The following is a 61368-nucleotide window of genomic DNA, read 5'->3' as shown; positions in this document are numbered from 1 at the left end:
TACCTGCTGTGTCCCTGGCAGTGTATTGATTAATATAATTGGTGTAAGTAGTAGCTTTAATGTTTGTAACCTTGGACCCTTGAGTTAATTCTTTTTCTTGTTATAGCCCACCACACCTCTGCTCTGTAGGAATGCAACTTTATCTAATGCTTTAGAGGGTGGCGCTTGACTTATCACCTTTAGAGAAAAATAAGTTTTCTGAAGAAAGGGTCTTAAAATGTTAACAGGCCTCCGAGCCAGAAGATGATGCAAATCACCTAAGCTTTTGCATATGATAAGTTTGCAGGAAGAAAGCCTGGCTTGCTGCATGACTCTACCCCTTCCCCCATTATCCTCTATGCATAACTTAAGGTATAAAAACTACTTTGGAAAATAAAGTGCGGGCCTTGTTCACCGAAACTTGGTCTCACCATGTCGTTCTTTCTCTTACCTTCTGGCTGAATTATTCAGCCTCTTTTCTCCACTGAATTTCCTCACTGAGCTATCCTTATTCTATTACTCTTTATATCCTTAATTAACGTTTAATTAAGCAGTTGTTTCCTGATCCTCGCCGACGCTGTCCCCGCTTCGAATTCCCTGGATCCACCGGGGCTGGACCCCGGCACCCAGGGCCAGTTCTTTAGAAAGGTCAGTGAAATTGACAAACCACTAGTCAGAGAAACCATGGAAGAAAGAAGGAAGACACCATTTGCCAATCAGATCAGATCAGATCAGTAGCTCAGTTGTGTCCGACTCTTTGCGACCCCATGAACCGCAGCACACCAGGCCTCCCTGTCCATCACCAACTCCTGGAGTTCATTCAGACTCACGTCCATCGAGTCAGTGATGCCATCCAGCCATCTCATCCTCTGTCGTCCCCTTCTCCTCCTGCCCCTAATCCCTCCCAGCATCAGAGTCTTTTCCAATGAGTCAACTCTTCGCATGAGGTGGCCAAAGTATTGGAGTTTCAGCTTTAGCATCATTCCTTCCAAAGAAATCCCAGGGCTGATCTCCTTCAGAATGGACTGGTTGGATCTCCTTGCAGTCCAAGGGACTCTCAAGAGTCTTCTCCAACACCACAGTTCAAAAGCATCAATTCTTCGGCGCTCAGCCTTCTTCACAGTCCAACTCTCACATCCATACATGACCACAGGAAAAACCATAGCCTTGACTAGACGAACCTTTGTTGGCAAAGTAATGTCTCTGCTTTTGAATATTCTATCTAGGTTGGTCATAACTTTCCTTCCAAGGTGTAAGCGTCTTTTACTTTCATGGCTGCAGTCACCATCTGCAGTGATTTTGGAGCCCAGAAAAATAAAGTCTGACACTGTTTCCCCATCTATTTCCCATGAAGTGGTGGGACCGGATGCCATGATCTTCGTTTTCTGAATGTTGACCTTTAAGCCAACTTTTTCACTCTCAACTTTCACCTTCATCAAGAGACTTTTTAGTTCCTCTTCACTTTCTGCCATAAAGGTGGTGTCATCTGCATATCTGAGGTTATTGAAATTTCTCCCAGCAATCTTGATTCCAGTTTGTGTTTCTTCCAGTCCAGCATTTCTCATGATGTACTCTGCATATAAGTTAAATAAGCAGGGTGACAATATACAGCCTTGACGTACTCCTTTTCCTATTTGGAACCAGTCTGTTGTTCCATGTCCAGTTCTAACTGTTGCTTCCTGACCTGCATACAAATTTCTCAAGAGGCAGATCAGGTGGTCTGGTATTCCTATCTCTTTCAGAATTGTCCACAGTTTATTGTGATCCACACAGTCAAAGGCTTTGGCATAGTCAATAAAGCAGAAATAGATGTTTTTCTGGAACTCTCTTGCTTTTTCGATGATCCAGCAGATGTTGGCAATTTGATCTCTGATTCCTCTGCCTTTTCTAAAACCAGCTTGAACATCAGGAAGTTCACGGTTCACATATTGCTGAAGCCTGGCTTGGAGAATTTTAAGCATTACTTTACTAGCTTGTGAGATGAGTGCAATTGTGCGGTAGTTTGAGTATTCTTTGACATTGCTTTTCTTTGGGATTGGAATGAAAACTGACCTTTTCCAGTCCTGTGGCCACTGCTGAGTTTTCCAACTTTGCTGGCATATTGAGTGCCGCACTTTCACAGCATCATCTTTCAGGATTTGGAATAGCTCAACTGGAATTCCATCACCTCCACTAGCTTCATTCAAAGTGATGCTTTCTAAGGCCCACTTGACTTCATATTCCAGGATGTCTGGCTCTAGGTCAGTGATCACACCATCGTGATTATCTGGGTCGTGAAGATCTTTTTTGTACAGTTCTTCTGTGTATTCTTGCCATCTCTTCTTAATATCTTCTGCTTCTGTTAGGTCCATACCATTTCTGTCTTTTATTGAGCCCATCTTTGCATGAAATGTTCCTCTGGTATCTCTAATTTTCTTGAAGAGATCTCTAGTCTTTCCCATTCTGTTGTTTTCCTCTATTTCTTTGCATTGATCGCTGAAGAAGGCTTTCTTATCTCTTCTTGCTATTCTTTGGAACTCTGCATTCAGATGTTTATATCTTTCCTTTTCTCCTTTGCTTTTTACTTCTCTTCTTTTCACAGCTATTTGTAAGGCCTCCCCAGACAGCCATTTTGCTTTTTTGCCTTTCTTTTCCATGGGAATGGTCTTGATCCCTGTCTCCTGTACAATGTCACGAACCTCATTCCATAGCTCATCAGGCACTCTGTCTATCAAATCTAGTCCCTTAAATCTACTTCTCACTTCCACTGTATAATCATAAGGGATTTTATTTAGGTCATACCTGAATGGTCTAGTGGTTTTCCCTAATTTCTTCAATTTAAGTCTGAATTTGGCAATAAGAAGTTCATGATCTGAGCCACAGTCAGCTCCTGGTCTTGTTTTTGCTGACTGTATAGAGCTTCTCCATCTTTGGCTGCAAAGAATATAATCAACCTGATGAATGACAGATTATCCCTAGAGACCCCACTGACATAAATAGGATCATAAGAAGAAAATAACGAACAGTTCTGTGCCCATAATCTTGGCAACTCTCGAGAGACACAGGCTGCCAAAACTCACTTGAGAGGAAACAATCTGAATATTCCTTAAAAAATATTAAAGAAATTGAATTTGTGGTAACTTTCCAACAAAGAAGAAAGACTCCGAGGCAGAATGGGTTCCCTGGCATGTACTACTAAACGTTTAGGGAAGAAATAATACAATTTTATACAATCTCGTCCAGAAAACAGAAGGGAAAGAAAACACTGGGCAGCAGTTTTAAGAGGTTAAGTGTTACTCCAGACTCAAGTCAGGAAAAGGAAAGAGAGTTGCAGACAGTACACCGCAGGAAGACAGATACAGAAATTCTCACCAGAATATTGATAAATGAAAGCCAAGCAAGTCTGAAAAGGATAGCACACCACAACTAAGTGTGGTTTCCCATCAGATGCTGGGCTGGTTCAGTGTTTGAAAACCAGTAGGGTTCATCCCGGAGAAGGCAATGGCACCCCACTCCAGTACTCTTGCCTGGAAAATCCCATGGAAGGAAGAGCCTGGTGGGCGGCTGTCTATGGGGTCGCACAGAGTCAGACACCACTGAAGCGACTTAGCAGCAGCAGCAGCAGCAGGGTTCATGCACCATGTTAATAGACTAATAAAGAACACGCACATACATAAGTTTGGGCATCAGAACCATTTGATAAAATTAATAAAATGCCCAGCTATGTAGGAAGGGAAGGGGACCTCTTTAATCAGATTGAGAGCATCTGGGATCTGTGTTTGTTGGTGCTTAGTCGCTAAGTTGTGTCTGACTCTTTTGCGACTCCCTGGACTATAGCCCACCAGGTTCCTCTGTGCATGGGATTCTCCAGGCAAGAACACTGGAGTGGGCTGCCATTTCCTGCTGCAGGGGATCTTCCCGACCCAAGGATGGAACATGGAAGTCTTGCATCTCCTGCATCGGCAGGCGTATTCTTTACCACTGAGCCATCTGGGAAGCCCCAGGGGCCGTTCTTTAAGTAGCCTCTGGCTCTCAGTTGCAGATGGTGGGTGTGATGGCATGAGCCCATAGGACTAAACCTCACCTCTGTTGCTGGGGCTCGCCGAGAATTCATGCAGCCTCCACTACACCCGGATATGGGGGTCCCAGGACTGAAGCTACTGCAGAACCCTGCCTTGGGGCTCCACTCAGGTCCACCAGCTTCTCAGTCACGTGAGAAGTCACTTGTTTTCCCAAGGATGACATATGCTGCTTCTGCAAGTCGAGGATGCCCACCCAGAACCGTGCCTCTCTCTCAGGGTTAAGTGTTACAAGGTGCAGTGGCCCATGGCTTACTACACGGAGTGTCTGGACAGCCTCCGAGAACAGGACCTCTGTTAACCTCCCTGCTTTGGGACGCTCTGGATCACTGAATTTCTTTTTTCTTAAAAAGCAGAAACAAAACGACAACTCCCACCTTTCGTAGTGTATACCAGGGTCGCCAGAGTGCTCGCCGCCCCCTAGCCAGGAGGTCCAGTTAACAAGACGTCATTGACACTGCAGACAGATGGGATGTTCTGCCCCATGTCAGGGAGCTGGGGGCCCCTTTGGACTGTGCTGCGAGGCGGGGAGAATTAATTTGCCTCCAGCAAAGTGTGGACGTGAACTGCAGTCCAGCCTAGGTGAACACGAACTGCTTCTTAGTTACCAGATCCACAGCTGCGTAAAAGTGAGCCAAGGCTGCCTAATTCTGTTTTTCGGGAAGTACCCTTTCCACACAGCAGCTGTGACAGGAGCTAACGTGGGTGAAGTCTGAGGCCTGCCAACCAACCTTCATCCGTCAGGTCTGCAGAGGCCAGGCTGGGTGCTGAGCATCAGCCCCACTACCCACCGAAGTCTTCTCGGGCAGCGCTGACCCCTGCCACTCCACCTGACTGCAGCGTTGCTTTTGACTGCCTATGCGCTCTGTGATAGGACAGTTTTTCGTTTTTTCGTTCGAGCCAGTCAGCTTGCAGGAACTTTGTTCCCGAGCAGGGAGTGAACTCACGCCCTTGGCTGTGAAAGGACAGAGTCCTAACCCTTGGACTGCCAGGGAAGTCCCCGAAGTTATGCTGTTGAGTATACAGATTCTGCTTCCTGTCTTTAAAGTGAAACTATGTTTTGGAGGTTGATAAAATGACTAGTTCAGCTTATCCTTTCAAGGCTTAAAAACAACCTCTGGGGATATTCTAGAGTTCATTTGGCCTTACTGTGAGGGTGTGGCTTCTCTGAGTGTGTCTGATTGTCCTGAGTGTTCCATACTTTTTTTTTTTTTTTTTAATTCTTTGTTTATTTCTGGCTGTGCTGGGTCTTCATTGCCGCACGGGCTTCTCTGTAGCTGTGGTGAGCGGGGGCTCCCCTCTAGTTATGGTGCGCAGGTTTCTCACCGCGGTGGCCTCTCTCGCTGAGAGCACAGGCTCTCCGGCACGCGCTTCAGTAGCTGTGGCTCCCCGGGCTCTCGGGCGCAGGCTCTGTAGTTGCGGCACCCGGGCTCGGTTGCTCCGTGGCACATGGGATCTTCCCAGACCAGGGATTGAACCTGTGTCTCCTGCATTGGCAGGCGGATTCTTTACCAGTGAGCCACCAGGGAAACCCGCATACGTTCTTTATACTACATGGAATTCAAACATCTCCCATCCCCGTACAGGCTCCAGGAATTGAAACACAATGCTCATTTATCAACATTTCTTAAAACACTAGTAGATAAACGCAAGATGACACTATCATTGGGTGACAACGAGTGTGACTTGGTTTTTGCCCACAAAATGTGAGCCTAGTGCCCAGGGAGGAGAGCTAACGGGGCTGGGCGGGCCTGCTGTCCTCCCGCCCACATTTCTGTTTCCCCATTCTTTCTTGCTTCCAGATGTCCCAAGATTCCTCCCGTTTCTGGGACCAGAACTTCCCTTGGCCACTGATCTAGGCCAGGCGTGTTTGTGAGGGTCCTGTCAGTTTCCCCGTACCTGAGAGTGTCTTCCACCCTTCCCTTCATTTCTGAAGGAATGGAGGAGGAAATGGTAACCCACTCCAGGATTCTTGCCTGGAAATCCCATGGACAGAGGAGCCCGGCGGACTACAGTCCATGGGGTCGCCGAGAGGTGGACACGGCTATAGAATCGGGATCGGCGGTTTTCTTTCAGCTCTTGAAGCTGTTGCACCATTTCCTTCCTGCCCTTGAGGTTCTGATAAGTGCACCATCATGTGAGTAGGCGGCACTTCGGTCTCCCCGCGTCCAGGGAGCGTCTTCCTCTTTTGTTGGTTTGTGATGCATCTTGGCATGGATTTCTGGGGCTCATCCTGTTTGGGTTTTTCTGAGTTTCATGAATCTGTAGATTTATGACTTCTGCCAAGTTTGGGGAAATTCCAGCCACTGTTTCTTGAATTGCTTTCCAGTCTCATCCTCTCTCTCTTCTCCTTCTAGGAATCAGAGACTGATCCCCGATCCGTGGGATCGGAGACTGTTGAGACTCTGTTCCCATGCCTTTCCAGAATCTGTGCTTCCTGGTGTTCAGACTGGTGTTGCTGTTGCTGCCTCTTCCGTCCCCTGTCCCCAGTCACCTCCTTTCTGCTGTTGAGCCCATTCATCCACGGGAGCTTCTGTTTTAATTGTTGTGTCTTTCAGATCTGAAATATCCACTGAGTTCTTTTGTATCTTCTGTTTCTTTGCTGAGACTGTCTAGCTTTTTTAGATTTACTTTAAGTATATGTATAATTGCTCCTCAGAGCATTTTTTATCATGACTGTTTTACAGTGCTTGTGAGATAATTTCAACACCTCTGTCATCTCAGGGTTAGCAGCTGTTGTTCAGTCACTCAGTTGTGTCCAACGCTTTGCAACCCCATGGACTGCAGCATGCCAGGCTCCCCTGTCCTTCACTATCTCCCAGAGTTATGTCCATCGAGTTGGTGATGCCATCCAACCATCTCATCCTCTGTCGACCCCTTCTCCTGCCCTCAATCTTTCCCACCATCAGGGTCTTTTCTAGTGTGTTGGCTCTTCTCATCAGGTGGCCAAAGTACTCAAGATGAGATTTTCCTGGTTCTTGTGTTGATGAATGAGTTTTCAAATTGAGACCTGGACATTTTGGATATTATGTTGTGAAGGTCTGGGTCTTTTGTTATAAAGGGCTTGCCTGACGCATTGCTGGGGTATGACATTCCTGCCTGGTGGGTGGGGCAGTCCAGGTACCCTACCCGGTCCCCTTTGATACGCACCGTTTCACTCCTGGGGTCTTACCACTCTTCGTCCGTCTGCTGCCTTCCCTCCACTCTTCAGAGTACAGGCAGACCCCAGAGATGTTGTGGGCTCAGTTGGAGACCACGGCAACAAAGCAGATATCACAGCAAAATGAGTTACGGAAACTCTTCTGTGCTCCCAGTCTCTATCAAAGTTACGTTCACACTATACTGTGGTCTGTAGGTCTGCAGGAGCATTATGCCTGATGCAACAAAGTAGACACTTCAATTAAAAAACAATGCTAGTGGGGAAATGGCACTGATAGGCTTGCCTGATGCGGGTTGCCACAAACCTTCAAGTTGTAAAAACTCAGATTATCTGGGAAGCACAGTAAAAGGAGGCATGCCTGTATTCTTGTGATTGTATATGTAACGTCCAGGAGCTTAACTGTGCCTGGTGGGGGTTAAGGAAACAAAGCTCAATTTCCTCCTGGTCTAACACTGGAAGTCTGAAATGCACTTGATTTTTATATATTGAGTAAACTCAATGATATCAGATAGATCCTTTTCAAATCAGAAAAATAGATTCTTATTTGGATTTTCCATGCACACAGTTTTGTAATCTGTGAACAATACAGTTTTTTGGTGGTTTTTTTTTTTTTTTTAGCAATACAGTTTTACTCCATCCCTCTGTGCCTATTTTTTTTTTTTTTTTTAACTTTATTATTTAATTGGTTGTTTCTTCCAGGACCCTGCTGAATAGAAATGTAATAGTAAACATTCTTGGCTCAATCTCAATAGCAGGCAGAAAGGTTGTACATTTTTACCTTTAACAGTTATATCTGGGCTTCCCTGGTGGCTCAGTGGTGAAGAATCTGCCTGCCAGTGCAGGAGACCTGGGTTGGGTCCCTGACCTGTGGATATGCCACATGTGCCATCTGCCAGCACCGCTGAACCTGTGCTGTAGGGCCTGGGAGCCGCTTACCCATGTGCCACAACTGCTGAAGCTGGGCACCCTGGAGCCTGCTTTGTGCAGCCAGAGAGGTCCCCGCAGTGAGAAGCCGGGCACCGCAAGTAGAGAGTCCCCCCGCTCACTACAACTGGAGAAAAGCCCACGCAGCAACCAAGACCCCGCACAGCCAACAATGAATAAACAAACATAAAAAATAGATTTCTAGTGCAGGTTTTAAAAGATGCTTTGATAAATGATAGGAAATTCCCTTCTACTTACGACTTTTTTTTTTCTAATTTTATTTTATTTTTAAACTTTACATAATTGTATTAGTTTTGCCAAATATCAAAATGAATCCGCCACAGGTATACATGTGTTCCCCATCCCGAACCCTGACTTTTTCATTATAAATTGGTGGTGTATTTTATCAAAAACTTTTCATCTGTTATCATGATGTTTTAAAATTTCTCCTTTTAACATTAGAATTGTATTGATTGATTTCTGCAGATGAAACCAACCACATATTCCTGAAAAAAATACGTGCACGTGCATGATATGTGGTCCATTTTATTTACTGATGAATCCTCTTTGTGAATGTTTGTTTAGGAAAACAGAAACCAGGGAAAAATAGCTTCCTGAGATTTTCCCATTTGGTGGTTTCTCTGTCACCGTTTGGTCTCAGGTTTTTCTGGCGCAGTGAAATGTTTTGTGGAGTGTGCGCTTCCTTCCTTCTCCCCTCTCTGTGTAAGCTGCTGTAAGCCCAGTAGGTGTGTGTACGAGTGTGTGTGTGTTTCATGAGTGCCCACGTGTTCAGATGCATTCACCTGTGAAACTCTCTGGACTCAGAGTTCACTTTAACATATAGGACAGTTCAGATTTTCTGTTTATCCTTATGTCCATAATTTTGATAAATTTTATTTTTGAGTTTTTGAGGCTTTTGGTCTGTGTCATCTACATTTTCTACTACAATAGCATAAAACTGTCCTTCGATGAAGCTTTTACCATTCTAAAGTCTGAAGGACCTGCCGTCGTGTCCTGATGGCGGTAAAGCAACACCTTCTCTCTTTCTGACTTGGTCCTCGTGCCTAGCATGTGTGAGTGTGATCCACGCCCTCAGGGATGAAGCTTTCTGGCTTTTCTGATTTTCCTCTCCTTGTTTGTCCTCAGTGGTAGCTACCCTTGTCATTGTTGTTTCCCTGTTCCTCCCTTCATTTGGAGTAATGTGCTGATCTTTTTCAAAATCACTGATAATTGAGAGTCTGTTGCCTTCTTTATAAAATATGAGGATATTAATCATCTTTTTTAAGGAAACTGAAACATGCCTTTCAGTTTTTAGTAATCTGTTTATTTGTGGCTGTGCCGGGTCTTCCCTGCTTCGTGTGGGCTCTCTCTGATTGCAGTGAGTGGAGGCTGCTGCCTGGCTGTGCACGGACTGCTCACACTCGGGCTTCCCTCGAGGAACACCAGAGCTTCAGAGGAAGCTCTGGGCACCAGGGCTTCGGCAGCTGCAGCGCCCCTAGGCTCAGCTGTCCGGCAGCAAGTGGATCAGACCCATGTCCCCTGCATTGGCTGGCAGACTCTTAACCGCTGGGCCACCAGGGGTCCAGGATGCTGTTTCTGAGTGTAGAACCAGTTGACCCGAAAGGGTCCCCGGGGCTCCTGGTGGTCTGTTAGGAGCCCAGGTACTGGCTGCTGGTGGTTAGGTGGTGTCCACTGCTGGCAGCTCACGTGCCTCCTGGGGTCTGAGATCTGTCCCGGGAGCCTGGGGTCGGGTCCTTCCTGGGCTAGCGAACGGCGAGAGCAGCGTACTCACTGGGCTCTGCTGGGGGTTCCCCTGACGGGGGAGCCGGGGGTGTAGCCGTCGCCCTTTTGATGGTTGAGTGGTTCAGCTGGGCGTAGGTCACGTCCTGGGGGGCTTCAGATGTGGCAGCCTGCGGGGGGGAAGGTGTGTGAGATGGGGCGCCTGGGGGCCTGGAGAGGAGGGACCCATCTGCTGTGCATCTGTCCATCCTTCCCGGAATCCCCCCGACCGGGAGGACAGGGGGGTGCCTCCCGCCTTCGTGATCTCGGGGGCTCACAGGGCGCCCATCCCCTCCTGGGGGCCTGCCTCCCGCCTGTTGTGCTGGAGGGAGGCAGTGAGGCAGGACAGGCGCCTCCTGGGTCCGCCGCCCTCGGGTCAGGTCAGCTCTTTCTCCTGATGGAAACTCCAGGGGCCTCCTGACGCCCAGGAGCCTCGGAGTGCTTTGTGCGGCCCTGGTTTCTGTCTGAGCCCGGACCTCTTGCTCATCTGGCCTGGCACACAGCCGTCTTCCTGCTAAAGTGCGTCCCTCCTGCCTCAGGACCTTCCTCCCGAGTCTGCCTGCCTCGAGCGCCCAGTCCTGTCTCTTGATTTACTTTCCTTGTCAGCACCTTGCATTCTGGGACTCCGCCAGCTTGTTGGCGTGGGGCCCTTCTCACCACGAGCTGAGCGCCTGCCGTACCTGCAGGGCCTGGGGGGTGGCGCCCGCTCTCCCGCGCCCTTTGCTGGGGGGTGACAGAGGGGGGCCTGGGCCATGTGGGCCATCCACTGATGCACGCGTCCTCATGAAACCTGGGGCTGCACCCCTACACCAGAAGGTCAGCCAGAGGACATAGCACCCTGAAGGACGGGCCATGAGGTCACAGGGCAAGGGGAGGGTGGGGTCACAGCAGGACCCAGGCAGCCGGGAAGGACGGGTGGGGTGGGCGCGGCTGCAGCTGGGGTGTGAGCTGAGTTTGGCAAAAGGAGGTCTGTGGTGGCCAGATGGGAGCAAGGGTCTCACCCGATGGTCCAGCTGCAGCCCCACCTCAGAGTGTGCGTCGCTCACGGCAGCATCTGCAGCAGAGCAGAGGGCACTGCTGGGCGGGGTTCGGAGAGCCTCAGGGCTGGAGCCCCCGCCTTGCATCCCGGGGGATGCTGTGTAGTCCCCCACCCTTCTGAGCATCCCCCCCACGGCCTCCAGAGGTCTCTGTGCCCCCACCACCCTGCACCTGGGAGAGTGCTGTGTGGGGTTTCAGTCCCCAGCCCCGGTCCCCCACCCTTCTCAGCGTCCCCCCCCCACTGCCTCCAGAAGTCTCTGTGCCCCGCCACGGGCTGCCGCCTCTCCTGCTCACAGATGGCCTGGTCCTGGGTGTCTGCACCTGGGCTGGAGCTGAGGAGGAGACACTGTGTCACGGGGAGAAGGTGGGGTGCTGTGGGCAGGGATCTCGGGGTGTTGGGGCAGGAGTTACCTGCTCTGCGGGCCCCTGTCCTCGGGCCCTGGGTCTGCGGCCCCTGTGGAAGGTCGGAAATCAGCCTCAGCCTGGGCTGGATCCCGGGACAGAGGCTCGGCCCCGGGGACGTGGTGCCCCTGCCCTCCACGTGGGATTCAGAAGGAGAGAAGGCAGCCTGGGCTCGTGGTGTGTGTGTCAGTTCGTGACACTGAGAAGGAGGGGAATGGCTTAAATGAGCGCATGTGGGCTGACAGTGGGTGTTTTTTTCCACTAGATTTTCAGATTTGAGATTCTGGAAAAATTTTTTAATGAAATATCGTTGGTTTGTAATATATTAGTTTCAGGCATACAACATATGAATCAATGTTTTTATAGGTTATACTCCATTTAAAGTTTTATGAAATAATTGCTACATTCCCTGTGCTATCCAGTGTATCCTTCTTGTTTATTTCATACATAGTAGTCTGTGTCTCTTAGTTCACACCCCTCATCTGCCCGATCCCCCGGTAACCATTAGTTATTTTTCTATATCAAGGACTCTGTTTCTGTTTTTCATATACATTCTTTTGTATTATTTTCCAGATTCGGTATGTACCAATGCTATCATGAAGCGTTTATGTTCCTCCGAGTTATTTCAGCAAGCGTAATACTCTCTAGGTTCATGTGTGCTGTTGCAAATGGCAGAGTTTCCTTCTTTTTTATGGCTGAGTAATATTCCATTGTATGTATATGTGGGCATATACACACACACACACACACACACACACACACCACATTTTCTCTCTTCATTTCTTGCTGGACAGTTGGGTTGCTGACATATCTTGGCTATTGTAAATTGCCTATATGGATATTGGAATGTTTGTATCTTTTCAAATTAGTTTTCAGTTTATTGAAACATATACCCAGCAGTGGATTTGCTGGATCATATGATAATTCTGCTTTTACTTTTTAAGGAACCTCCATATGGTGGGAAAACATTTTTTAAACTGACTGTTCCCATGTCCTTGGTTTCCCTCTGTCTGATGCCCTAAGGCCTCCAGGGGTCCGAGTCACCCCGTTCCCTACTCACGCGACTTCCTGCATCTGTCCTGACCCCGGTGGTGGAGGAAGAAGAAGAGGAGGACGAGGAGCAGCAGGACGAAGATCACCGAGACCCCGATGAGGACACTCAGGTACCACGTGAGGCCTGGGGCACCAGAGACGCCTGAGTGAGCCAGGGGTGCCGTTTAACTGGGCACCTGCTGTGTGAGGACTTGTGCTGGGATCTGTGCGTCCATCTCCAGCCCACCCGACCCATTTGCAGACGAGGAGCCTGAGGCACAGAGAGGGAGATCACTCAGGGGCCCTGGTGACCCAGCCTGTAGTGGGCAGAGCCGAGACTGGAACTAGGACTGTGGGTGCCCTGAGCTCCTCCTGAGCTGGCCCCCAGGAGGACACCAGCTTTCTGCTCTGGGGGCCCCTCACCTGCAGGGTCTTAGCTGGAGCTGAGGGTCCTCCCTTGTTCCCTCCCCTCCCCCACCTCAGAGGGGGCAGGGGAGGGGTGGGCTGCATGGAGGGGCCTCTGGATCCTCCTCTCCCTCCCCGCACGCTGCAGTGGAGGGCACAGATCCCCACAGTCACCTCCTCGGGGGCTCCCCGTGCTCCTCGCTGGATGCGGGGTCACACCCAACTCAGAACTGAGGAAACCTAAGATCTTGGCCACAGGTCTCTCCTTTTACACTCGAAGAAACTGAGGCCTGCACGCGGGTGCGGTGACGGTGAGGGAGTCCAAATCAGAGTCTCCAGAGGTGCTTGAACTGGGGGCATATTCAGCCTGCCCCCAGAACTGCCACCACCTCCTCAAGAGCCTGCTCCCCTCTATGCAGTTCCTGACTCCACTGAGGGATGGAGCTGATAGAACTGATGCCTGGAGCCCCCTGGGGTCAGCAAGGGGCTGTTTCCCCCCTCCGCAGCCCTGCTCCCCCCAGGCTGGGGGCCACGACCCCCGGCCCTTCACTCAGCAGCTCAGAGCCCCGAAGCCTGTGTTTCCTGTTGCCCCCTCAGCATCTCTGCTCCACCCCCCGCGAGTCCTTGACTATTGAGGAGTATTAGATCTTCCGGCTCCCACACTGCCCTGGGGCGGGCTGTTCCCCCTGAGCACAGAGCCCCATGACTCCCCAGTGTTTGGATTGGGGCCCGAGGGTGGGGTTTGGGCCCATGGGTCCTGGGAATGAGCCCAGGAAGGTGTGCGCGGGCTGATGCAGGGTCCCCACCTCACTCCCCTTTGCCTGCACGGCGCTGTGGCCTCCCCGAGACCCTCCCACTGCCCACCTGCCCCTCCCGGTTCCCAGTGCGGGAGAAAAGGGCGGGGCGTGGGCTCCGAGGCCCCTCAAGCAAGGGGCCCCTCCCTTAGCACCCCCTCCTCCACCACTGCCCTGCACTCCCAGGGCAGAGCCCCGAGCTGCTGAGTGAGACGGACAGACCTTGCCTCACCTGAGACCACGAGCATCAGGGGCTCGCTGGGCTGTGACAGCAGGTAGGGGTCTGTGCTGAGTGAGCCGTAGCACCTGTAGGTGCCCCCGTGGGCTGAGGTCACAGGGCTCAAGGAGAACTCGGCCTGGTACCGCCCGGCTTGGTCCTGGGAGCGCAGACGCAGGGGGCGATGGGCTGCTCCCTCCTTGGACAGAAGGAAGGTGTCCGTCCTCTCTCCTGACTGACACAGCAGGGTCACATTCTCCCCCGGGGCCACCGAGGGGCCCGGCCGCACCGAGAGGGAGGGTCTGTCTCTGAGCCGTCCTGCAGAGAGGAAGGGGGTGCGGGCGCCAGGCCTGGTTCTGAGCGAGACTCCGCGGGCCTCTCTGGCCCCTCAGCGCTGTCTCTGTTTCTCAGAGTCTCTCCCTTCCCAGACCCCGTCTCTCTGTCCCCTCCTTGGGACCCCGCCCCCTGGTCCCAGCATCATCCCTGGGGCTCCCCAGTGGGGCCTGTGCAGAGTCTGGTCCCCGACTGACCCGCTGGCTCCTCTCCTGCCACCAGCAGCTCCAAGGGCTCACTGGGCGCCGACCACTCGGAGGAGAGGCCGTGTCCACCGTAGCATCTGTACCGGCCCCTGTGGACGGTGCCCACGGGGCCCAGGGGGAAGTCGGCCTGAGCGAGCCCCCCCTGGGGTCTCTGGGCAGGGCGCTGGGGGAGGTCCTGTCCCCCCTCCTTGGACAGAGCGAATCTGGTGTAGCCGACGTCAGAGCGACACTGGAGGGTCAGGTTCTGTCCAGAGGTGATGACAGGGCCCTGCGGGGTCAGGAGGGAGGGCTTCCCAGACAGCCCTGGGGAGAGACACGCCCTGGGTTGTAGGGACCGCTTCCCCTGTGGACCCCCTCTCCCGGCCCGGCCCCAGGCCTTGCCGTGTCTCAGTCTGTGTGTCTGTCCTGTGAGCCCCACGCTCCTCTCCCCACCCTCTCACAGGGGCTCCCCTGGGAGCAGAGACCCCAGTACGTTGTCTTGTCTGCACAAATGTATGGGGTCAGGACGGGATTCCTCACCTGAGACCAGGAGCTCCAGGGGGTCGCTGGGGGCTGACCACACCCGGGGGGTGTGCCTGTAAAAGCTGTAGCATCTGAACGTCCACCTGTGCCCGGGGGTCACGGGGCCCACGGGGAACAGGGCGTGGTTCTGCCCGTCGAGCATTCGCTGTCCATCCAGGGCCGGAGAGGACTTGTCTTCTCCTTCCTTGATCAGAAGGAATCTGTTAAATCCCTGACTGGAGGCACACTGGAGGGTCACGTTCCCTCCCGAGGTCACCACAGGGCTCGGCAGGGCTGAGAGTCTGGGTTTGCCGTAGGATCCTAGGAGAGAAGGAGGCAGCTGGTTCCGTGGGGCTCCCGCCCTCCCCCCAGGGCTGGGCTGTGAGAGGGACAGCCCCTGAGAGCAGACCCCCTCCCGAGGGCAGAGCCCGAGGCTCCCTAGAGTCCCTCACCTGTCACCACCAGCTCCAGGGGTTCACTGCGCTCTGACCAGCCAGTGCGGGTTCCGTAGTAGCACCGATAGCTCCCTGTGTAGACCTGCGCCATGTAGTGGATGGAGAACCTGGCCTTGTCCCCGGGCTCCAGGGGTTTCTGTCTGTCCCAGAGATCTGGGTTTCCCTCTTTATCCAGATGGAACTCCTGGGCCCCCGGGGACCCCTGACACCAGATGGTCACGGAGCTACCCCTGGGGACCACAGAGCCTGGCTCAGCCCAGATGGTGGGTTTGGGGAGGGTCCCTGGAAGGAAATCAGAGGCGGGCTCACCAGGCGTCCCCCCAGGCCCCGGCTCTCAGCCCAGACCTCCCAGACTCCCCATCCGTGAGCCCCGAACTGCCCTCTCCCTCCCCGCAGCCTGGGGGTGACCCCTGTCCCCACGAGAGGACGGAGCTGGGCCCTGGGACAGACTCACCGGCCTGCACCTGGGTCCTCAGGCCCACACTCAGCCCTGGAAGAGAGCGCCCTGTGAGAGGTGTGCCCTCAGCTCTGAGCATTGCCTCTCCACCCCGGGAGTCTCCCAGGCCCTGGGGTCCCCTGACGGAGCAAGCTGGCCGGGGGGTCCCTCCAGACCAGGGCTCCTCCTGACCCTCCTCATCTCACCGAGGCAGAGCAGGGCGGGAAGCACGGGGGCCATGGTGTCTCCTCCTACGGTCCAGGCTGTGAGGATGGAGGAGACCTGGGTGTCCTCCGGACAGACAGACCACAGGGTGTGTCCTGTCAGAGGCTCAGGCTTCCTGTCACGTGGCTGTCACATCAGCGTCCCCGCAGGAAGGGGAACAGCCTCTTCTTGAAAGCCTGGCGTCGTCCCTGTGACAGTCCCAGTGTGTTCCCGAGACACCTCTTTGAGGTGTGGGCAAGCAGGGCGTGTCCTTCCCTCCGAGAGCCTCACCTTGGGGTCTGCTTCCTCCTCTGCCCGCCCATCAGCAGGTCCCCAGGGGTCCTCACCATGGACGGGTCACCAGGCCCTGGAGATGCTTCAGGGAGGATGTCAGCTCCTGCTCCGCGCAGGGCTCAGATCCCCAGACACACACGATGCGGTGCCCCCGCCCTGTCGTGCCCCTGCCCTGAGGGACAAGTCTGAGGACTCCTTGCTCCTCTAAGCCCCAAGGCCGAGCTGGCCGCACAGAGCCCCGTCCCTTCTCTTCCTGCTTTGTGGCCCCACGTGTGTCTGCTGCCTGGTGCTCTCGTGAGCTGAGCAGCGAGGCGGTTTCTGAGGCAGCAGCCTGGAGCCTGGGGACGTGGCGCGGCTGCACCCACTGTCCTCCTGGGGAGGAGAGGGCCTGGGCCCAAGGAGGGTCCTTTTGGTGCTGAGCTGCGGCAGCTTGTGGGAGGGGAGACAGGGAAACAGAACCTCCTCCGTTTATCCTTTTGAAGTGGTTCTTCTTGCTTTTTCTGCTCATCCGAGGTGTTGCAGCTCACTAGCTGGATTCTGCAGTTTGCTTAAAGGTCATTAGGCCCAAATAATCCCAGTTTATCAGTGTTTCTGTGCGAGATGAGGGCTGGGACTTCCCGATCTGCTACCTTCTTAAAGCGCTGATTAAAATTTCTGAAATGTGTAACAGTGAGGCCAGAAATGGAAAACAGAAACGATAGTTAAGTAGTGTGCGTGCTCAGTCACTGCAGCTGTGTCCGACTCTTTGAGACCGCACAGCCCGTAGCCTGCCACGCCCCTCTGAGCACGGGATTCTCCAGGCAGGAATACTGGAGGGGGTGGCCATGCCCTCCTCCAGGGGATCTTCCCCACCCGGGGATTGAACCCAAGTCTCTTACGTCTCCTGCACTGGCAGGTGGGCTCTTCACCACTAGTGCCCCCTGGGAAGCCCTGATAGTCCACATACACAGGGAAAACCGAGACGAGTAAGCAGGTATCTGGCGCCATTTTCGAATGAGAGAAACGGAGTGATGGTAGGCTGCACTCGGGCTCCCCAGGTGGCTCAGGGGTAAAGAATCTGCCTGCCAGCGCAGGAGGTGCAGAGACTCGAGTTCGATCCCTGGGTGGGGAAGATCCCCTGGAGAAGGACATGGAAGCCCACCTCAGTATTCTTACCTGGAGAATCCATGGACAGACGAGCCTGGCGGGCTACTGTCTGTGGAGTCACAAAGAGTTGGACATGACTGAGCACACACGCGGGCACACACGCACAGACACACACACACACACACACACACACACGAACAGACTGCAGACCCAGACAACACTCCTGCCCACTCCCCAGACCAGGTGCCCCCTCCCTCGGTTCTGCAGTTTGTGTGTGCAGTCTTCAGGGTTTTGTAAATGCAGTATCACGTCATCTGCATACACGGAACAGTTTTGCCTCCTTCCTGCCCCAAGTTGAATCCTTTTTTTTCCTTGCCTGATTGCTATGACTAGGACTTCCAGTGGTGTGTTGAACACAAATGGTGAGAGTGGGCGTCCTTACCTTGTCCCAGAGTTCTAGAAAGGCTTTCCGCTTGTTACCTTTGAGGACTGTGTTGACTGTGTGCTTGTCATAAATCGGTTTTATTACGTTGAGATGTCTTCCCTCTGTACTCACTTTGGCGAGACCTTTTATGATGAATGGATGTTGCATTTTATCAGTGCTTTCTCTGAACCTGTTAAGATGAGCATGTTGTTTTGTCTTTTCTCTTGTTGATGTGGTGACTTACACTGATCGATTTGCACATGTTGAATTATCCTTGTGACCCTGGTATGAATCCCAGTTGACCGTGGCGTGTGATTCTTTTTGTGTGTTGTCGAATTCAGTTAGCTAATGTTTTGTTGCACATTTTGCATGTATGTTCATAAAGCGCTCTGTTCTGTAACTTTTCTTTTTTGGTTGTGTCTTTTGTTTAGTTATCCGGCTGACAGTGGCTCATAGAAAGACTTTGGGAGTGTTTCGTCCTCTTCAGTCTCCTGGGAGAGTGTGAAGAGGGTCACATAAGTTCCTCTTTGTCAGTTTGGTAGAAGTCCTCCGTGAAGCCACCCAGTTCTGGCCTCTGGTTTGCATGGTGTTATCATTGGTGTTATTACAGTTCAGGCTGTCTGCGTCTTCTGGCCTCCGTTCTGGCGGGCTGTGTGTCTCTAGAGACTCGTGCGTGTCTCTTCCAGGTTTGCTGTCAGATGGCTCAACACACAGTGGTTCTTAGTACTGTCTTATAAACTTTTGTATCTCTGAGCTATCAATTTAAAATAATCAATTTTTTAAAATTAATTAAAATAATTAATTTTAAAAAATTATATTAATTTTGGCTGTGCTGGATGTCCCTGGTGGCTCAGATGGTAAAGAATGTGCCTGCAATGCAGGAAACCTGGGTTCGATCCCTGGGTGGGGAAGATCCCCTGGAGGAGGGCCTGGCAACCCACTCCAGTATTTTCACCTGGAGAATCTCACGGACACAGCAGTCTGGTGGGCTACAGTCCATGTGGTCCCAAAGAGTCGGACACGACTGAGGGACAGACGGTGCTGGGTCTTCCTCACTGCCCAGAGAGGCTGGTGGGCTACTACTGTCTATGGGGTCACAGAGTCGGACACGCCTGAGCGACAAAGGACAGTGCTGGGTCTTCCTCGCTGCCCAGGGGCTTTCCTCCCGTTGAGCTGAGCTCAGGAAGCTTTTCTCTTCGCTGCGGTGTCTCGGCTCCTCGCTTTGATGGCGTGTCTTGTCGCAGGGCAGGGCTCTGGGCCCGCGGGCTCAGCATTTGCGGGATCTTCTCGAAGCAGGGATGGAACCTGCGTCCCCTGCGTTGGCGGCTGGATTCTTATCCACCAAGCCACCAGGGAAACCCGGTAGCAGCTCTTGTTCCTCCCGTCTCATTTCTTATTTTATGTATTTGAGTCCCACGTAATGCCTTTTGAATTTGATGTGATGCACTGGACTCCTACAGTCGTGTTTCACTTATTCACCATCATGCTTGAAAACTGACCTGTGTTACTGTAGCAGTCCAGCTTTGTGCGTTTTTTTGTGTAAAATTCTTTCGCATATATATACACCAAACCATTCATTTTGGTGAAAGTGATTTCTGTAACTTTTCCTACTGTGAACAACCCACGTGTCCTTTTTCTCCTTGTACACACGTGGCCGTGCACGCATCTTCCTCTGGGTTATACAACTGTGGGCCAGCGCTGTCTCTTCCCTTTAACTGAGAGTTGCTGTCGACTCTCCAGATTGACCCGGCTGATGAGTACACCTGCCCACGATGTGCTGGGATTCGTCAGAGTCAGCCTTGTCTCCTCCATCGTTTTCTCTTTCCATCTCTTAAGGATGAACTAGGAGGTGGGCATCTCATTTCAGGGAACCTGGGCATAAAACTGAGGTGCAGATGATCCTATGTGATTGTAATGAGAAGACACATCTGGGCACGTGGGGCCATCGGTGGGGGCTGGCCGCAGCAGACTCGCCCTGTGGGAAAGTCTGCTTGCTCTTTCCTTCCCACCGGCCTTCAGCGCATTCACCCGGGCTCCTTGAGGTTGGCCACGGAGTGTGTTTGCCTCAAAGGAGACACACAGCTCACACACCTGGGCTCTTTAAGCATTTATTGCCTGATGATTTTGTCTGTGCCGGGTCTGTGTTGCTGCGGGGGTGTGTCTGGTTGTGTGAGCAGGGCTGTTCCCTCGCTTTGGTGTCTGGGCATCTGCAGCACTGGCCTCTCTGGCGGTGCATGGGCTCCAGGACGTGCCGGCCTCTGTCGCTGCAGCTCATGGACTCAGTTGCTCCCTGGCGTGTGGGGTGTTCAGGATCACGGATTGAACCCGTGTCTCTTGCATTGGCTGGCAGATTCTTCACTACCAGGGAAACCCCATATCGGGGCTCTTTACAAAACGATATATTCCTGAGCTCATTTACCAGTGTAGCCCTGACGGTCACTTCAAACGCCAGGGTGTCCCTTCACACTGACAGTGTTTCTGGAGAGACTACAGCGGGTGTCCTCGGACAAGGAGGAGGGGCATGCAGGGTCCAGAGGGGGCTCAGGGAAGAGTTTAGGATCCAACTGTTCCAAACGGGGCCCCATTTAACCCATTTATTCAGTTACTTTAACAGCATTCTGTTTCTGAGAAGAGATGGAGGTCATTGCGCACACCAGAGATGGCGGGCATGAACAATGAGGCTCACGTCCTCCATGCGAGTGGACAGAGCCTGCGGGCATGCAGGGTGAGGACCCACCCCTGCCATGTGGGATGCGCCTCGGGCCAGGGGTGAGAGCAGCCGGGAGCCGGGGCATCCTCCCCAGGAGGGAGGGGGCCCTGTGAGCAGAGGCCGACCCGCCTGGGCCTCCTCCCACCCTGCGGCTCATCTCTCCCCCAGGGTCAGAGGCTCATCCAGAAGCTCCTACACCAGAAGCTCGCTTCCCAGGCTCCTGCGCTCTGGGTGGTGTTGGGTCCCGGTGCTCAGCTCCGGCTGCATCTCGGGCTCCTCCGTGGTCGTGCCGAGCCTGGCAGAGAAGGATCCCGAGGAGCAGCAGGACCGAAGCTGCGAGGCCCATCCGGGTGAGATTCTGCACCGTGTAGTCTGGGGTGAGGGCACACAGGTCAGCGCCGGCCCCGTTACCCACTGTGTGTGCCCAGGGCACCCGCCTCCCGTGAGAAGACGCGGCCCCGAGCCCAACCCGACAGGGACGCTGTCCTTGTTCACACTCGCTGGTCTGACAGCGGTGCTGGGGGAGGGTATCAGCCGAGCCCGAGTGTCGTGAAGGGAGGCTGTGGGTGGGCCGTGTCCTCCTCGGGAGACTCCTGGGGTCTCTCTATCTTACTGTCTCAGACGTTCCTGTCAGGACCCTGAGCTGAAGGAGCTCCGACAGCACAGGGTGGGGTGGGGCCCTCCCCTGAGCAGTGGTCTGTGGGGTCCCGGGGTGGGGCCTGCCCCTGAGTGGTGTTTGCAGGGTCCTGGGGTGGGACCCCGCCCCTGATCAGTGGTCTGTGGGGTCCCGGGGTGGGACCCAATGGTGGCTCCCACGGATCCACCTCCCCCTACAGACGCTCGCTCAGCCCTCTGTGTCTGCCAGCTGGACTCTGCCCGAGGGAGGAGGTGATCCCTGCAGCCTCCGGGGGCAGGATGTGGTGGGGGCGGACCTGCTTCTCCACAGACTGAACCCCATCCAGCAGCCTCAGGCCCCTGCAGCCTGTGGCTCTGGCGCCATCTCTGCCTGACTCCCCGCCGCCCCTTGACGATCTGAGGGGCCTTGTCCTCCCAGAGAATGTTAAAATGCCCTGGGGTGGGCTGTCTCCCCTAAGCAGAGAGCCCCGAGACTCCCCAGGTTCGGATCTGGGTCTGTGGCTGGGAGACTGGGTCCTGGGAATGAGCCCAGGAAGGCTTATGCCGGGCTGACCCGGGGACCCCACCTCACCCACCTCTGCCCTGCACAGCCCTGTGGCCTCCCCGAGACCCTCCCACTGCCCACCTGCCCCTCCGAGCCCCCAGTGTGGGAGGAAGGGACGGGGCGCGAGCTCCGAGGCCCCTCCCTCAGGGGCCCCTCCCTTAGCACCCCCTCCTCCACCACCGCCTGGCGCTCCCAGGGCAGAGCCCCGAGCTGCTGAGTGAGACGGACAGACTGGGCCTCACCTGAGACCACGAGCGCCAGGGGCTCGCTGGGCTGTGACAGCAGGTAGGGGTCTGTGCTGAGTGAGCCGTAGCACCTGTAGGTGCCCCCGTGGGCTGAGGTCACAGGGCTCAAGGAGAACTCGGCCTGGTGCCACCCGGCTTGGTCCTGGGAGCGCAGACGCAGGGGGCGATGGGCTGCCCCCTCCTTGGACAGAAGGAAAGTGTCCGTCCTGTATCCTGACTGACACAGCAGGGTCACGGTCTCCCCCGGGGCCACCGAGGGGCGCGGCTGCACCGAGAGGGAGGGTCTGTCTCTGAGCCGTCCTGCAGAGAGGAAGGGGGTGCGGCCACCGGTCCGGGTTCTGAGCGAGACTCCGCGGGCCTCTCTGGCCCCTCAGCGCTGTCTCTGTTTCTCAGAGTCTCTCCCATCCCCAACCCCTGTCTCTCTGTCCCTCCCTGGGACCCTTCCCCCTGGTCCCAGCATCACCCCTGGGGCTCCCCAGTGGGGCCTGTGCAGAGTCTCGTCTCCAACTGACCCGCTGGTTCCTCACCTGCCACCAGCAGCTCCAGGGGCTCACTGGGGGCCGACCACTCGGAGGAGAGGCCGTGTCCACCGTAGCATCTGTACTGGCCCCTGTGGAAGGTGCCCACGGGGCCCAGGGGGAAGTCGGCCTGATAGAGCCCCCGCTGTGGTCTCCGGGCAGGGCGCTGGGGGAGGTCCTGTCCCCCCTCCTTGGACAGAGCGAATCTGGTGTAGCCGACGTCAGAGCGACACTGGAGGGTCAGGTTCTGTCCAGAGGTGACGACAGGGCCCTGCGGGGTCAGGAGGGAGGGCTTCCCAGACAGCCCTGGGGAGAGACACGCGCTGGGTTGTAGGGACCGCTTCCCCCGTGGACCCCCCTCTCCCAGCCCGGCCCCAGGCCTTGCCGTGTCTCAGTCTGTGTGTCTGTCCTGTGAGCCCCACGCTCCTCTCCCCACCCTCTTACAGGGGCTCCCTGGGAGCAGAGACCCCAGTACGCTGTCTTGTCTGCACAAATGTATGGGGTCAGGACGGGATTCCTCACCTGGGACCAGGAGCTCCAGGGGGTCGCTGGGGGCTGACCACACCTGGGGGGTGTGCCTGTAAAAGCCGTAGCATCTGAACGTCCACCTGTGCCCGGGGGTCACGGGGCCCACGGGGAACAGGGCCTGGGTCTGCCTGTCGAGCATTTGCTGCCCATCCAGGGCCCGAGAGGACTCGTCTTCTCCTTCTTTGGTCAGAAGGAATATGTTAAATCCCTGATGGGAGCCACACTGGAGGGTCACGCTCCCTCCCGATGTTACTACAGGACTTGGCAGGGCTGAGAGTCTGGGTTTGCCGTAGAGTCCTAGGAGAGAAGGAGGCAGCTGGTTTTGTGGGGCCCCCACGCTTCCCTCCCCTCCCCAGGGCTGGGCTGTGAGAGGGACACCCCCTGAGAGCAGACCCCTCCAGAGGGCAAAGGCTGAGGCCCCTGAGTGTCCCTCACCTGTCACCACCAGCTGCAGGGGGTCACTGCGCTCTGACCAGCCAGTGCGGGTTCTGTAGTAGCACTGATAGCTCCCTGCGTGGTCCTCTCTCATGTGTTGGATGGAGAACCTGGCCTTGTCCCCGGTACCCGGGGGTTTCTCTCTGTGCCAGAAAACTGGGTTTCCCTCTTTATCCAGATGGAACTCCTGGGCCCCCGGGGGACCCTGACACCAGATGATCACGGGGCTCCCCCAGGGGACCACAGAGCCCGGCTCAGCCCACATGGTGGGTTTGGAGAGGGTCCCTGGAAGGAAATCAGAGGTGGGCTCACCAGGAATCCCCCCCAGGTCCCAGCTCTCAGCCCAGACCTCCCAGACTCCCCCTCCGTGATCCCTGAGCTGCCCTCCCCCTGCCCACGGCCTGGGGGTGACCTTGTCCCCACGAGAGGAGGGAGCTGGGCCCTGGGACAGACTCACCGGCCTGCACCTGGGTCCTCAGGCCCACACTCAGCCCTGGAAGAGAGCGCCCTGTGAGAGGTGTGCCCTCAGCCCTGAGCAGCGCCTCTCCACCCCAGGAGCCTCCTGGGCCCTGGGGTCCCTGATGGAGCAGGCTGGCTGGGAGGTCCCTCCAGACCAGGGCTCCCCCTGCCCCTCCCATCTCACCAAGGCAGAGCAGGGCAGGGAGCGCGGGGGCCATGGCGCCTCTTCCCTGTGGTCCAGGCTGTGAGGATGGAGGAGACCTGGGTGTCCTCCAGACAGACGGACCACAGGGTGTGTCCTCTCTGGGGCTGGGGCTTCCTGTCACGTGGCTGTCACATCAGTGTCCCCACAGGAAGGGGAACAGCCTCTTCTTGAAAGCCAGGCGTTGTTCCTGTGACAGTCCCAGGGTGTTCCTGAGACACCTGTTTCAGGTGTGGGCAAGCAGGGCATGTCCTTCCCTCTGAGAGCCTCCCCTCCGGGTCTGCTTCCTCCTCTGCCCACACATCAGCAGGTCCCCGGGGGTCCTCTCCGTGGACGGGGTCAGCAGGCGCTGGAGATGCTTTGGGGAGGATGCTGTCTCTTGCTGCCCACAGGGCTCAGATACCCAGAGACACACTTTTTTTTCAAATTGCTGGATCATTACTTTACAATATGGTGCTGGTTCTGCCATACATCAGCATGGATCGGCCATGTGTGTCACATGCCCTCCCTCTAGAACCTCCCTCCCCTCTGGGTTGTACAGAGCCCTGTGTGAGCTCACTGAGTCACAGGGCACATTCCCGCGTGGTCTGTTTTACACGTGCCGGTGTGCGCGTTTCCATGCTACTCTCTCCATTCGTCCCACCCTCTCCTTCCCCTCTGTGTCCACAAGTCTGCTCTTTATGAGGGACAAATGATCAGAGTGTCCCTGGGCTCAGTGGAGTCCATGTGGCCGAGAGCCCAGAGGAGGCTTCAGGGAATAAGGAAGGAAATTGACTCCTCCACTGCCCCGGAGTTGGGTTTCCCCCATCGCAGCCCCCTTCAGGACGTCTCTCTGTATCGCATGACCGTCCAGCCCGCCTTCCTGGGAACAAGCCCCTGGGTGCTTCCTGCCTCCTCGGGGCCCCGGGGTCCTTGGGCACAGTGTCCTCCCGGTCTTGTCATCACCTGCAAGCTTTAGGGGGTATTGACTGGGGTCAGAGCTCTCACTCTGTTGGAAAACAGATGCTCCTGTAAATGTGTGCCCGCTGCTCATGTACCTGGGGCAACGGTGCCCTTTCTCTGCACCTGAGGTTCCTTCTCTGCCTGTTGTCCCGACCCCAGCCCTCAGAGGGGCTGCAGACTCTTGTTGCCGTCATCATGGTCAATTTCCAGAAGAGGTGACAGCAGGAGAGGGTGGACGTGAAGGGCTGTGGGCTGAGACTGCACCGAAGGGGGTGAGTGTGGTGCCCACCCAGAGCCTCCTCTGCTCCTAACACTGAGACGTGCTTGGAGAGTGTTTCTGAAACATGTAGCCACAGACAAGGGCAGAAAGAAAGTTCCCCAAATGGAGGGGAACCACAGCAAAGCATGAGAGGTCGGGGGTGTGGCCCCGGCGGCAGGGATCATCTCAGGGTCAGAGTAAGGTTTCCACCCATGTGGACACACAGAGGGAACCATGGTCACAGAAAAATAAAGGGAGGCAAGCATGTGGATTATTTTGTAGAACAGGTGGTCACTGAAAAGAGGTGAAAATTTTCGACATGAACAATAGAGTAGATTCAACACGTTAAAAAGTCATGCAGCCAAGAAGGCAGCTAAGCGATCACGTATGAAGTCGGAGCATAGCATTGAGGAAATGGTCCAGAGTGCAGCACAGAGTGCAGACAGGGAGATTCAGGAGAGGCGGGCCTGTGCTGAGGGCCAGTGTGGTATCTGTTGTAAGTGTCAGACGGGAAGACGCTCACGACAGACAGCAATGGCTGAGGAAGCAAATAACGGAGCCTCCTTTACTGATGAGAACCGACCTGCGAAGGGCTGGGACTCATGCTGTGCACGTGACACCTGAGGGCCGCCCTGCTGGGCTCCTGACTGAGACTCGGTGCTCATACTTAGGGGCCTGGGCGGGATCAGCGGCCAGGGATCCAGACACGGCGCACTTGAGCTAAAGACCCCACACCCTGCAACGGAGAGCCTGTGTGGGGCAGCGACGTCAACAATAGGTTAATTAACTACATATTTGTAAAAATAAATGGAAGTAACATCTGTATCTTGACCTTTCATAGTAAACTGAGAAACTGCAGGTTAAATTTAAAAATTATTTCGTGCTGAATTATACACTTTGAAACAGTTAATTCTCTTTTAAGTAAATTTCAAATAAAAAAAGGAAAATCAAGGCGGACTGGACTGAGGCCCTAAAAATGTCCTGAAACTACTTCCTGTGGAAAACGCAGATTATCAAGAGAATGACCAGCCCACAGGGAGCAGACTGCCCCCTACCAAAAGGGGGCGCTATGGGATACTGGAGCCATGCCGTCAGGGAATTAACCAGGAGGAGTTCCCCTGAGTCGGAGTACTTGCAAGGGGCAGAAGTGAGAGCTTCACGCAGAGCACATCCCCAGCTTCCAGGAGGTTCAGCCTCCCGGTGTGTGCCGTGCCTCAGCCTCAACCGGCCAGGTCTTGAGAGAGGAGGTGGGCTCTGGGGGCATGGGGCCGTTAACCTTCACAAGCGTTTTCCTCTCCTAGTACTTGAGTCACACGCTGGATTCCAAATAGAGTGTTCTCAAGCAACTTGTTAAAAAGAGAATGACGGTGAGAGAAGGCATTTCCAGAGGTGCAAGTTCTTAGATACTGACTGTTTTCACACAGAAAGGGATACTAAGAGATGGCAGAGAGACAGTGAGATGCAACAGAGAGGAACGCATGGCCAAAAATGAGCTTTGGAAAAGTACACAGACACACACTTGCACGCACAAACACACCCGCACGTGTGCATGGACAGAGCCGTGCGCACGCCCACACACGTGTATATGAGTACCCAGAGTTCAGGTGAAGCACCGTTAGAACTTTGTCTTTTGTAAAGGAGGAGGAGAATGTGTACGGGTTCAGAAATAAAAATGTAAATACGTATTTTAAGCACGAGAGCAAGTGCCTAAAATGAGCAATGGAATAACTCCCAATGTGCCTGGTGTGATTAAATGAAAGAAAACTTTTTCAACTTTACTGTGGTATAATTGACAAAATTAATGCTGTAAAGAGCTATATTGCATAGGAACCTGGAATGTTAGGTCCATGAATCAAGGCAAATTGGAAGTGGTCAAACAGGAGATGGCAAGAGTGAACGTCGACATTCTAGGAATCACCGAACTAAAGGGGACTGGTCATCTAACTCAGATGACCATTATATCTACTACTATGGGCAGGAATCCCTTAGAAGAAATGGAGTAGCCATCATGATCAACAAGAGAGTCCGAAATGCAGTACTTGGATGCAATCTCAAAATTGACAGAATAATCTCTATTCGTTTCCAAGGCAAACCATTCAGTATCACAGGAATCCAAGTCTGTGTCCCAACCAGTAACGCTGAAGAAGCTGAACGATTCTATGAAGACCTACAAGATCTTTTAGAACTAACACCCCCCAAAATATGTCCTTTTCATTATAGGGGACTGGAATGCAAATATAGGATGTCAAGAAACTCCTGGAGTAACAGGCAAATTTGGCCTTGGAGTACAGAATGAAGCAGGGCAAAGGCTAATAGAGTGTTGCCAAGAGAACACACTGGTCATAGCAAACACCCTCTTCCGACAACACAAGAGAAGACTCTACACATGGACATCACCAGATGGTCAACACCAAAATCAGATTGATTATATTCTTCACAGCCAAAGATGGAGAAGCTCTATACAGTCAGTAAAAACATGACCAGGAGCTGACTGTGGCTCAGATCATGAACTCCTTATTACCAAATTCAGACTTAAATTGAAGAAAGTAGGGAAAACCACTAGACCATTCAGGTATGACCTAAATCAAATCCCTTATGATTATACAGTGGAAGTGAGAAATAGATTTAAGGGCCTAGATCTGATAGAGTGCCTGATGAATTCTGGACTGAGGTTTGTGACTTTGTACAGGAGCAGGGATCAAGACTATCCCCATGGAAAAGAAATGCAAAAAATGGCTGTCTGAGGAGGCCTTACATATAGCTGTGAAAAGAAGAGAAGTGAAAAGCAAAGGAGAAAAGGAAAGATATTCCCATCTGAATGCAAAGTTCCAAGAATAGCAAGGAGATCTAAAAAGCTTCCCTCAGCAATCAGTGCAAACAAATAGAGGAAAACAACAGAATGGGAAAGACTAGAGATCTCTTCAAGAAAATGAGAGATACCAAGGGAACACTTCATGCAAAGATGGGCACAATAAAGGACAGAAATGGTATGGACCTAACAGAAGCAGAAGATATTAAGAGGTGGCAAGAATACACAGAAGAACTGTACAAAACAGATCTTCATGACCCAGATAATCACAATGGTGTGATCACTCACCTAGAGCCCCACATCCTGGAATGTGAAGTCAAGTGGGCCTTAGGAAGCATCACTATGAACAAAGCTAGTGGAGGTGATGGAATTCCAGTTGAGCTATTTCAAATTCTGAAAGATGAAAGATGATGCTGTGAAAGTGCTGCACTCGATATGCCAGCAAAGTTGGAAAACTCAGCAGTGGCCACAGGACTGGAAAAGGTCAGTTTTCATTCCAATCCCAAAGAAAGGCAATGCCAAAGAATGCTCAAACTACCACACGGTTGCACTCATCTCACACGCTAGTAAAGTAGTCCTCCAAATTCTCCAAGCCAGGCTTCAAAGTACATGAACTGTGAACTTCCAGATGTTCAAGCTGGTTTTAGAAAAGGCAGAGAAACCAGAGATGAAATCGCTGCAACTGGAGAAAAGCCCACACAGCAACAATGAATAAATAAACAAACATAAAAAATAGATTTCTAGTGCAAGTTTTAAAAGATGCTTTGATAAATGATAGGAAATTCCCTTCTACTTACGACTTTTTCATTATAAATTGGTGGTGTATTTTATCAGAAAACTTTTCATCTGTTAGCATGATATTTTAAAATTTCTTCTTTTAATATTTGAATTGTATTGATGGATTTTTGTGGATGAAACCAACCACACATTCTTGAAAAAAAATACGTGCATGTGCGTGATATGTGTTCCATTTTATTTACTGATGAATCCTCTTTGTGAATGTTTGTTTAGGAAAACAAACCAGGGAAAAAGAGCTTCCCGAGATTTTCCCATTTTGTAGTTTCCGTGTCACCGTTTGGTCTCAGGTTTCTCTGGCGCAGTGAAATGTTTTGTGGAGTGTGCGCTTCCTTCCTTCTCCCCTCTCTGCGTAAGCTGGTGTAAGCTCGGTAGGTGTGTGTACGAGTGTGTGTTTCATGAGTGCCCACGTGTTCAGATGCATTAACCTGTGAAACTCTCTGGACTCAGAGTTCACTTTAACATATAGGAGAATTCAGATTTTCTGTTTATCCTTATGTCCATAATTTTGATAAATTTTATTTTTGAGGCTTTTGGTCTGTGTCATCTACATTTTCTACTACAATAGCATAAAACTGTCCTTCGATGAAGCTTTTACCATTCTAAAGTCTGAAGGACCTGCCGTCGTGTCCTGATGGCGGTAAAGCAACACCTTCTCTCTTTTGACTTGGTCCTTGTGCCTAGCATGTGTGAGTGTGGTCCACGCCCTCAGGGACGAAGCTTTCTGGCTTTTCTGATTTTCCTCTCCTTGTTTGTCCTCAGTGGTAGCTACCCCTGTCATTGTTGTTTCCCTGTTCCTCCCTTCGTTTGGAGTAATGTGCTGATCTTCTTCAAAATCACTGATAATTGAGAGTCTGTTGTCTTCTTTATAAAATGAGGATATTAATTATCTTTTTTAAGGAAACTGAAACATGCCTTTCAGGTTTTTAGTAATGTTTATTTGTGGCTGTGCTGGGTCTTCCCTGCTTCGTGTGGGCCCTCTCTGATTGCAGCGAGTGGAGGCTGCTGCCTGGCTGTGCACGGACTGCTCACACTCGGGCTTCTCTCGAGGAAGACTAGAGCTTCAGAGGAAGCTCTGGGCACCAGGGCTTCGGCAGCTGCAGCGCCCCTAGGCTCAGCTGTCCGGCAGCAAGTGGATCAGACCCATGTCCCATGCATTGGTTGGCAGACTCTTAACCGCTGGGCCACCGGGGGTCCAGGATGCTGTTTCTGAGGGTAGAACCAGTTGAGCGGAAAGGGTCCCCGGGGCTCCTGGTGGTCTGTTAGGAGCCCAGGTACTGGCTGCTGGTGGTTAGGTGGTGTCCATTGCTGGCAGCTCCCGTGCCTCCTGGGGTCTGAGATCTGGTCCCGGGAGCCTGGGGTCGGGTCCTTCCTGGGCTAGCGAACGGCGAGAGCAGCGTACTCACTGGGCTCTGCTGGGGGCTCCCCTGACGGGGGAGCCGGGGGTGCGGCCATCCCCCTTCTGACGATCGAGTGGTTCAGCTGGGCGTAGGTCACGTCCTGGGGGGCTTCAGATGTAGCAGCCTGCGGGGGGGAAGGTGTGTGAGATGGGGCGCCTGGAGGCCTGGAGAGTAGGCACCCATCTGCTGTGCATCTGTCCATCCTTCCCGGAATCCCCCCGACCGGGAGGACAGGGAGTGCCTCCCGCCTTAGTGATCTCGGGGGCTCACAGGGCGCCCGTCCCCTCCTGGGGGCCTGCCTCCCGCCTGTTGTGCTGGAGGGAGGCAGTGAGGCAGGACAGGTGCCTCCTGGGTCCGCCGCCCTCCAGTCAGGTCAGCTCTCTCTCCTGGTGGAAACTCCAGGGGCCTCCTGATGCCCAGGAGCCTCTGGGAGCTTTGTGCGGCCCTGGTTTCTGTCTGAGCCCAGACCTCTTGCTCATCTGGCCCGGCACACAGCCGTCTTCCTGCTAAAGTGCGTCCGTCCTGCCTCAGGACCTTCCTCCCGAGTCTGCCTGCCCCAAGCGCCCAGTGCCGTCTCTTGATTTACTTTCCTCATCAGCACCTTGCATTCTGGGACTCCGCCAGCTTGTTGGCGTGGGGCCCCTCTCACCACGAGCTGAGCGCCTGCCGTACCTGCAGGGCCTGGGGGGTGGCGCCCGCTCTCCCATGCCCTTTGCTGGGGGGTGACAGAGGGGGGCCTGGGCCATGTGGGCCATCCACTGATGCACGCGTCCTCATGAGACCTGGGGCTGCACCCCTACACCAGAAGGTCAGCCAGAGGACATGGCGCCCTGAAGGAGGGGCCGTGAGGTCACAGGGCAAGGGGAGGGTGGGGTCACATCAGGACCCAGGGAGCCGGGAAGGAGGGGTGGGGTGGGCGTGGCTGGAGCTGGAGTGTGAGCACAGCAACGCGTGCGCTGGGCTGAGTTTGGCAACAGGAGGTCTGTGGTGGCCAGACGGGAGCAAGGGTCTCACCCGATGGTCCAGCTGCAGCCCCACCTCAGAGTGTGTGTCACTCACGGCAGCATCTGCAGCAGAGCAGAGGGCACCGCTAGGTAGGGTTCAGAGAGCCTCAGGGCTGGAGCCCCCGCCCTGCACCCTGGGTGGGGGGCTGCTGTGTAGTCTCCCACCCTTCTGAGCATCCCCCCCACGGCCTCCAGAGGTCTCTGTGCCCCCCCGACCCTGCACCCGAAAGTGCTGTGTGGGGTTTCAGTCCCCAGCCCCGGTCCCCCATCCTTCTGAGCATCCCCCCCCCCACTGCCTCCAGAAGTCTCTGTGCCCTCCCGTGGGCCGCCGCCTCTCCTGCTCACAGATGGCCTGGTCCTGGGCGCCTGTGGCTGGGCTGGAGCTGAGGAGGAGACACTGTGTCAGGGGGAGAAGGTGGGGTGTTGTGGGTGGGGCTCTGGGGGTGTTGGGGCAGGAGTTACCTGCTCTGCGGGCCCCTGTCCTCAGGCCCTGGGTCTGCCGCCCCTGTCGGAGGTTGGAAATCAGCCTCAGCCTGGGCTGGGTCTCGGGACAGAGGCTCGCCCCCAGGGACATGGTGCCCCCGCCCTCCACGTGGGATTCAGGAGGAGAGAAGGCAGCCTGGGTTCGTGGTGCATGTCAGTTCGTGACATTGAGAAGGAGGGGAATGGCTTAAATGAGTGCACGTGGGCTGACAGTGGGTGTTTTTTTCCACTAGATTTTCAGATTTGAGATTCTGGAAAAATTTTTTAATGAAATATCGTTGATTTGTAATATATTAGTTTCAGGCATACAACATATGATTCAATGTTTTTATAGGTTATACTCCATTTAAAGTTATTACGAAATAATTGCTACATTCCCTGTGCTATCCAGTGTATCCTTCTTGCTTATTTCATACACAGTAGTCTGTGTCTCTAGTCCACACCCCTCATCTGCCCGACCCCCCGGTAACTATTAGTTATTTTTCTGTATCAAGGACTCTGTTTCTGTTTTTCATATATGTTCCTTTGTATTATTTTCCAGATTCAGTATGTACCAATGCTATCATAAAGCGTTTATGTTCCTCCGAGTTATTTCAGTAAGCGTAATACTCTCTAGGTTCATGTATGCTGTTGCAAATGGCAGAGTTTCCTTCTTTTTATGGCTGAGTAATATTCCATTGTATGTATATGTGGGCATATATACACACACACACACACACACACCACATTTTCTCTGTTCATTCATCTGTTGCTGGACAGTTGGGTTGGTCACATATCTTGGCTATTGTAAATTGGCTACATGAATATTGGAATGTTTGTATCTTTTCAAATTAGTGTTTTCATTTTATTGAAACATATACCCAGCAGTGGATTTTCTGGACCATATGATAATTCTGCTTTTACTTTTTAAGGAACCTCCACATGGTAGGAAAAAAAATTTTAAGCTGACTGTTCCCATGTCCTTGTTTTCCCTCTTTCTGATGCCCTAAGGCCTCCAGGGGTCCGAGTCACCCCGTTCCCTACTCACCCAACTTCCTGCCTCTGTCCTGACCCCGGTGTCGGAGGAAGAGGAAGAGGAGGACGAGGAGCAGCAGGACGAAGGTCACCGAGACCCCGATGAGGACACTCAGGTACCACGTGAGGCCTGGGGCACCAGAGACGCCTGAGTGAGCCTAGGGTGCCGTTTAGCTGGGCACCTGCTGTGTGCAGACTCGTGCTGGGGTCTGTGCGTCCATCTCCAGCCCACCCGACCCATTTGCAGACGAGGAGACTGAGGCCCAGAGAGGGAGATCACTCAGGGGCCCTGGTGACCCAGCCTGGAGGTGGCAGAGCCGGGACTGGAACCAGGGCCGTGGGCACCCTGAGCTCCTCCTGAGCTGGCCCCCAGGAGGACACCAGCTTTCTGCTCTGGGGACCCCTCACCTGCAGGGGGCTGTCCGAGGGTCTCAGCTGGAGCTGAGGGTCCTCCCTTGTCCCGTCCCCTCCCCCACCGCAGCGGGGGCGGGGGAGGGGCGGGCTGCGTGGAGGGGCCTCTGGGTCCTCCCCTCCCTCCCCACACGCTGCAGTGGAGGGCACAGATCCCCACAGTCACCTCCTCGGGGGCTCCCTGTGCTCCTCGTCCGATGCGGAGTCACACCCAGGTCAGAACTGAGGAAATCTAAGATCTGGGGCACGGGTCTCTCCTTTTACACTGGGAGAAGCTGAGGCCCGCACGGGGGTGTGGTGACGGTGAGGGAGTCCACATCAGAGTCTCCAGAGGCGCCTGAACCGGGGGCATATTCAGCCCTGCTCCTCCCCAGACCCGCCACCACGTCCCCAAAAGCCTGCTCCCCTCTCTGCAGTTTCTGACTCCACTGAGGGGTGGAGCTGATGGAACTGATGCCTGGAGGCCCATGGGGGTCAGGAAGGAGGTGGGGGCGGGGCCGCTTTCCCCCTCCACAGCCGTGCTCCCCCGGCCTGGGCCCCCGGACCCCTGCCCCTTCACCCAGCAGCTCAGAGCCCCTGAAGCCTGTGTTTCCCGTTGATGACCTGAGGGGGTATTAGATCTTCCGGCTCCCACACTGCCCTGGGCTGGGCTGTCTCCCCTGAGCATAGAGCCCCGAGACTCCATAGGTTCGAATCTGGGGTGTGGCTGGGAGAATGGGACCTTAGGAGGTTGAGCCCAGGAAGGGGTGCACCGGGCCGACCCGGGGTCCCCACCTCACTCCCCTCTGCCCTGCATGGCCCTGTGGCCTCCGCGAGACCCTCGCACTGGCCACCTGCCCTTCCGGGACCCCAGTGCGGGAGGAAGGGGCGGGGCACGGGCTCCGAGGCCCCTCCCCCAGGGGGCCCCTCCCTCAGCGCCCCCTCCTCCACCACCGCACTGGGCTCCCAGGGCAGAGCCCCGAGCTGCTGAGTGAGACGGACAGACTGGGCCTCACCTGAGACCACGAGCGCCAGGGGCTCACTGGGCTGTGACAGCAGGTAGGGGTCTGTGCTGAGTGAGCCGTAGCACCTGTAGGTGCCCCCGTGGGCTGAGGTCACAGGGCTCAAGGAGAACTCGGCCTGGTACCGCCCGGCTTGGTCCTGGGAGCGGAGACGCAGGGGGCGATGGGCTGCCCCCTCCTTGGACAGAAGGAAGGTGTCCGTCCTCTCTCCTGACTGACACAGCAGGGTCACGGTCTCCCCCGGAGCCACCGAGGGCCCTGGTCTCACCGAGAGGGAGGGTCTGTCTCTGAGCCGTCCTGCAGAGAGGAAGGGGGTGCGGGCGCCAGGCCTGGTTCTGAGCGAAACTCCTCGGGCCTCTCTGGTCCCTCAGCGCTGTCTCTGTTTCTCAGAGTCTCTCCCGTCCCCACCCCGTCTCTCTGTCCCTCCCCGGGATCCCTCCCCCTGGTCCCAGCATCACCCCTGGGGCTCCCCGGTGGGGCCTGTGCAGAGTCTGGTCCCCGACTTACCCGCTGTCTCCTCTCCTGCCACCAGCAGCTCCAGGGGCTCACTGGGGGCCGACCACTCGGAGGAGAGGCCGTGTCCACCGTAGCATCTGTACCGGCCCCCGTGAACGGTGCCAACTGTGCCCAGGGGGAAGTCGGCCTGAGAGTGGCCCTCCTGGGGCCTCTGGGCAGGGCGCTGGGGGAGGTCCTGTCCCCCCACCTTGGACAGAGCGAATCTGGTGTAGCTGACATCAGAGTGACACTGGAGGGTCAGGTTCTGTCCAGAGGTGACGACAGGGCCCTGCGGGGTCAGGAGGGAGGGCTTCCCAGACAGCCCTGGGGAGAGACACGCGCTGGGTTGTAGGGAGCACTGCCCCTGTGGACCCCCTCTCCCAACCCGGCCCCAGGCCTCGCCGTGTCTCAGTCTGTGTGTCTGTCCTGTGAGCCCCACGCTCCTCTCCCCACCCTCTCACAGGGGCTCCCCTGGGAGCAGAGACCCCAGTACGTTGTCTTGTCTGCACAAATGTATGGGGTCAGGACAGGACTTCCTCACCTGGGACCAGGAGCTCCAGGGGGTCGCTGGGGGCTGACCACACCCTGGGGGTGTGCCTGTAAAAGCCGTAGCATCTGAACGTCCACCTGTGCCCGGGGGTCACGGGGCCCACAAGGAACAGGGCCTGGGTCTGCCCGTCGGGGTGTCGCTGTCCAGCCAGGGTCCAAGAGGACTTGTCTTCTCCTTCTTTGGTCAGAAGGAATATGTTAAATCCCTGACGGGAGCCACACTGGAGGGTCACGCTCCCTCCCGAGGTCACCACAGGATTCGGCAGGGCTGAGAGGCTGGGTTTGCCGTACAGTCCTAGGAGAGAAGGAGGCAGCTGGTTCCGTGGGGCTCCCACCCTTCTGTCTCCCTATCGAAGGCTGGGCTGTGAGAGTGACACCCCCTGAGAGCAGACCCCCTCCTGATGGCAGAGCCCGAGGCCCCCGAGAGTCCCTCACCTGTCACCACCAGCTCCAGGGGGTCACTGGGCTCTGACCAGCCAGTGGGGGTGCTGTAGTAGCACCGATAGCTCCCTGAGTGGTCCTGTCCCATGTGTTGGATGGAGAACCTGGCCTTGTCCCGGGGCTCCAGGGGTTTCTGTCTGTCCCAGAGAACCGGGCTTCCCTCTTTATCAAGACGGAACTCCTGGGCCCACAGGGTCCCCCAGCACCAGATGGTCACGGGGCTCCCCCAGAGGACCACAGAGCCTGGCTCAGCCCAGATGGTGGGTTTGGGGAGGGTCCCTGGAAGGAAATCAGAGGCCGGCTCACCAGGAGTCCCCCCCATGCCCCGGCTCTCAGCCCAGACGTCCCAGACTACCCGTCCGTCCGTGAGCCCCGAGCTGCCCTCCCCCTGCCCACAGCCTGGGGGTGACCTTGTCCCCACGAGAGGAGGGAGCTGGGCCCTGGGACAGACTCACCGGCCTGCACCTGGGTCCTCAGGCCCACACTCAGCCCTGGAAGAGAGCGCCCTGTGAGAGGTGTGCCCTCAGCCCTGAGCAGCACCTCTCCACCCCGGGAGCCTCCTGGGCCCTGGGGTCCCCTGATGGAGCAGGCTGGCTGGGGGGGTCCCTCCAGACCAGGGTCCCCCTGCCCCTCCTCATCTCACCGAGGCAGAGCAGGGCAGAGAGCGCGGGGGCCATGGCGTCTCCTCCCTGTGGTCCAGGCTGTGAGGATGGAGGAAAACTGGGTGTCCTCCGGACAGACAGACCACAGGGTGTGTCCTCTCTGGGGCTTGGGCTTCCTGTCACACGGCTGTCACATCAGCGTCCCCGCAGGAAGGGGAACAGCCTCTTCTTGAAAGCCTGGCTTCGTCCCCGTGACAGTCCCAGTGTGTTCCTGAGACGCCCTTTCCAGTTGAAGTCATCCAGGACGCGGCCTTCTCTTTGTCAGCCTCGCCTCGGGGTCTGCCTCCTCCTCTGCCCGCCTGTCAGCAGGTCCCTGAGGGGTCTTCACCCTGAATGGGGTCACCAGGCCCTGGAGATGCTTCGGGGAGGATGCCAGCCCCTGCGGCCCACAGGACTCAGATTCCCAGAGAAACTTTTTTTTTTTTTTAATTGGAGGATCGTTACTTTACAATAAGGTGCTGGTTTCTGCCATACAGCAGCATGGATCGGCTGTGTGTGTCACATGCCCTCCCTGTAGAACCTCCCTCCCCTCTAGGTTGTCACAGAGCCCCTGTGTGAGCTCCCTGAGTCTCACGGACATTCCCCCATGGTGTATTTTACACGTGCTGGTGTGCACGTTTCCATGCTACTCTCTCCATTCGTCCCACACTCTCCCTCCCCTCTGTGTCCACAAGTCTGCTCTGTATGAGGGACACACGGTCAGCGTCACCCTGGGCTCAGTGGAGTCCATGTGGCCAAGAGCCCAGAGGAGATGCTCAGGGAATAAGGAAGGAAACTGACTCCTCCCCTGCCCCGGAGTGTGGGTTTTCCCTGTCACAGCCCCCTTCGGGGTGTCTCTCTTTATCGCATCACCGTCCAGCCTGCCTTCCTGGGAACAAGCCCCTGGGTGCTTCCTGCCTCCTTGGGGCCCCGGGGTCCTGGGGCTCAGTCTCCTCCCGGTCTTGTCATCACCTGAAAGCTTTAGAGGGTATTGATTGTGGTCAGAGCTCTCACTCTGATGGAGAACAGATACTCCTGTAAACGTGTGCCCGCTGCTCATGTAACCTGGGGTGGCGGTGCCGTTTCTCTGCGCCTGAGGTTCCTCCCTTGCCTGTTGTCCAGACCCCAGCCCTCAGAGGGGCTGCGGGCTCTTGCTGCCGTCATCATGGTCAATTTACAGACGAGGTGACGGCAGGAGAGGGTGGACGTGAAGGGCTGCGGAATGAGACTACACCGAAGGGGGTGAGTGTGGTGCCCACCCAGAGCCTCCTCTGCTCCTAACTCTGAGATGTGCTTGGAGAGTGTTTCCGAAACACCACAGACAAGGGCAGAAAGAAAGTTCCCCAAATGGAGGGGAACCACAGCAAAGCACGGGAGGTAGGCGGTGTGGCCCCGGCTTGGGGATCATCTGGAGGTCAGAGGAAGGTTTCCACCCATGTGGACACACAGAGGGAACCATCGTCACAGAAAAATAAAGGGAGGCAAGTATGTGGATAATTTTGTAGAAGAACAGGTGGTTACTGAAAAGAGGTGAAAATTTTCAACGTGAACAATCCAGTAGATTGAACACGTTAAAAAGTCATGCAGCAAGAAGGCAGCTGAGCAGCCCGGTATGAAGTCGGAGCACAGCATTGAGGAAATGGTCCAGAATGCAGCACAGAGAGCAGACAGGGAGATTCAGGAGAGGCGGGCCTGTGCTGAGGGCCAGTGTGGTATCTGTCGTAAGTGTCAGATGGGAAGACGCTCACGACAGATGGAAGACACTCACGACAGACGGCAAGGGCTGAGGAAGCAAATAACGGAGCCTCCTTTACTGAGGAGAACCGACCTGCGAAGGGCGGGGACTCATGCTGTGCACGTGACACCCGAGGGCCGCCCTGCTGGGTCCCTGACTGAGACTCGGCGCTCCTTACTTAGGGGCCCGGGCGGGATCACCAGCCAGGGATCCAGACACGGCACACTTCAGCTAAAGACCCCACACCCTGCAACGGAGAGCCTGTGTGGGGCAGCAACGTCAACAAATAGGTTAATTAACTACATGGTAAAAAAAGTAACATCCATATTTTGACCTTTCATAGTAAACTGAGAAACTAAAGGTTAATTTTAAAAAGTATATTGCACTGAATTACAGAATTTGAAACAGTTAATTCTAAGTAGATTTCAACTGAAAAAAAAAAAAAATCAAGGCGGACTGGACTGAGGCCCTAAAAATGTCTTGAAATACTTCTTGTGGAAAACGCAGATTATCAAGAGAATGACCAGCCCACTGGGAGCAGACTGCCCCTACCAAAAGGGGGTGCTAAAGGATACTGGAGCCATGCTGTCAGGGAATTAACCGGGAAGAGTTCCCCCTGAGTCGGAATACTTGCAAGGGGCAGAAGTGAGAGCTTCATGCAGAGCACATCCCCAGCTTCCAGGAGGTTCGGCACCGCCTCCTGCTGTGGGCTGTGCCTCAGCCACAACCCACCAGGTCCTGAGAGAGGAGGTGGGCTCTGGGGGCATGGGGCCCTTAACCTTGACAAGCGTTTTCCTCTGCTAGTACTTGAGTCACACACTGGATTCCAAATAGGAAGTGTTCTCAAGCAACTTGATAAAAAGAGAATGAGCGTGAGAGAAGGCATTTCCAGAGGTGCAAGTTCTTGGATATTGACGGTTTTCACACAGAAAGGAATACTGAGAGATGGCAGAGAGACAGTGAGATGCAACAGAGAGGAACGCATGGCTGAAAATGGGCTTTGGAAAAGTACACAGACAAACACTTGCACGCATAAACACACCCACACGTGTGCATGGAGAGAGACGTGCGCATGCCCACCCATGTGTATATGAGTACCCAGAGTTCAGTAAAGCACGGTTAGAACTTTGTCTTTTCTAAAGAAGGGGGAGAATGCATACATGTTCAGAAATAAAAATGTAAATATGTATTTTAAGCACGAGAGCAAGTGCCTAAAATGAGAAGTGGAATAACTCCAAATGTGCCTGCTGTAATTAAATGAAAGAAAACCTTTTCAGTTTTAGTGAGGTATAATTGACAAAATTGATGCTGTAGAGAGCAATATTGCCTAGGAACCTGGAATGTCAGGTCCATGAATCAAGGCAAATTGGATGTGGTCAAACAGGAGATGGCAAGAGTGAACGTTAACATTGTAGGAATCAGCGAACTAAAAGGGACTGGAGTGGGTGAATTTAACTCAGATGATCATTATATCTACTACTATGGGCAGGAATCCCTCAGAAGAAATGGAGTAGCCATCATGGTCAACAAGAGAGTCCGAAATGCAGTACTTGGATGCAATCTCAAAAATGACAGAATGATCGCTGTTCATTTCCAAGGCAAACCATTCAATAGCATGGTAATCGAAGCCTATGCCCCAACCAGTAATGCTGAAGAAGCTGAACGATGCTATGAAGATCTATAAGACCTTTTAGAACTAACACCCCCCAAAATATGTCCTTTTCATCATAGGGGACTGGAATGCAAAAGTAGGAAGTCAAGAAACACCTGCAGTTACAGGCAAATTTGGCCTTGGAGTCCAGAATGGAGCAGGGCAAAGGTTAATAGAGTTTTGCCGAGAGAACGCACTGATCATAGCAAACACCCTCCTCCAACAATGCATGGTCATGTATGGATGTGAGAGTTGGACTGTGAAGAAGGCTGAGCGCCAAAGAATTGATGCTTTTGAACTGTGGTGTTGGAGAAGACTCTTGAGAGTCCCTTGGACTGCAAGGAGATCCAATCAATCCATTCTGAAGGAGATCAGCCCTGGGATTTTTTGGAAGGACTGATGCTAAAGCTGAAACTCCAGTACTTTGTCCACCTCTTGCGAAGAGTTGACTCATTGGAAAAGACTCTGATGCTGGGAGAGATTGGGAGCAGGAGAAGAAGGGGACTACAGAGGATGAGATGGCTAGATGGCATCACTGACTCGATGGACATGAGTCTGGGTGAACTCCAGGAGTAGGTGATGGACAGGGAGGCCTGGCATGCTGGGATTCATGGGGTCGCAAAGAGTTGGACACGACTGAGCAACTGAACTGAACTGAACTGAAGCTTCATGTGCCTCTCCTGGTTGGGAGGCTGTGAACAATCACATGCGTAGCACAGGAGTCTGAACAAACCTGTCAGGCAAGCTAGAAAGTCATCAGAGGGGTTTGAATTGAAACACTCCTATTATGCCCAGGAGACTTATAAACTAGAGTTGTAAGTGGATTTTCTTCATAGAGAGGTAGTCGGGTTGATTTCCTTACAGAGTATGGTGGTCGGGGATAGCCCCCTGTGAATGTCAGAGGAGTTGGTAAAAGTCATAAAATAGTAAAACAGACAGATTCTGGTTTTGGGGTAGATGCTCAGGCAGGTCTAGGGGGCCCCTCGAGCCCTGACTCGCTTTGCCTGTCAGGGCTCTCCCGCATGAACTTGTCATGGATGGGAACTCCCTTGCTGGCTCCCGGCACCTCACCGGGCCAATTAATAATGTCTGCTCTGATTCTGGCCATAAATTTGAGCTTTTTTCTATTACTCAAGCTCAATCAGAGCATCAAGAAAAGTTTCAGCAAAGGAGGAAAATTCACCCATAATTATGGGATGGATTTATATAGATAACACCAGGCTATGGTAATTTAGGTTTAAAGTCTCCTCTGTGTCGGAAACAATTAAATCATACTACGGACAATCAGTCTAGTAACACTAGAAAGTGGGGCTATGTGCCTTATAGATGGTGCCAATATATAATTTCTCTGGAAGATCAAGATTCTACAGAGCAGACTAAGTCAGGTGACCTGAGATATACTGGGCTACATCTAATGGAAGCTCTTAAGTCTTACTTGTGACTTTACTAATAGTGCTGGCTATGTTATTTGTATTTCACCTGTTTTATAAAATTGCTGTTTCTTGCACTGTCAAATGGGTGTGTGAGGCCTCTAATAGAATAATATATAGTGCCATATGAGATCAATGATGGTAACAGTGTAACTCTAGATATGGGAAGAAGCAACAAGAGGGAATATTTTCCTGGACCAAGAGGCTAGCCAGACAGGTGGTCCAGAGCATTTTGGATACTGTTTTATGGCCTAGTCCAGTAACAGCACATTGAGTGGCCTGTCAACAAAATCTTTGCCAAACCTGAGAACGGATATTCTCAGCACCATGGGTCAAAATGGTCATGAAATGCCCCCCTGAAAATCATGGTCAAGTTTATGAGCAAAAAGGGGCTCTGCCAACTGAAGACTGACACTTGCCATCTACAAAGACTAAATCATGGCCGCTGCAACTGCCAACTGTCAACGCCCCTGAAAGGAGTTCAGGGTGAAAACCAGGAATGAGGCACTCTGTGCTCTGGGAAAAACTGGCAGAACAGGCCTTCAGATAGTTAAATCTTTTCAGGAGAAGATTTTACGAGTTCCAATTCTTGCATCTTCTCATGCCTAGAGAAACACTGACATCATTAACTGTGAAATCTGCTCTGGCTATTAGGAAAAGTTTACAATTAAAAGTCAAAATAGAGTAGCTATGGTTCAGATATCCTGGGAAATACCTAGGTGATGCTATGGGTGTGCTTTCAGATTAGACCTTGTATTGCTAAACACTTGAGTTTTCTGAGTCGTGTCAGGCTTGGATGCCACCATTCTCAAAACAGTGTCTGCTGGAAGCTAGTAACTGCGACCTTACTTTTTATAAAACTAGGCAACTGGCTACCTGTCTCCCTGAAGTGCCAGGTCCAGACTGGGTTTCAGGCTTATTCTTCTAAAAAGAAATGAGATTTATTTTGTCTTCTAAATTCCAGTTATCACTCCTCCAACTACTTCTAACTGCGTCTGTTACACCAAAATGGCAGACCAAGGGATTGAGATTTTAATCATACAAGACTCAGATCTAGAACTTGGAACTCAGAAATACTTCCAATTCAGTGTCTATACTCCAAGCTGAGGCAGTCCTATGCTCCATTTGGACAGGAAATTATCCCAGTCATAGCTGCCTAGTTCCCTAAATTAAAACTGAGTAGAACTCAGTAGGGCTCTGGAGTAGAGATCTGTTCCGTGTTCTCCATTTCTTGTCTGTAGGATATAGGCTTCATTCAGCCTCCTTGACCTTCCCTGAGTTCCAAAGGGTGGATCCAAACAACTGCTAATTAGGGAAGGAAGGGGATACAGAAACAGGAGAAACAATCAAAGGTTGGTACAGCCTGCAGACAGGGTCCTGGTTCCTACTCAAAGAAATATGCATAACAATGTCTTTTTTAGTTCTTCTACAGAACTGGAGCCCCCACCCAGGTGGAGGATGGTAACTTCAGACTGAACACAAGATTCCTGGAACACAGCTCTGTTGCCCCACCACCAACCAATCAAAAAGGATCACACACCCTTCAACCCTCACCCCAAATGTTGCCTTCTGTTTCCAGGACCAGAGATGACCATCCTGTTAGGTCTCCTGTTTGGCCCTGTCTATTTCATCTCTGAGAGGAGCCAACAGTTTCACACTAAATTGCTGTTACTAAAAGGGTGGAAGCTGGTTTCAGATGTGGAACACCCCAACTTAGATCAGGGACAGAGAGACAGACTTCTGCTCTGCTAGGCAGGCCTACGCCCATGCATAGCAGGAAGAAGTTACAGAAGAAAGAGACCTCCACCCCAATTCCCAACAAGTATCTTGAGTAAAAAGTCTCTCAGCGGGGAGTTGTTAGGGGAAGCACACTGATTGAAACCGCCCACCCTGGCCAGGCACCACAGTAACCATTTCCATGAGTTGTTTTATGACAGGAGATCCTGATAAGGAACACGGAACTAATAAGCCGCCACCAACCTGAAGAGCTCGGGAAAGGTCTAAAGGAGACACCGCGTGTCCCTCCACTTCCCATAATCCCTCTCGCTAGCATCCATCTTGGCTGAGCGATGCGTGTGCCACCAGGAAAGACTCTGAATTAGAGTGATTGGTCAAAGACCACCTGGAAACTAATCCCATCACCATAAAACCCCACACTGTGAGCCACGTGGCAGAGCAGTTCTCCTGGGTTCCCTTACCCTACTGCTCTCCACCCGGGTGCCCTTTCCCAATAAAATCTCTTGCTTTTTCAGCACATGTGTCTCCTCGGACAATTCATTTCTGAGTGTTAGACAAGAGCCCAGTTCCGGGCCCTGAAAGGGGTCCTCCTTGCAACAGTTCTTGTCGGTTTTCTGCTCATCTGAGGTGTTGCAGCTCACTAGCTGGATTCTGCAGTTTGCATAAATGTCATGAGGCCCAGATAATCCCGGTTTATCAGTGTTTCTGAGTGAGATGAGGGCTGGGAGTTCCCAATCGGCCATCTTGCATAAAGTGCTGATTAAAATTTCTGAAATGTGTCACAGTGAGGCCAGAAATGGGAAATGGAAATGATAGGTAACTAGTGTGCGTGCTCAGTCACTACAGCCGTGTCTGACTCTTTGCGACCCCACGGCCTGTAGCCTGCCATGCTCCTCTGTGCATGGGATTCTCCAGGCAGGAATACTGGAGGGGGTGGCCATGCCCTCCTCCAGGGGATCTTCCCCAACCAGGGACTGAACCCAAGTCTCTTATGTCTCCTGCACTGGCAGGGGGCTCTTCACCACTAGTGCCCCCTGGGAAGCCCTGATAGTCCACATACACGGAAAACCGAGAAGAGTAAGCAGGTATCGGGCGCCGTTTTGGAATGAGAGAAACGGAGTGATGGTAGGCTGCTCTTGGGCTCCCCAGGCAGCTCAGGGGTAAAGAACCTGCCTGCCAGCGCAGGAGGTGCAGAGACTCACGTTCGATCCCTGGGTGGGGAAGATTCCCTGGAGAAGGACATGGCAGCCCACCTACATATTCTTGCCTAGAGAATCCATGGACAGAGGAGCCTGGCAGGCTACTGTCTGTGGAATCACAAAGAGTTGGATACGACTGAGCGCGCGCACACACACACACACACACACACACGAAGAGACTACAGACCCAGACAACACCGCCTGCCCACTCCCCAGACCAGGGTGCCCCCTCCCTCGGTTCTGCAGTTTGTGTGTGTAGTCTTCAGGGTTTTGTAAATGCAGTATCACGTCATCTGCATACACGGACAGTTTTGCCTCCTCCCTGCCGCCAAGTTGAATCGTTTTTTGTTTTTTGCCTGATTGCTCTGACTAGGACTTCCAGTGGTATGTTGAACACAAATGGTGAGAGTGGGCATCCTTATCTTGTCCCATAGTTTTAGAAAGGCTTTCAGCTTTTTACCTTTGAGTACTGTGTTGACTGTGTGCTTGTCATAAATAGGATGTCTCACTTTGGCTAGACTTTTTATGATGAATGTGTTGCAGGAAGGCGGACCCCTTCCAGGGCCCAGAACTGGGCTCTTGTCTAACACTCAGAAATGAATTATCCGAGGAGACACATGTGCTGAAAAAGCAAGAGATTTTATTGGGAAAGGGCACCCGGGTGGAGACCAGTAGGATAAGGGAACCTAGGAGAACTGCTCTGCCACGTGGCTCACAGTGTGGGGTTTTATGGTGATGGGATTAGTTTCCAGGTGGTCTTTGACCAATCACTCTAATTCAGAGTCTTTCCTGGTGGCACACGCATCGCTCAGCCAAGATGGATGCTAGCGAGAGGGATTATGGGAAGTGGAGGGACACGCGGTGTTTCCTTTAGACCTTTCCTGAACTCTTCCAGTTGGTGGTGGCTTATTAGTTCCGTGTTCCTTATCAGGATCTCCTGTCATAAAACAACTCATGCAAATGGTTACTGTGGTGCCTGGTCAGGGTGGGCGGTTTCAATCAGTGTGCTTCCCCTAACAACTCCCCGCTGAGAGACTTCATACTGAAGATACTTGTTGGGAATTGGGGCGGAGGTCTCTTTCTTCTGTAACTTCTTCCTGCTGTGCATGGGCATAGGCCTGCCTAGCAGAGCAGAAGTCTGTCTCTCTGTCCCTGATCTAAGTTGGGGTGTTCCACATCTGAAACCAGCTTCCACCCTTTTAGTAACAGCAATTTAGTGTGAAACTGTTGGCTCCTCTCAGAGATGAAATAGACAGGGCCAAACAGGAGACCTAACAGGATGGTCATCTCTGGTCCTGGAAACAGAAGGCAACATTTGGGGTGAGGGTTGAAGGGTGTGTGATCCTTTTTGATTGGTTGGTGGTGGGGCAACAGAGCTGTGTTCCAGGAATCTTGTGATCAGTCTGAAGTTACCACCCTCCACCTGGGTGGGGGCTCAAAGACACTGTTATGCATATTTCTTTGAGTAGGAACCAGGACCCTGTCTGCAGGCTGTACCAACCTTTGATTGTTTCTCCTGTTTCTGTATCCCCTTCCTTCCCTAATTAGCAGTTGTTTGGATCCACCCTTTGGAACTCAGGGAAGGTCAAGGAGGCTGAATGAAGCCTATATCCTGCAGACAAGAAATGGAGAACACAGAACAGATCTCTACTCCAGAGCCCTACTGAGTTCTACTCAGTTTTAATTTAGGGAACTAGGCAGCTGTGACTGGGATAATTTCCTGTCCAAATGGAGCATAGGACTGCCTCAGCTTGGAGTATAGACACTGAATTGGAAGTATTTCTGAGTTCCAAGTTCTAGATCTGAGTCTTGTATGATTAAAATCTCAATCCCTTGGTCTGCCATTTTGGTGTAACAGACGCAGTTAGAAGTAGTTGGAGGAGTGATAACTGGAATTTAGAAGACAAAATAAATCTCATTTCTTTTTAGAAGAATAAGCCTAAAACCCAGTCTGGACCTGGCACTTCAGGGAGACAGGTAGCCAGTTGCCTAGTTTTATAAAAAGTAAGGTCGCAGTTACTAGCTTCCAGCAGACACTGTTTTGAGAATGGTGGCATCCAAGCCTGACACGACTCAGAAAACTCAAGTGTTTAGCAATACAAGGTCTAATCTGAAAGCACACCCATAGCATCACCTAGTTATTTCCCAGGATATCTGAGCCATAGCTACTCTATTTTGACTTTTAATTGTAAACTTTTCCTAATAGCCAGAGCAGATTTCACAGTTAATGATGTCAGTGTTTCTCTAGGTATGAGAAGATGCAAGAATTGGAACTCGTAAAATCTCGTCCTGAAAAGACCTAACTATCTGAAGGCCTGTTCTGCCAGTTTTTCCCAGAGCACAGAGTGCCTCATTCCTGGTTTTCACCCTGAACTCCTTTCAGGGGCGTTGACAGTTGGCAGTTGCAGCGGCCATGATTTAGTCTTTGTAGATGTAGATGGCAAGTGTCAGTTTTCAGTTGGCAGAGCCCCCTTTTACTCATAAACTTGACCATGATTTTCAGGGGGGCATTTCATCCCATGGTGCTGAGAATGTCCATTCTCAGGTTTGGCAAAGATTTTGTTGACAGGCCACTCAATGTGCTGTTACTGGACTAGGCCATAAAACAGTATCCAAAATGCTCTGGACCACCTGTCTGGCTAGCCTCTTGGTCCAGGAAAATATTCCCTCTTGTTGCTTCTTCCCATATCTAGAGTTACACTGTTACCATCATCGATCTCATATGGCACTATATATTATTCTATTAGAGGCCTCACACACACATTTGACAGTGTAAGAAACAGTAATTTTGTAAAACAGGTGAAATACAAATAACATAGCCAGCAGTATTAGTAAAGTCACAAGTAAGACTCAAGTTAAGAGCTTCCATTAGATGTAGCCCAGTATATCTCAGGTCACCTGACTTAGTCTGCTCTGTAGAATGTTTATCTTCCAGGGAAATTGTATATTGGCACCGTCTACAAGGCACATAGCCCCATTTTCTAGTGTTACTAGACTGACTGTCCTTAGTATGATTTAATTGTTTCCAACACAGAGGAGACTTTAAACCTAAACTACCACAGCCTGGTGTTATCTATATAAATCCATCCCATAATTATGGGTGAATTTTCCTCCTTTGCTGAAACTTTCTTGTTGTTCTGATTGAGCTTGAGTAATAGAAAAAAGCTCAAATTTATGGCCAGAGTCAGAGCAGCCATTATTAATTGGTCTGGTGAGGGGATCCCATCTAGTAATATCACAGTAACCTGAATATGACTATATTGTAGTAGAGAAATTTAACAAGGTAACCCAGAACTAGACACAGGTAATTGGCCACAAATCCAACAATTGAATTGATTTCTAAAACTAGCATAGAATCAGGCCTATGATAGAAAAGCATTTGATTTATATGCAAAGGTCTAAGAAGTCAAGAAAACATAAATGGTCGTATGAATCAGGTCCAGCATCTTGGGCAAGCTGTCTACCTCTGATGTCGTCATCTTCTCATCCTGGTGTAGTGTAGTTTCTCCTGCTTAAGCATCATTTAAGGTGAAATCAGGTCAGCTGTCTTCTCTGTAAACCAATCCAGTGTAGGGGCCTTTGGAAGTGGGAATTAATCTAAGAATTAATTTCCCTTCAGTTTCATTGTGTGTGAGCTAGGTAAGAGTACCTGGTAAAAAGTCCTTCCATCCAGGTTGGAGACAGTCCCTTAAATTATGTCTTTTTCCAGCCCTGGTTGCAGGTCATGAGGCATCTGATCTTCATCCAAAGATAGATTACTGAGATAAGCTTCAGAAACAAACTTAGGGTGTTCTTTAAGAATTCAATTAAATTGTACATTAATATCACGTAACAGCAAAGAACTATCTAAGAGATGAGTCTTACTAGATGCAGACCTCCATTAACAAACTTGGATTTAACATTTTTTGAAATATCTTTTTCTCTCTAGAGTTACCCTCATTTTTATCAAATATAACCAAATGAAGGCTAGCTTGTTTGAAAAATAGGTCTGTTCTCACTAATTTTGGTCTGGTGATTTTTATAACCATAATTGATTATGGACTTTTTATTTTGCTGAAACATTTATAGAGTCTCAGACTGAACTTTTAAAATAAAACACGGCTGGGAAACTCACACCAAAGGCTTATCACAGATTTTGCCTAACAAATCTAAGTGAATTCTTCCCTTTTTAAGGTTTCAAAAATTTCTTGAGATCTTTGTACCCATGAGATAACATTCCTAACTCATTTGATAAAATTACTGGAAACCTAAGAATTTCCCATTTTTTGGAGGAGTCACATAGAGAGAAAACATAATTGTTTTGTTTATAACATTTAATTTTACCAAAGTTTTGTCCTAATTCATTTGAGGGGAAGGTTTTCCCTACTCCCTGAAAACCCGTAATTTTTCAGATAGAAACCATAAAAGTTATAAGCATATTTGCTGCTTCATTCAGTCCTTTTGTTAACTTTTGTGAAGTCATCAGGTTTTCTGTTAGAATACCAGGACATATCAGAATGTTAAGAACCCCATATAATTTCCAGGATATCTGTATTAGTAATTTTACCATACATTATAACATGAGCGGATTTATTACTCATTTGATAATCTTTTTCATATGATTTAACCAACCAAATAAACACAGTTTAATATCTCTCTTTGGGATGTTTCAGGGGCCCTCTGAAGCATCCCAAAGTTAGCTAGAGGTCAAAGGAACTTCAAAAGAATTCGATTTAGGAAGTTTTACCGAAAAGATCAATTAAAAGCGTTTAGAACATTTGGTCAGATTTAGTCAACGTCGATGGGTGCATCATTTAGCTTGTTGATATGTCACAATGGGCGTAAATACCCAGGTTCAAGGTCTAGTGAAAGGCAGCTCCGCCATCTTGGACCTAGTTGGCTCTAACCAGTTTTCTTATGGCTGTGTCATTCCTAACAAAATCCATTTATCTAACTAGTTGTAATCCAATTTTAGAAAATCCTGATCATGCATAACTCTTTTTAATATTTTTCATACCCCCCCTTTTTTTAAACTGAAAACACACTTCCTACTTCCCTTTAGCAACCAAGAACTAACTTTTATATTAGTATTTTATAGATTGGTGACCATAAATACCAGTGATAATTTCTAAAACCCTTGCTTTCTTAGAACATTTTAGGATGGCACCAAACATTATTCATTTATAGTCCCAAATCTCTTTAATTTCTCTGTAAAAGGAAATGAGTGTTTAGTAGTAAATGTTTTAAAATCTTATTTTATTTGGAAATGACCTAACTACTCAATAGACTTCCAACACTTAGCACACTTGGCACAACCCTTAGAAATTTAAGTTACGCCAATCTGGAGAGAGTATTTTAGACAGATATTTCTAAAGAATAATTATTCTTAATAGAATTTATATAAAAGCTCATATCTCATTTACATTTTTTAGAAGTTACTTCACTCGAGGTAATTTCCTTGTTGACAGACTTGTAACAGATATAATATTTAACTTAAATTAAACCTAGGTACAATGAAAATATTCTATTTAGTGTTAATTACTCTAAGACATGTCTATATTAGATAGGTCAACAAACAAACATTAATATCAGGTATTTAATACTGAATATTCCCCAGTTCACATGAACCTGGAATTTATCGTTTAATTTAGAATTATTTGATTTGTAAGCGCTTACCTTTTTTAAGCCAAATAAATAGAGCTCATTTACAAATTAACCTCAAAAATATTACCCAGAGACAAATACATACCAAGACATATTTATACAGACACAGTGCAAGATCTAGCTTCATTTTCTAAGTTTAGTCATAAATTAGATATTACAATATAAAATTTACTAGTTTATGAAAAAAAAAAAAACAGTTGAAATAAATAAAAATTTAAAAATCTTTTTCCCTTTTCCCTCAGTCTCAGGACTTAGAGATGGTCTAGATAAGTGTTCCTGAGAGCCCTGGTCTCAAGGCACAGGGAAAGAAAATCAAGTTCTAACAAAATGCCAGCAGGTCTAAACCAAATGGTGGCCAGACAAAGCAAAATGACGATCAAAAATAACACAGAACACAGAGTTAAAACACACACATATAAACCTGGGAGTCTTCATCAGACACTCCCTTAAATACAAGAATACAGTATCTCAGAAAACCTCCTATAGAGACACAGAACTTCAGATCAAAGATTTCAAAGGGAGGAAAGGAAGCCAGGTTGAAAGAAGAAGGGGGAGGAGGCGGGAGAGGGGGCAAAAGGGGTGGCCTTACAGACGTCTCCTGCCACCTACAGACACCCAGGTGTGATGGGACGTTTCCCTGGGCCTCCAGAGAAGGGAGGACTAGAACTCAGCCCTACCAGAAATCAGACCAGACCAGAATCAGAATTCGAGTTCTCTGCCAAGAGGAGGTGATCAGTCTCCAATCCTCAGCTCAGGCTGAGGGCCCTTCGACCAGATTCCTGCGTCCAGGACCAGGGGACTAGAAAAACAGGGAAGGATAGGAAGGGTTAAGGAGAGGAAAGAGAGAGGGAAGAAGAGAGAGGTCAATAAAGTCTCTTCTTCCTTACTGGTCGGGGCACTCTGGCCAGTTGTCTGCATCAGGAGGAGACCAGGGACAAAAGGGTCCCAGTTGTGGCCGCTGGGTCTGGTCCATTGTCAGGCAAGCTGACCCCTGAGTACCCTGAGTGGTCAGGATGTCAGTCTCAGCCAAGAAGAGTCCCCACCAGAGTTGCCATTTGTTGCAGGAAGGAGGACCCCTTCCAGGGCCCGAAACTGGGCTCTTGTCTAACACTCAGAAATGAATTGTCTGAGGAGACACATGTGCTGCAAAAGCAAGAGATTTTATTGGGAAAGGGCACCTGGGTGGAGAGCAGTAGGGTAAGGGAACCCAGGAGAACCGCTCTGCCCTGTGGCTCACAATGTCGGGTTTTATGGTGATGGGATTAGTTTCCGTGTGGTGTTTGGCCAATCATTCTACTTCAGAGTCTTTCCTGGTGGCGCACGCATCGCTCAGCCAAGATGCATGCTAGCGAGAGGGATTCTGGAAAGTGGACGGAAACACGGTGTCTCCTTTAGACCTTTCCTGAACTCTTCTGGTTGGTGGCGGCTTATTAGTTCCATATTCCCTATCAGGATCTCCTGTCATAAAACAACACATGCAAATGGTTACTATGGTGCCTGGCCAGGGTGGGCGGTTTCAATCAGTGTGCTTCCCCTAACAACTGGATGTTGAATTTTATCAGTGCTTTCTCTGAACCTATCAAGATGAGCATGTTGTTTTGTCTTTTCTCTTGTTGATGTGGTGATTCACATTGATCGATTTGCACGTGTTGAATTATCCTTGTGACCCTGGTATGAATCCAGGTTGATCATGGTGTGTGATTCTTTTTGTGTGTTGTTGAATTCGGTTAGCTAATATTTTGTTGTGCGTTTTGCATGTATGTTCATAGAGCACTTTGTTCTGTAAGTTTTCTTTTTTGGTTGTGTCTTTGTCTGGTTTAGGCATCGGGGTGACGGTGGCTCATAGAAAGATTTTGGGAGTGTTTCGTCTTCTTCAGTCTCCTGGGAGAGTGTGAAGAAGGTCATATAAGTTCCTCTTTGTTAGTTTGGTAGAAGTCCCCCGTGAAGCCATCCAGTTCTGGCCTCTGGTTTGCATGGGGTTTTCATGGATTCTGTGTCGCTTACAGTGGCCGGTCTGTTCAGGCTGTCTGCGTCTTCTTGCCTCCGTTCTGGCGGGCTGTGTGTCTCTAGAGACTCGTGTGTGTCTTCCAGGTTTGCTGTTGGATGGCTCAGCACACAGTGGTTCTTAGTACTCTCTTATAAACTTTTGTATCTCTGAGATATCAATTTTAAAAATTAATTATTAATTAGTTTTGGCTGTGCTGGACTTCCCTGGTGGCTCAGATGGTAAAGAATCTGCCTGCAATGCAGGAAACCTGGGTTCGATCCCTGGGTGGGGAAGATCCCCTGGAGGAGGGCAATGCAACCCACTCCAGTATTCTCACCTGGAGAATCTCACGGACAGAGGAGCCTGGTGGGCTACAGTCCATGCGGTCTCAGAGTTGGACACGCCTGAGGGACAGAGGACGGTGCTGGGTCTTCCTCGCTGCCCAGGGGCTTTCCTCCCGTTGAGCTGAGCTCAGGAAGCTTTTCTCTTCGCTGCGGTGCCTGGGCTCCTTGCTTTGATGGCGTGTCTTGTTGCAGGGCAGGGCTCTGGGCCCGCGGGCTCAGCATTTGCGGCCAGCGCGGGATCTTCTCGCAGCAGGGACGGAACCCGCGTCCCCTGCGTTGGCAGCTGGATTCTTATCCGCCAAGCCACCAGGGAAACCCGGTAGCAGCTCTTGTTCCTCCCGTCTCAGTTCTTATTTTGTGTATTGAGTCCCACGTAATGCCTTTTGAATTTGATGTGATGCACTGGACTCCTACAGTCGTGTTTCACTTATTCACCATCATGCTTGAAAACTGACCTGTGTTCCTGTAGCAGTCCAGCTTTGTGCGTTTTTTGTATAAAATTACGTCACATATATACACACCAAACCATTCATTTTGGTGAAAGTGATTTCTGTAACTTTTCCTACTGTGAACAACCCACGTGTCCACATACTGCTTGTACATGTGTGGCCGTGCACGCATCTTCCTCTGGGTTATACAACTGTGGGCCAGTGCTGTGTCTTCCCTTTAACTGAGAGTTGCTGTCGACTCTCCAGATTGACCGGGCTGATGAGTACACCTGCCCCTGATGTGCTGGGATTCGTCAGAGTCAGCCTTGTCTCCTCCATCGTTTTCTCTTTCCCTCTCTTACAGATGAACTAGGAGGTGGGCATCTCATTTCAGGGTCCCTGGGGCATAAAACTGAGGTGCAGACGATCCTATATGATTGTAATGAGAAGGACACATCTGTGCCCATGGGGCCATCGGTGGGGGCTTGCTACACCAGACTCGCCCTGTAGGAAAATCCACCTGCTCCTTCCTTCCCACCCGGCCTTCAGCACATTCACCCGGGCTCCTTGAGGTTGGCCACGGAGTGCGTTCGCCCCAAAGGAGACACACATTTCACACTGGGCTCTTTAAGCATTTATTGCCTGATGATTTTGTCTGTGCTGGGTCTGTGTTGCTGCGGGGGTGTGTCTGGTTATGTGAGTGGGGCTGTTCCCTCGCTTTGGTGTCTGGGCATCTGCAGCACTGGCCTCTCTGGCGGTGCATGGGCTCCAGGACGTGCCGGCCTCTGTCGCTGCGGCTCATGGATTCAGTTGCTCCCTGGCGTGTGGGGTGTTCAGGATCACGGATTGAACCCGTGTCTCTTGCATTGGCTGGCAGATTCTTCACTACCAGGGAAACCCCATATCAAGGCTCTTTACAAAACGATATATTCCTGAGCTCATTTACCAGTGTAGCCCTGACGGTCACTTCAAACGCCAGGGTGTCCCTTCACACTGACAGTGTTTCTGGAGAGACTACAGCGGGTGTCCTCGGACAAGGAGGAGGGGCATGCAGGGTCCAGAGGGGGCTCAGGGAAGAGTTTAGGATCCAACTGTTCCAAACAGGGCCCCATTTAACCCATTTATTCAGTTACTTTAACAGCATTCTGTTTCTGAGAAGAGATGGAGGTCATTGCGCACACCAGAGAGGGCGGGCATGAAAATGAGGCTCACATCCTCCATGCGAGTGGACACAGCCTGGGGGCATGCAGGGTGGGGACCCACCCCTGCCATGTGGGATGCGCCTCGGGCCAGGGGTGAGAGCAGCCGGGAGCCGGGGTGTCCTCCCCAGGAGGGAGGGGGCCCTGTGAGCAGAGGCCGAGCCCCCTGGGGACGCCTGGGCCTCCTCCCACCCTGCGGCTCATCTCTCCCCCAGGGTCAGAGGCTCATCCAGAAGCTCCTACACCGGAAGCTTGCGCCCCGGGCTCCTGCGCTCTGGGTGGTGCGGGGTCCCGGTGCTCAGCTCCGGGCTGCGTCTCGGGCTCCTCCGTGGTCGTGCCGAGCCTGGCAGAGAAGGATCCCGAGGAGCAGCAGGACCGAAGCCGCGAGGCCCATCCGGGTGAGATTCTGCACCGTGTAGTCTGGGGTGAGGGTGCACAGGTCAGCGCCGGCCCCGTTACTCACTGTGTGTGCCCAGGGCACCGGCCTCCCGTGAGAAGACGCAGCCCCGAGCCCAACTCCTGACAGGGACGCTGTCCTTGTTCACACTCGCTGGTCTGACAGCGGTGCTGGGGGAGGGTATCAGCCGAGCCCGAGTGTCGTGAAGGGAGGCTGTGGGTGGGCCGTGTCCTCCTCGGGAGAGTCCTGGGGTCTCTCTATCTTACTGTCTCAGACGTTCCTGTCAGGACCCTGAGCTGAAGGAGCTCCGACAGCACAGGGTGGGGTGGGGCCCTCCCCTGAGCCGTGGTCTGTGGGGTCCCGGGGAGGACCCCTATGAGCGGTGGTCTGTGGGGTCCCAGGGTGCGGCCCGCCCCTGAGTGGTGTTTGCAGGGTCCTGGGGTGGGACCCCGCCCCTGATCAGTGGTCTGTGGGGTCCCGGGGTGGGACCCAACCGTGGCTCCCACGGATCCACCTCCCCCTACAGACGCTCGCTCAGCCCTCTGTGTCTGCCAGCTGGACTCTGCCCGCGGGAGGAAGTGATCCCTGCAGCCTCCGGGGGCAGGATGTGGTGGGGGCGGACCTGCTTCTCCACAGACTGAACCCCATCCAGCAGCCTCAGGCCCCTGCAGCCTGTGGCTCTGGCGCCATCTCTGCCTGACTCCCCGCTGCCCCTTGACGATCTGAGGGGCCTTGTCCTCCTAGAGAATGTTAAAATGCCCTGGGGTGAGCTGTCTCCCCTGAGCAGAGAGCCCCGAGACTCCCCAGGTTCGGATCTGGGTCTGTGGCTGGGAGACTGGGTCCTGGGAATGAGCCCAGGAAGGTGTACGCCGGGCTGACCCGAGGACCCCACCTCACCCACCTCTGCCCTGCACGGCCCTGTGGCCTCCCCGAGACCCTCCCACTGCCCACCTGCCCCTCCGGGACCCCAGTGCGGGAGGAAGGGGCGGGGTGTGGGCTGCGAGGCCCCTCCCTCAGGGGGCCCTCCTTCAGCGCCCCCTCCTCCACCACCGCCCTGCGCTCCCAGGGCAGAGCCCCGAGCTGCTGAGTGAGACGGACAGACTGGGCCTCACCTGCGACCACGAGCGCCAGGGGCTCGCTGGGCTGTGACAGCAGGTAGGGGTCTGTGCTGAGTGAGCCGTAGCACCTGTAGGTGCCCCCGTGGGCTGAGGTCACAGGGCTCAAGGAGAACTCGGCCTGGTACCGCCCGTCTTGGTCCTGGGAGCGCAGACGCAGGGGGCGATGGGCTGCCCCCTCCTTGGACAGAAGGAAGGTGTCCGTCCTGTTTCCTGACTGACACAGCAGGGTCACATTCTCCCCCGGGGCCACCGAGGGGCCCGGCCGCACCGAGAGGGAGGGTCTGTCTCTGAGCCGTCCTGCAGAGAGGAAGGGGGTGCGGGGGCCGGGCCTGGTTCTGAGCGAGACTCCGCGGGCCTCTCTGGCCCCTCAGCGCTGTCTCTGTTTCTCAGAGTCTCTCCCCTCCCCAACCCCTGTCTCTCTGTCCCTCCCCGGGACCCCTTCCCCTGGTCCCAGCATCATCCCTGGGGCTCCCCAGTGGGGCCTGTGCACAGTCTGGTCCCCGACTGACCCGCTGGCTCCTCACCTGCCACCAGCAGCTCCAGGGTCTCACTGGGGGCCGACCACTCGGAGGAGAGGCCATGTCCACCGTAGCATCTGTACTGGCCCCTGTGGACGGTGCCAACCGGGCCCAGGGGGAAGTCGGCCTGAGAGAGCCCCCCCTGGGGCCTCTGGGCAGGGCGCTGGGTGAGGTCCTGTCCCCCCACCTTGGACAGAGCGAATCTGGTGTAGCCAACGTCAGAGTGACACTGGAGGGTCAGGTTCTGTCCAGAGGTGACGACAGGGCCCTGCGGGGTCAGGAGGGAGGGCTTCCCAGACAGCCCTGGGGAGAGACACGCGCTGGGTTGTAGGGACCGCTTCCCCTGTGGACCCCCTCTCTCGGCCCGGCCCCAGGCCTTGCCGTGTCTCAGTCTGTGTGTCTGTCCTCTGAGCCCCACGCTCCTCTCCCCACCCTCTCACAGGGGCTCCCCTGGGAGCAGAGACCCCAGTACGTTGTCTTGTCTGCACAAATGTATGGGGTCAGGACGGGATTCCTCACCTGAGACCAGGAGCTCCAGGGGGTCGCTGGGGGCTGACCACACCCGGGGGGTGTGCCTGTAAAAGCTGTAGCATCTGAACGTCCACCTGTGCCCGGGGGTCACGGGGCCCACGGGGAACAGGGTGTGGTTCTGCCCGTCGGGGGTTTGCTGTCCATCCAGGGCCCGAGAGGACTTGTCTTCTCCTTCCTTGATCAGAAGGAATCTGTTAAATCCCTGACTGGAGGCACACTGGAGGGTCACGTTCCCTCCCGAGGTCACCACAGGGCTCGGCAGGGCTGAGAGTCTGGGTTTGCCCTAGGATCCTAGGAGAGAAGGAGGCAGCTGGTTCCGTGGGGCTCCCGCCCTCCCCCCAGGGCTGGGCTGTGAGAGGGACAGCCCCTGAGAGCAGACCTCCTCCCGAGGGCAGAGCCCGAGGCTCCCTAGAGTCCCTCATCTGTCACCACCAGCTCCAGGGGGTCACTGTGCTCTGACCAGCCAGTGCAGGTTCCGTAGTAGCACCGATAGCTCCCTGTGTAGACCTGCCCCATGTAGTGGATGGAGAACCTGGCCTTGTCCCCGGGCTCCAGGGGTTTCTGTCTGTCCCAGAGATCTGGGTTTCCCTCTTTATCCAGATGGAACTCCTGGGCCCCCGGGGACCCCTGACACCAGATGGTCACGGAGCTACCCCTGGGGACCACAGAGCCTGGCTCAGCCCAGATGGTGGGTTTGGGGAGGGTCCCTGGAAGGAAATCAGAGGCGGGCTCACCAGGCGTCCCCCCCAGGCCCCGGCTCTCAGCCCAGACCTCCCAGACTCCCCATCCGTGAGCCCCGAGCTGCCCTCTCCCTCCCCGCAGCCTGGGGGTGACACCTGTCCCCACGAGAGGAGGGAGCTGGGCCTTGGGACAGACTCACCGGCCTGCACCTGGGTCCTCAGGCCCACACTCAGCCCTGGAAGAGAGCGCCCTGTGAGAGGTGTGCCCTCAGCTCTGAGCATTGCCTCTCCACCCCGGGAGTCTCCCAGGCCCTGGGGTCCCCTGACGGAGCAAGCTGGCCGGGGGGTCCCTCCAGACCAGGGCTCCTCCTGACCCTCCTCATCTCACCGAGGCAGAGCAGGGTGGGAAGCACGGGGGCCATGGTGTCTCCTCCTACGGTCCAGGCTGTGAGGATGGAGGAGACCTGGGTGTCCTCCGGACAGACAGACCACAGGGTGTGTCCTGTCAGAGGCTCAGGCTTCCTGTCACGTGGCTGTCACATCAGCGTCCCCGCAGGAAGGGGAACAGCCTCTTCTTGAAAGCCTAGCGTCGTCCCTGTGACAGTCCCAGTGTGTTCCCGAGACACCTCTTTGAGGTGTGGGCAAGCAGGGCGTGTCCTTCCCTCCGAGAGCCTCACCTTGGGGTCTGCTTCCTCCTCTGCCCGCCCATCAGCAGGTCCCCAGGGGTCCTCACCATGGACGGGTCACCAGGCCCTGGAGATGCTTCAGGGAGGATGTCAGCTCCTGCTCCGCGCAGGGCTCAGATCCCCAGACACACACGATGCGGTGCCCCCGCCCTGTCGTGCCCCTGCCCTGAGGGACAAGTCTGAGGACTCCTTGCTCCTCTAACCCCCAAGGCCAAGCCGGCCGCACAGAGCCCCGTCCCTTCTCTTCCTGCTTTGTGGCCCCACATGTGTCTGCTGCCTGGTGCTCTCGTGAGCTGAGCAGCGAGGCGGTTTCTGAGGCAGCAGCCTGGAGCCTGGGGACGTGGCGCGGCTGCACCCACTGTCCTCCTGGGGAGGAGAGGGCCTGTGCCCAAGGAGGGTCCTTTTGGTGCTGAGCTGCGGCAGCTTGTGGGAGGGGAGACAGGGAGACAGAACCTGCTGTTTATCCTTTTGAAGTGGTTCTTCTTGCTTTTTTTGCTCATCTGAGGTGTTGCAGCTCACTAGCTGGATTCTGCAGTTTGCTTAAAGGTCATTAGGCCCAAATAATCCCAGTTTATCAGTGTTTCTGTGCGAGATGAGGGCTGGGACTTCCCGATCTGCTACCTTCTTAAAGCGCTGATTAAAATTTCTGAAATGTGTCACAGTGAGGCCAGAAATGGAAAACAGAAATGATAGTTAAGTAGTGTGCGTGCTCAGTCACTGCAGCTGTGTCCGACTCTTTGAGACCGCACAGCCCGTAGCCTGCCACGCCCCTCTGAGCACGGGATTCTCCAGGCAGGAATACTGGAGGGGGTGGCCATGCCCTCCTCCAGGGGATCTTCCCCACCCGGGGATTGAACCCAAGTCTCTTACGTCTCCTGCACTGGCAGGTGGGCTCTTCACCACTAGTGCCCCCTGGGAAGCCCTGATAGTCCACATACACAGGGAAAACCGAGACGAGTAAGCAGGTATCTGGCGCCGTTTTCGAATGAGAGAAACGGAGTGATGGTAGGCTGCACTCGGGCTCCCCAGGCGGCTCAGGGGTAAAGAATCTGCCTGCCAGCGCAGGAGGTGCAGAGACTCGAGTTCGATCCCTGGGTGGGGAAGATCCCCTGGAGAAGGACATGGAAGCCCACCTCAGTATTCTTACCTGGAGAATCCATGCCCAGACGAGCCTGGCAGCTACTGTCTGTGGAGTCACAAAGAGTTGGACATGACTGAGCACAAGCGCGGGCACACAGACACACACACACACACAGACACACACACACACGAACAGACTGCAGACCCAGACAACACTCCTGCCCACTCCCCAGACCAGGTGCCCCCTCCCTCGGTTCTGCAGTTTGTGTGTGCAGTCTTCAGGGTTTTGTAAATGCAGTATCACGTCATCTGCATACAGAGACAGTTTTGCCTCCTTCCTGCCCCAAGTTGAATCCTTTTTTTTTTTCTTGCCTGATTGCTATGAATAGGACTTCCAGTGGTGTGTTGAACACAAATGGTGAGAGTGGGCGTCCTTACCTTGTCCCAGAGTTCTAGAAAGGCTTTCCGCTTGTTACCTTTGAGGACTGTGTTGACTGTGTGCTTGTCATAAGTCGGTTTTATTACGTTGAGATGTCTTCCCTCTGTACTCACTTTGGCGAGACCTTTTATGATGAATGGATGTTGCATTTTATCAGTGCTTTCTCTGAACCTGTTAAGACGAGCATGTTGTTTTGTCTTTTCTCTTGTTGATGTGGTGACTTACACTGATCGATTTGCACATGTTGAATTATACTTGTGACCCTGGTATGAATCCCAGTTGACCGTGGCGTGTGATTCTTTTTGTGTGTTGTCGAATTCAGTTAGCTAATGTTTTGTTGCACATTTTGCATGTATGTTCATAAAGCGCTCTGTTCTGTAACTTTTCTTTTTTGGTTGTGTCTTTTGTTTAGTTATCCGGCTGACAGTGGCTCATAGAAAGACTTTGGGAGTGTTTCGTCCACTTCAGTCTCCTGGGAGAGTGTGAAGAGGGTCATATAAGTTCCTCTTTGTCAGTTTGGTAGAAGTCCTCCATGAAGCCATCCAGTTCTGGCCTCTGGTTTGCATGGTGTTATCATTGGTGTTATTACAGTTCAGGCTGTCTGGGTCTTCTTGCCTCCGTTCTGGCGGGCTGTGTGTCTCTAGAGACTCGTGCGTGTCTCTTCCAGGTTTGCTGTCAGATGGCTCAACACACAGTGGTTCTTAGTACTGTCTTACAAACTTTTGTATCTCTGAGCTATCAATTTAAAATAATCAATTTTTTTAAATTAATTAAAATAATTAATTTTAAAAAATTATATTAATTTTGGCTATGCTGGATGTCCCTGGTGGCTCAGATGGTAAAGAATGTGCCTGCAATGCAGGAAACTTGGGTTCGATCCCTGGGTGGGGAAGATCCCCTGGAGGAGGGCCTGGCAACCCACTCCAGTATTTTCACCTGGAGAATCTCACGGACACAGCAGTCTGGTGGGCTACAGTCCATGTGGTCCCAAAGAGTCGGACACGACTGAGGGACAGACGGTGCTGGGTCTTCCTCACTGCCCAGAGAGGCTGGTGGGCTACTACTGTCTATGGGGTCACAGAGTCGGACACGCCTGAGGGACAAAGGACAGTGCTGGGTCTTCCTCGCTGCCCAGGGGCTTTCCTCCCGTTGAGCTGAGCTCAGGAAGCTTTTCTCTTCGCTGCGGTGTCTCGGCTCCTCGCTTTGATGGCGTGTCTTGTCGCAGGGCAGGGCTCTGGGCCCGCGGGCTCAGCATTTGCGGGATCTTCTCGAAGCAGGGATGGAACCTGCATCCCCTGCGTTGGCGGCTGGATTCTTATCCACCAAGCCACCAGGGAAACCCGGTAGCAGCTCTTGTTCCTCCCGTCTCATTTCTTATTTTATGTATTTGAGTCCCACGTAATGCCTTTTGAATTTGATGTGATGCACTGGACTCCTACAGTCGTGTTTCACTTATTCACCATCATGCTTGAAAACTGACCTGTGTTACTGTAGCAGTCCAGCTTTGTGCGTTTCTTTGTGTAAAATTCTTTCGCATATATATACACCAAACCATTCATTTTGGTGAAAGTGATTTCTGTAACATTTCCTACCGTGAACAACCCACGTGTCCTTTTTCTCCTTGTACACACGTGGCCGTGCATGCATCTTCCTCTGGGTTATACAACTGTGGGCCAGCGCTGTCTCTTCCCTTTAACTGAGAGTTGCTGTCGACTCTCCAGATTGACCCGGCTGATGAGTACACCTGCCCACGATGTGCTGGGATTCGTCAGAGTCAGCCTTGTCTCCTCCATCGTTTTCTCTTTCCATCTCTTAAGGATGAACTAGGAGGTGGGCATCTCATTTCAGGGAACCTGGGCATAAAACTGAGGTGCAGATGATCCTATGTGATTGTAATGAGAAGACACATCTGGGCACGTGGGGCCATCGGTGGGGGCTGGCCGCAGCAGACTCGCCCTGTGGGAAAGTCTGCTTGCTCTTTCCTTCCCACCGGCCTTCAGCGCATTCACCCGGGCTCCTTGAGGTTGGCCACGGAGTGTGTTTGCCTCAAAGGAGACACACAGCTCACACACCTGGGCTCTTTAAGCATTTATTGCCTGATGATTTTGTCTGTGCCGGGTCTGTGTTGCTGCGGGGGTGTGTCTGGTTGTGTGAGCAGGGCTGTTCCCTTGCTTTGGTGTCTGGGCATCTGCAGCACTGGCCTCTCTGGTGGTGTGCGGGCTCCAGGACGTGCTGGCCTCTGTCGCTGCAGCTCATGGACTCAGTTGCTCCCTGGCCTGTGGGGTGTTCAGGATCACGGATTGAACCCGTGTCTCTTG

At 52.9% G+C, this 61368-nt stretch overlaps 3 protein-coding genes across 21 annotated transcripts in view; all 3 read right to left on the bottom strand.

Annotated features, from left to right (window-relative positions):
* Window positions 1–7797: 7797 nt before the first annotated feature.
* LOC133231130 (leukocyte immunoglobulin-like receptor subfamily A member 6) lies at window positions 7798–36483 on the bottom strand. 19 transcript variants are annotated; one of them, XM_061389398.1, is made up of 12 exons: window positions 16215–16391; window positions 15926–16132; window positions 15738–15773; window positions 15281–15565; window positions 14847–15149; window positions 14319–14630; window positions 13804–14106; window positions 12401–12517; window positions 11350–11392; window positions 11233–11270; window positions 10902–10954; window positions 7798–10031 (listed from the first exon to the last, which is right to left on the bottom strand). In XM_061389398.1, exons 2-12 carry the CDS (start codon window positions 15957–15959, stop codon window positions 9885–9887), a joined length of 1671 nt encoding a protein of 556 aa, XP_061245382.1. In that variant the 5' UTR covers window positions 15960–16132; window positions 16215–16391; the 3' UTR covers window positions 7798–9884. The 19 variants fall into 19 exon arrangements, 18 of the variants coding, with proteins under 18 accessions (XP_061245382.1, XP_061245376.1, XP_061245379.1 ...); XM_061389392.1 differs by lacking the exons at window positions 12401–12517; window positions 13804–14106; window positions 14319–14630; ... (3 more) ...; window positions 15926–16132; window positions 16215–16391 and adding exons at window positions 32724–32840; window positions 34117–34419; window positions 34630–34941; ... (2 more) ...; window positions 36063–36098; window positions 36251–36462; XM_061389395.1 differs by lacking the exons at window positions 15738–15773; window positions 15926–16132; window positions 16215–16391 and adding exons at window positions 23801–23836; window positions 23987–25088.
* Window positions 36484–53021: 16538 nt separating this feature from the next.
* LOC133231140 (leukocyte immunoglobulin-like receptor subfamily A member 6) lies at window positions 53022–57770 on the bottom strand. The gene is given in 7 exon segments (XM_061389423.1): window positions 53022–54021; window positions 55111–55413; window positions 55641–55937; window positions 56154–56458; window positions 56590–56872; window positions 57046–57081; window positions 57234–57770. Coding segments are annotated over 7 exon segments (1380 nt in total). The 5' UTR covers window positions 57268–57770; the 3' UTR covers window positions 53022–53899.
* A 3356-nt stretch (window positions 57771–61126) lies between these two features.
* The window catches only part of LOC133229492 (leukocyte immunoglobulin-like receptor subfamily B member 5), a 63657-nt gene continuing 63415 nt past the window's right edge, over window positions 61127–61368 (bottom strand). Inside the window, exon 18 of the mRNA XM_061385858.1 lies at window positions 61127–61368. This exon is cut by the window's right edge and continues 745 nt beyond it. The gene's annotated coding sequence lies outside the window, so the exon portion shown is untranslated.

The sequence above is a fragment of the Bos javanicus genome, chromosome 18 (genome assembly GCF_032452875.1).
Source record: "Bos javanicus breed banteng chromosome 18, ARS-OSU_banteng_1.0, whole genome shotgun sequence".
Lineage (NCBI taxonomy): Eukaryota > Metazoa > Chordata > Mammalia > Artiodactyla > Bovidae > Bos > Bos javanicus.
Note: the sequence above shows the minus strand (reverse complement) of the source record. Positions and strands in the feature narration are given on the sequence as shown.

Coding starts and splice junctions, on each gene's coding strand:
- LOC133231130 (XM_061389392.1), bottom strand. CDS start 36,284: ATGGCCCCCGCGCTCTCTGCCCTGCTCTGCCTCG. Junction 35,887..36,062: donor GAGGACCCAGGTGCAGGCCG/GTGAGTCTGTCC, acceptor ATTTCCTTCCAG/GGACCCTCCCCAAACCCACC. Junction 34,942..35,158: donor CCTGGAGCTCCTGGTCCCAG/GTGAGGAAGTCC, acceptor GTCTCTCCCCAG/GGCTGTCTGGGAAGCCCTCC.